Source organism: Mytilus galloprovincialis, chromosome 3 (genome assembly GCF_965363235.1).
Source record: "Mytilus galloprovincialis chromosome 3, xbMytGall1.hap1.1, whole genome shotgun sequence".
NCBI classification, from domain to species: Eukaryota; Metazoa; Mollusca; class Bivalvia; order Mytilida; family Mytilidae; genus Mytilus; species Mytilus galloprovincialis.
In genome coordinates, this window is record NC_134840.1 from 43,655,863 (window position 1) to 43,727,951 (window position 72,089).

The following is a 72,089-nucleotide window of genomic DNA, read 5'->3' on the forward strand; positions in this document are numbered from 1 at the left end:
TTAATACCCCGAAGGTGTAAAGAATAAACCAACAATCTCAATCTTTAGTGTCTTCATTGCACTAACCGACGAGTTCATGTTTACAGTAGAAACAGTGGATGTGACTCCAATAAATTCATTATCATTGTAGTCATGAATATTTATCGCTTATATTAAATTGATAAAGATTGTATCGAGGTCGCACCAACTGTTTCTACAGCTAAGATCAGTTACATGTAACATGATCTCGTCGATTCGCACGACGAAGCCATTGTTTTATTATGACAGAACACACAATCTAGATTATGTATTTTTGTTTCCGTCAGTTCGAAAGTATTTGATCATTTCATAATATGTGTCATGAACAAAGACATATGTACGGAAGCGTATTAGCGCCACACATTTTTTTTTTTTATTTTTCTTCCTATGTTTGCGTTATAACGCAAACCTTTGCGTTATAAAGCAAACATTTGCGTTAAACGCAAACCTTTGCGATATAACGCAAACCTTTGCGTTATAACGCAAACCTTTTGCGATATAACGCAAACCTTTGCGTTATAACGCAAATCTTTTGCGTTATAACGCAAACATTTGCGATATTACGCAAACCTTTGCGTTATAACGCAAACCTTTGCGTTGTAACGCAAACATTTGTTTTATCTTATTTCTTATTTAAGATTCAAAGGAAACAGTAGTTATTAATGGAGGAGGCTGTATATAATAAAATTTATCAACTTTGTAGTAATTGCAAAGTAAACTGCTTGAATAATTAGATCATATCAATGACTAATAATGAGCAGAATAATATAAGAAGATGTGGTATGAGTGCCAATAAAAAAACTCTCCATCTAAGTCACTATTCGTAAAAGTAAACCATCATAGGCCGAATTACGGTCTTCAACACGGAGCATTGGCTCACACTAAACAACAAACTATAAAGGTCCCCAAAAACGATATCCAAGTTACTACTAGTATATATATTACAAAGAAAATTGAGTAAATTGAGGTTATACCTAAGAAAAAAATCAACCTTGCTAATATAGCTATAACCGAATATATATATATACTTCCAAAGTAAGCTCTCGTTTGAGAATTGTGTAAAGTAGGTTACATTCAAACAAGCTACCCTTTGGCAATACATGTATAGAATGAAGATGTTTTATTAATAAAATTATGTTCTCTCTATTCAAATTGCTACCCAAGCATCTTAAAAATACTTCATTATATTGAAATGAAAATTCAATGACTTTCTATCAAAGAATCTTGATCATATTCTGAGATTTAAAAAAAATATTTCCTTAATAATGGAATTTAAGTTAATAGACTTAAATTCAGTTATCGCCGGGGCCACTCACGGATTGCGTTTCATGTTTTAGATTTACCCGACAGGAGTGACGTTATATTCTGTGACGTCATTTATTCCTTTTTAGAATTTCATCACATCAAGCAAGATGTTTACATTTTGTAAGCGGTAAACTTGAAAATTGAAATGGTAAAGTAAACCGTGTAAGAATTTGTATGGTTATAACCTGACTTATGCTTCTAATGTGATTAAAAGTAATCTTAGAAAGAATTCGTTTTATCGATCGTCAATTTTTTAACCATATGGCATCGCCACGTGGAGAGCACATGGAAAGACTGAATGACAAATTCATTGGTCTCATGAATGGATTATTCGTTTTCATTTTTTATAATTATTTAATTTTTACCAGTGTGAGTAATTAGATGCAACATTGTCCTAAGATTTGCAGATTATCATAATGTTTACCAGGCGTCATTGTATATTTCTACATAAATTAGATGCACGAGTGTTTTTTTTGTTTTTTTTTGTTTTTTTTTTTATATATTACTTTGATCTCATATCTTATACTATTGAAATTGAGTATTGACAGATCGTCAAGTGCCTATGGGTAAGCCTAACAAATGGTATTTTGCGCTGTAACAGATCAGGCAGGTTAGTAACGTGTCTTTAATGATTATGTGTTGTGGGGCAGGTGTTATCGAATGAACTCCCGAAACTTCCGAATTAAAAGTTAATTTTCCTTAAGAGGGTATACATCGGTATGTGTATCTGGATCTTGCATAGCACATATACAGTAATATTCCATGAAAGGATATGAACGTAAAAGGGACGTACTCTTTGGGGCGAAGGACCCAAGTTCATAACCGGAAGTTCAACTTTCGATACAAATAAACAAAAATCTTGGAAATCTTGAACAGAGACCATACCCGGAGTTAAGAAGCAGTAGCCAAAAGAAATCATTGCTAAATGTTAGCTTGCTGGTGGATTTAAGCAAATATTATCATCTGTATATATCCGGCTATACATTTTGCGTGTACCTACACATTTGTGTACTAAAAATTGTCAAGAGTCATTCATCACAGCAGAGACATGTCTCTGATCACAGCGACATGTACAAATGTATACATTTTATAGTTACTACTACTCTCTAGACTAGACTAGCTCGATATGGTATGAATATTTCAGTTTAATAGATCAAGAATTTAGCCAACAAATATGTCAACAGGCCACAGCTTGAATTATTGTTGTAATAACGAATCCGTAATAACTCAATTATATACTAATATTACACTATGTTACTATCAACTGACTATGGATTTTAGTTTATATAAATCTGTATATATACTAATTTTGAATTATTTTTAAATTATTGTAACTATGAGTATTATTGACACAACCACATGTATGAGTATACATAATTTTTAATTGTTGTTGTTTCTTGGTACAGTGATTTGGTTTTGTTATGTCAATGCTATGTAGCATGGGGAAACTAATATTTACTTTTTGTTGAGTTGTAGCACATGTTGGGTAGATCAAGTAGAGGCCTTGCTCAGCCACAGAACACGGCCAAGGATTGTAACAGTTGGACCAGAGACTTGGACAACAAGGCCACACCAGTTTTTTACAAATGGGTTACCAGACTGGACTGGATTCACGACTCATCACGCCACTAACTCAACTCCTTTGGTCACATACATTTGTCATTGGATCATCATCGATGTTATTTATGCTAACCCCTAGAGCTTCGCTTTGGTATTTTCAGTTGAAAAATTTGCAGGTAATCGTCAGATTTTTTAGTTAAAAGCAGTATATTACTTTTAAGTTAAACCAACTCATGTACAAAATGTACATGTGTTTCCAACATACATTTGTATAACAAACTTATTTATATAGATTAAGACAACTTTTTCTAATCTTAATATGGGTTGGATTGAAAAGATTTGTGTAACGTTTATTATAATATCTCAGTTTCTAAACTTAAAATTGCTGAATGTGTTACGTTTACAAATTTTTATGGCCATACAATGATGGGATGCCACATCATGTGCTTTAAATAAAAAACTTTTGGAAATATGAGGTTACATTCTAAATTGTTATATAATATATTACATTGAAACTTTTAAATGTTGTTTGGTATTTATCACTTTTTGAATGGAGGACGCTATTGATTTATATAACATTATAATATTAATATTTATCTTGTTTAATAACCTGATAAATAAAAAAGATTTTTTTGTAATGTTAAATTCTCTCTTATTATAAGTTATTGGATAACTATATTTGGTATGTGCGTACCTTGCAGTTCCTCATGTCTGTCAGACAGTTTTCACTTGACCTCGACCTCATTTCATGGATCAGTGAACAAGGTTAAGTTTTGGTGGTCAAGTCCATATCTCAGATACTATAAGCAATAGATCTAGTATATTCAGTGTATGGAAGGACTGTAAGGTGTACATGTCCAACTGGCAGGTGTCATCTGACCTTGACCTCATTTTCTTGGTTCAGTGGTTATAGTTAAGTTTTTGTGTTTTGGTCTGTTTTTCTTATACTATATGCAATAAGTCAACTATAATTGGTGTATGGAATGATTGTAAGGTGTACATGTCTAGCTGATAGGTGTCATCTGACCTTGACCTCATTTTCATGGTTCAATGGTTATAGTTAAGTTTTTGTGTTTTGGTCTGTTTTTCTTATACTATATGCAATAGGTCTACTATAGTTGGTTTATGGAATGATTGTAAGGTGTACATGTCTAGCTGACAGGTGTCATCTGACCTTGACCTTATTTTTTATGGTTCAGTGGTCAAAGTTAAGTTTTTTAGTTTTGGTCTATTTTTCTAATACCTTGTGAATTAGGTCAACTATATTTGGTGTAGGGACATATTTTATGATCCTCGTGTCGTTTACGCTGGTTTTATTTGACTTTGACCTCATTTTCACGGTCAATTGCTAATTTTTAAGTGTTTGTGTGTTTTGGTCTGTTTTTCTTTATTTATAAGCAATAAGTCAACTATATTTGTTGTATTGAAGAATTGTTAGCTGTACATGTCTGCCTGGCATGGTTCATCTGACCTTGACCTCATTTTCATGGTTGATTGATCAATGTTTCCTTTTCTTGGTTAATGTTGTGTTTATGTGACAGTTGTAATAAAGCTTTATATTTAGGGCTATCAAGATAGTATAGTTTCAAGGATTAGTAAAGAAGGCAAGACATTTCAGTGTGTGCACTCTTGTTTTTATATATATACATATATATTAAGGGAAAAAAGGGGTCCAATGGTTTTATCTTGTAATCAACTTTTAATCTTGACAAGTTTTGTTTTTTTAATTTTTTAAATTGTCAGTCGCAGTTAAATATATACATGTATGTACATGTTATATTAGCAAATCTAGAACAAACTAAGTAATTATTTACAGCTTGTCTTGCAGTCTGCTCCACTGCTAAAAATCTTTAGTATTAAGGTGTCAACAGCTTAATTTATATATATACTAGTATAGAATGTATTGTAATCTTCATCCTGGGGGATTCTAGAAGTTGCCCAATTTATGAGTATCGTATGCTGTATGTTTAGATGCTGTTTGTTATTTTAGGCTGGTGCTTTATGAGGAACTTTTCTTTGCATAAATGATTGGCCCTACTGGTTGCTGCGCAACAGTTGATTCCAAATTATGGTTGTTATTTATTATGGAAATTATAGTACAGGTTGAATTTCAGTAACTTTAGCATGAACGCTGGGACGATTTGATTTGTTATGCTTTTAATTATGAGGGTATCTAGATGTTGTTAAGCACTTGTTTGTGTTTTGTTTTGTGTGTAACACAGGTCATCCTTTATAACTTTTGGATGTCCTAACAGGTAACTTTAACCAGGTTTACCTTGTTTAATCTAGGCCTTGTGATCTCCAAGTTCAAATCACCTTGTCCTTTAATGTAATAAAGCTGTCCTTTCATTGAATTTGAAGGATGATAAAATCAATAAATGGGTTGGAGATCCAATACTGACACTTAATACAGGGTTTTCCTGAAGTATTATTATTTTTCTTGATTTATTATGCTTTAAATTGTAGTCATATTACATTTTGTACTATGTAGCTATACTTCCATGTAGCTATTTGCCATACAGAATTGTAGGAGAATTTTAATGTTTGATGTTTTAATAGTAGAATCCTCAATAGTAAGTATGTTTTTGTAGCAGACTGATATCCTCCAGATAGGGTTGACTTAGGTCTAGGCATGGAAATGTTTTTTGTGGTGGCATATTTGTCGCTGTTAAACGTTAACTCAGAATATACATGTATAATGAAACTGTATGGATCCAACATAATTTTAATAAACTTGTAGTGGTATTGACACAGGTCTTTCTAGAGTGGGTCTTTGCCAATGAGATGTAGAACATGACCGATGGAGTGAGAAATTCATCTTTCTTAAGCTGCTATAGAATTTACAACTATTTATTGCCTTTATAATAAGCTGTCGGGTTGCTACATAAAATATTATGATTCGATCAAGTCAGAACTTTTTCACTGGATGATTTTCACTTGTCATTCTTAACCTGCTTATGAAATGAATTCTTAAACATCTTTATATTATTGGTTGATATTATACTATAATATACTATATTTTATGATATACAAATACAATCAACTATTTTATGGTTTGCTGTAGTTTTGGTAAGTATTTTTATCTGTGTAGGTAAATATGTTTTGAACAGTTGTTCACAAACTTCATCTAGATTATTTAACATATATAATATGTACCAGTTGTACTTTAAAATGAAATATCTATTTATCTATCTAGACTTTATCATATATATGGACCAAGTTGTACGTTCAGTAAAATATCTATCTATCTATATATGTACCAAGTTGTACGTTAAATAATATCTATCTATCGATCTAGATTTTTTGATATATATATGTACCAAGTTGTACGTTAAATAAAAATATCTATTTATCTATCTAGACATTATCATATATTGGACCAAGTTGTACGTTTAGTAATATATCTATTTATCTATCATGTACCAAGTTGTACGTTAAATAATATCTATCTATCTATCTAGATTATTTAATATATATATGTACCAGTTGTACTTTAAATAAAAATACCTATTTATCTATCTAGACATTATCATATATATGGACCAAGTTGTACGTTCAGTAAATTATCTATCTATCTATATATGTACCAAGTTGTACGTTAAATAATATCTATCTATCTATCTAGATTATTTAATTTATTATGTACCAAGTTGTACGTTAAATAAAAATATCTACCTATCTGAGTTATCTCGTATCTGGTTCACAGCTTTGCAGCGAACCGCCCTTTTTATGGCGGTTGACAGAGTCTCTGTTTTCCTCCGTCAATGTGGCAGAATTCGCTGCATAGAATCTTAATGTTAACTATGAAATTTTAGGTTTTTGGATAATACAGACTACACTTGTGTATCCCACAGTGTTTTCTAAATTTTAAGCACCAGTGTATCCCACGGTGCATTTCATATATATCTATCTATCTATCTACCTGGTTGCCATATTATCTTCGGGTAACCGACCATAGATCTATCTACATATACATGGTCTATGGTCTATATATCTATCTACAACATATCTTAGTATCTATCTACAACATATCTATCTACATGTATATATATTATATGAATCTATCATATTATGAATAAAAGCTGTGGCCAGATATCGCCAAACCATATATGTATTTTGTTTTAATGGCACCATTTGAGATAATGGAATTTAAGTTAATAGACTTAAATTCAGTTATCGCCGGGGCCACTCACGGATTGCGTTTCATGTTTTAGATTTACCCGACAGGAGTGACGTTATATTCTGTGACGTCATTTATTCCTTTTTAGAATTTCATCACATCAAGCAAGATGTTTACATTTTGTAAGCGGTAAACTTGAAAACCCGCCCTCCCACTCCTTTTTATTGAACAAGATACTGCTCTTTTGTATTTATTTTTCAGGTTTTGTCGGTGAGAGTGGTGATACAGATTTGACTGATGATGTTAACTCGTTTGCTGTTGAGAAAAGTGACTTTTATTTTTGAACTTTGAGCATCCTAAATATATTCCCGTAAATGGCAGAATTCGCTGCATAGAATCTTAATGTTAACTATGAAATTTTAGGTTTTTGGATAATACAGACTACACTTGTGTATCCCACAGTGTTTTCTAAATTTTAAGCACCAGTGTATCCCACGGTGCATTTCATATATATCTATCTATCTATCTACCTGGTTGCCATATTATCTTCGGGTAACCGACCATAGATCTATCTACATATACATGGTCTATGGTCTATATATCTATCTACAACATATCTTAGTATCTATCTACAACATATCTATCTACATGTATATATATTATATGAATCTATCATATTATGAATAAAAGCTGTGGCCAGATATCGCCAAACCATATATGTATTTTGTTTTAATGGCACCATTTGAGATAATTCATTTTAAAGCAGAAAGATCATTTTGTCTATTAATTTGACTTGGAGGTTTTACAATTGTATGACATTATTTTTGATCTTTCAATTTTAATATGACTATATACTAAACTATATCTATTTTCTTGTTAAATTATATACTTTTCTGATGCACAAATCAGTCTTAATTTATGTATTTAAATTATGTCACTTCTGAAATAAGTTTGTCGATAACGTAACTTATTCTGACGGTAAAGAAACGTGAATTCGATCACTACTCTGTTACGGGCTGTACTTGTCTCAGAAAAAAATCACATTTCTATACCGGAAAACTGAGGTTTATGTACAGAGATATATTTTTTCTGAGACAAGTTCGTGCTCGGATGATGAATAAATGACAAGGAATTCAACTTCACTTCTTTAATATCTATTATATTGTGGTGATACAAATACGTATACTCTGGTTTTTTGTTATATATTATATTAATAATTGTATACAGCAGTTACATGTATGTATAATTTTCATCCAATTGTTCTACGATTCTAATAAAAGTGCAGTACAAGTGCATGGTGGACACTCTTCTATAACAATTCGATTTTCCCAATAAATTGGATTTGAGTAGACATTCATATTTTCCCAAAAAACTTTCTTGTGATATTCTTCTGCATGCGTTAACACAAATTTTCTGTACGTGTGCATAGATTTTAATGCATATAAATATTTCTAACGACATAATATTTTCGTATTATCAATTTCTGTTCATATGAGTATTCATTGAAGAAGTGAATTTATAACAAGCGATAAGAAATGTTATTTTGCACTCGATGATATCCGCGTATTTATACGATCGGTTACCAGTCAAAAACGAAAGTCAAATCTCTATGGCAACAATACAGAGGAATGCCCTCACGGTCATCGCGATGTAAAAATTAATATTCAAGCTAAGTTTTTTGGCGTTCTGCGAAGATAAAACAAAGATCTACTTTACACAGCAGATTGATTGGTTGATTTTTTGTTCTAGAATGATTTGGGAGCGTCTGTAAATTAATACCTTGGAGCTAGCTGCTACATGTTTGTGTGCCATCCATCATATGTCGGACAACTACTTTCTCACCCTCTCTCTCTCTTTCGTTCTTTCTCAAATTATGGTAAAAGAAAAGTTTCAATTTCAATATACTAGTTTCATCACGTGCCTATGTACCAGGCAATTCTGTTGGAGATTCGAGAAAATAAACTTCATTCTCCTACAATACTTCTAAATGTAATAACCTTATTTTTCATACACATATTGCTAGGTAGATGACTAGGAATTTTTCTACTCACAGTGAAAAAAAAAATGATCGTTAGATATACTGAAATGTTTATGCCATACAAGTATTTCTCTGATTTGAAAACTTTTTGTTAAATGAGTCGATGCGACAAAATAAAAAATGATAGCACGTTTTACTGAAATTTTCACGACTAAGGTGTACTTTTTCTCATTAATTTTTTGTGAGAATTTTCATTCATGTGTATAGCTTCGAATCTTTTAATAGCAACGCTAAGAATTACATATACTATCTGGCTTAGGAGGATAATTAAGAAGATCTCACTTTTGACCGCATTTTCTTTTTCAATGTATCTTGCTTTTATAAAGGGGGAGTGTGGTCATTAGTAAGTTATCTCTTTGTTAAAGGCCTCGTCTTTATGAAATATCCGAGTTAGATATTTCGACATCTTATATGCATGAATTAATGGAGATCTGTATTTTAATGCATATTAAACCAGAACTTTATTTATATAGATCAGACCATTTCATGAAATTATGCTATGCCAAATATGCAAGAAAATTCGTATACAATTTAACGTAATAATATATCGCGAACGTCAAATTACGGTTACGGGGACATTTCATTGGACATCTTAGATCGTTTCGGATTTTCTACCTGCAACTCAAACAAAAGTCCATATCATATCATTTTAAAGGAAATTAAATGTATTTTCCATTCATATAAGTTAACAGGTGTTAAAAAATTGAGATATAGTAGAATTTCGTTTGATAAAAAGCCTCTGAATTATTCTTTGTGTTATTTTGTCCATCGGGACATTTTATTGGACACGGGGAAAATAACGATGTTTTTAAAATAAGACCGCAGTTACAAAATGATGACTTCAGATAGCTTCTTCGGGACATGTATAATTTTTCTGATATTATTAAAATCCATTTTCGTCCGTTATATCTTACGAGAGTGAAGACAGAAAAAAAATTTACGGGTTGAGCAGCTAATTGGGACATTTTTTCTCTTTTTTATTTAAACTCTTTTGACGATCTTCCTTCTCTTACAGTTTAAAACGTCTGCTATTTCATTTAAAGTTAAATGTATACAAAACAATTGTAAAATTTTTAACCATTCTACCTACTAATGAATCCGCACTGGGATTTAAAAGACTCACATAAAACAAAATTGTAACAGCGGGACACCCTTGAAATGACGTTATAGGCATCGAAATGAGCAAAGTTTTTCATTAAAAAATATACAAAGCACAAAATAATCCATGTTATTGATTTCTATGGTTTATTCCTTTCGAATGATATGCATGACATGGATATTTATTGTATAGGATAAGAGCTTGAATTTGAATAACCCGCCTTCTAACCCATATTTCCAAAGTGACACCAATATCGTGCGCAACGTCTGTACAAAACCGGATCAAAGGCATAAGTTTTTAATGCAAACTATACAACAAAGAAGCACCTAAAACAAAAACTAATATCAATATACATCCACGTTAATTTGTTATGTATTAATTAAAGATAATCGTATCTTGTTTATTTTTATTATATCGAAGGATGTTTTTATTTATTATTCTTTTTCAGTAAACACATTTTTTTGTTCATTTTGATGGATCGACATTACTGTAAAAGAGAAGGTCTGTTCTAAGTTTTAAGGTGGTATGGGAGTCTAAAATAAAAATGATAGAATTTGTTCATACTTTACCAAAACGTAGTATCTATTGATATATGTTCAAAAATATAATAAAAAAGATAGGTCACCGCGCTTTTTCTAAAGCTACAGGTTGTGACAAAATGACACATTTTGTATGGATTATACAGGAAAAAAACACCATTTTGTGATTAGAAACTAAACAAAATGATAGAATTGTAAAATAAATTAGGAAAAGATAGCTTTCAGACCAAGCTTTGAGAATATCAAAAGAAAATATAAGGTCACCGTACGTTTTTTGCAGCTAAAATACAGAATAGGAAAATTCCATGTAGATTCCTTCAGAAAATACACTGTTTTAGAGTTACCTCCCCTTAAAATGCCAATTTAAAAACATTTAAAAAACAACCAAAAATGATCTAAACTTGTAAAAATATTAATATTTATAAGTTATATTCTTAAAAATTGGTTCTTTTAAATGAAAATTCAGATTAAATATGTGCATTCCTGCATCAAATTTTGCTAACTTGATAGAAAATCTGGACCTTAGGTTCTCTGTTTTTTACAATCCAAGATGGTGGAAGACACCCACACCACCTTAAATAGCTTTTTGATAATCTGACAAAACAATTTTTAATATGAAAATACAGACAATACAGACACGATATAAGGTCCGAGACCACAATTAATTCGTAGTGCATTTCTTTTAGAACATAAATGAAATTAAAAAATATCCCACCTGCGCTTTCTCAATGAAATTTTTACAGTGCTGATTTTTAACCCTTTTCAGCTGGACCAAATCACTACTTTCCTTTAAAATTCTGGACCCAAATTTTTTAAGTGTAATTTCACCCCCTTCTTGCAATTTGAGGCATAAAACATGGAGAAATAAATTTGGAAGGGGTATAAAAAATATTGGCAAGTAACCCACTGTCAAATCTAGGGACTATATTTGTGGACAATGAAAATCAAGGGACGACAATTGTGGTCTCGGACCATAAAGTCTGAAACATAAACGTGAATGATAAAAGGTCATGATGAAATATTATTAATGCGATAAAGGAAAAATTATATACATCGCAATAATAAAAGTTTTATCGAGAAAACAGTTTTACAAAATATCAAAATATGGCTACCATAAACCTGTAAAAGAGGACAATTTTGACGGTATTGACAATATTACCATCAGAGGATTACCAACACAAAATTTGGTACACCACTATATGTATGAGCAAAGCAACAGCAAGAGATAGAATGAAATTCAAAACAGTGTGGCTGTGGCCATTGATTGACACATTAAATTCATCCATTGACTGGGACAATTTAGGTGAACGTTTGTATGTAACGACCACTGCTCACTATGTACTTTTTAAAGACACTTAAACTATGGGGTCACCAAAGGTTCTCAACACCTTAATAAAGTAATTCGAAAAATTAATCAGAAATAACACGATGTTTTGATTTATATCAATTATATAAATCAAAACATAAAGGTTATTCCTGATTAATTTTTCGAATTATTTTATAATTAAAGGCGTTAAGAAACCTTTGGTGACCCCACAGTTTAAATGTTTATCGTAGGTACGTCGTGAACAGTGGTCGTTACAGACAAACGTTCACGTAAATTGTCCCAGTCAATGGATGAATTTTATGTGTCAATCAATGGCCACAGCCACACTGTTTTGAATTTCATTCTATACGTGTCAAGTAGAAATAACAAAGTAAAAACTAGAATTTTTTTTCACGATCATTTTGAATTTAGCTCGGAGTTTAGTATTTTTGTGAGTTTACTTTTTAATAACAATTTTGATATATTACTCGATGTCCGCAGTTTGGTATTGCCTTAAGAATTCTACAATAAATTACATTGCGACAGGATCAGTATTATGAAACAATCTACATGCCATTATCTTCTCAAGACAGAAAGTGTTAAATTTTTGTTTTTATTTTTTTAAGTAAAATTGAGAATGGAAATGGGGAATGTGTCAAAGAGACAAAAAGCCGATTAAAGACTTCAAGTACAAGTAAGTTGAGTCGTGTGTTTAGACAAGTTTTGTAGATATGTACATGTAGTTACCCCGATAGTTTGAAAACATTGACTTGTCTGCATTCCCTTTGCATATGGCATTTGAATTGATTGTCAGTGATAATTATTGCAACACCATCAACATACATAATTCTTCATTCTAGTTAAATTTGTCGCTGAAAAGTCTTTTAAATAATTAAATTACCAGTATTCAGACACATATAACATTTAATCAATAGTATCATATCATTATGGCTTGTCCTCTTTCTGTATGTTCATAGTCCTTTTATTGATCTTTTTCAACGAATTATATATTTCTTGGTTAATGGTAATTGCCCTTATGGTTGATTCTTTAGATATTTGAAATGGTTGCAAATTTTGCATTGCATAAACATTATGCATCGTGCAACATGAGATGTATTCCTGTTCGTAACACCAATTATCGTCGCAATTTTTTTTTACATTTGAGAAATATTTGATCGCAAGCAAGCAAAACATACACTGTGATATTTATATCGCATGTTTATATGTTATCTGATTGTATTCTTGATATTTATGTACGCATATATGATTTAAACAGTTATAATTTCATGCTGTCTGAAGATTTTTCAACCATTTTTGCATTTTTATTTCAGGTGCTTTTACATGTTAAATGTTCTGTTGTCAAATCTTAATGAAATATGAAGAAGTACTGACTGTACATCTGTGCCATATGCTCTTATTCGGACAGGAACAGATTTTTAACTGCGAAGGACAAGGATAGAGTGAAGATGTCTGTAGGTTCTATATTTTCTGTCATTCTCAAATATAACTTTAAAGAACCCAAACATCACAAATAGTCTTTTTGTCAATTCCGTAATTTACCCTGTAATTAGAGACATACTTTTTTAGCTATCTTAATGAATTTATAAGATTGGAACATTAATCAATTATAACTTTCTAAGCAATACATATTTTTTTTTATCACTTCAAAGCTTTTGAATACATCATTCTGTACTTTGCTTGTATTTTTCAGGCGACACCTCTTTCTAAACATGTAACGAATATAATTTTCAATATAAAAAAAGTCAATTTGACAGACCCAAGATATTTCATTTACACCAAAACGGACACAGGGAAATCAGTATTTGAATCGGCAGCGTTTCCAGGTGAGACAAATTATTTTTCAACCATTTTCTTTTAATCAATTGAATTAATCATTCCCGCAATGAATTTCAATCGCCACTAAAAAAAGGAAATTGTTCGTTCAAAGAGAACTTTATATGTATTACTGAAATATCATTACACCAGTGTTTCGATATCACTAACTAGTCAAAACATTTACTAAATTTTATAATCGGTATAAGGAAATCATTCGTAAATATAACTCAACATACAGACATCTTATACGTTCAGGTATTTTACATCCAATCTTTTATGGTAATATTATTTACAAAGCACAAAGATATCAGTATTCACCTCAAAAGCTAACAAAACCTTTAAACAGACTTTTTAAGAAGGGATATAGTTACGATACTGTTGTCAGGTCATTATAAAGATTGCATATTTTGGCTTTAATATGAATCACTCGTAGGGTCTTTGCATCGGAATAAAACACATTTATTCTAAAACCAATTGTTTGCATGTCACGGGTTATGTTCTTATATATTTCATGATGGTATAATACTAAACCCCTAACAGAAGGAATTGTGCCTGATATTCATATGATGAAGACATAATCTTTCTATCAGTTTAATTGAGGTCTAGAGCTGGCATGTCAGTAACTGCTAGTAGTCTGTTGTTATTTATCGTTATTTTGTTTATTTTCTTTTGTTTCATATTCTGACATCGGACTCAGACTTCTCTTAAACTGAGTTTTACTGTGCGTTTGTTTTTTCAGCATTGGCTAGAGGTATAGTGGGAGCGTTGAGATCTAGAATTTTTTTTTTAACCCCGCCACAATTTTGCGCCTGTCCCATGTCAGGAGCCTCTGGCCTTTGTTAGTCTTGTATAATTTTTAATTTTAGTTTCTTGTGTATAATTCGGAGTCTAGTATGACATCAGTTATCACTGAACTAGTATACATATTTGTTTAGGGGCCAGCTTAAGGACGCCTCCAGGTGCGGGAGTTTCTCGCTGCATTGAAGACCCATTGCATTGGTGGCCTTCGGCTGTTGTCTGCTCTATTGTGGGGTTGTTGTTTCTTTAAAGTAATACACACAAGAGAAGTTATTTTAATAATAACGAAAACATAACTGTATGACATTCATATCAATTTTTGAACAAGAAATACTTTTTTCCATTTAGGTAGATTGTTAACTTGTGATGGTGAAAGAGTTTGTCTCAAGTCTTATAAAAGATTCGACAAATAAACATGACTGATGATGATTCTGATTTTGAGATAATTCGTTGTGAAAGAAACAAATGTAGATTTCCTGTAATAAATATCAAACATTCTATATACGAACTTATACAGATGAGATTGTTGTGATGTTATTTACGATGTTGCTATTTTTGACGTTATACTAATTTTGTTTTTAGAACTTTAAATATTTGAAACTATCCCGTCACATCGTCATTCAACTGCAATTATATGAGGTTGTATGTACATACTTTGTTATGAAGACACATATGTGTCAATAACCAGCCGGCGCATGCCCAAGTTGTAAAGGGGTTACTCCTTAATAAACTATATTATATATAATGATGTTGATGTAATTATATTCCACGCAACGAAGTTGCGGAGGGTATAATGTTTTTGACCCGTCCGTCCGTCCGTCCGTCAGTCCGTCAGTCCTGTTTTTCAAATGTGTACCTATAGTTTATATAAACTTTGGTAATAAAGATATATTAATATGAAATATGTTTTGAATTTCTTTCTCCTGGTTACAAGGAATGTTAATGCAGCAACCAGCAACAATTCAGAAAATATTTAGCAGAAACAGCTTTACCGTTATGTAGAATTTTACAAAAGTATGTGACGCTATCCATATAACGTTTTATTCTTGTATTACACATTATGGCTAGCTTATTACTGCATACAAGAGGCGCCATTGCTTAGTCTTAACACATGACAGAGGCAAACTACCTTTGATCTTACTGTGGCATAATCTGGATAATGCACGGGTCAGGTGTGCATTAACTACTTCATTTATTGCACAGGTCACGTGTACTTCATTTCTTGACAGATGTTTATTGTACAGTAATTTACGTTTGTTGATTCCATTGCTACTACAGATATTTGTTTTTTCTCCATTTTGTATGAAATATCAAGTGGATACATGTATCTATACTCGGACATAAAGATCAGTCACTTGATAAACATCAGAATAGAAAACATACAAAACAAGTGTAGTAGCATAACAATCAACAAAATAAAAATCCAAACAGGATAAAGAACACAATTTGTTATAATACTAAATTTTTTTTTCCATCAATATAAAATAACTGTCATTAAAAAAAATTAAAATAAATAATCATCAACATCTTCCTATTATAGTCTTGATATGTAAGTCAAAGGTTATCAGTGTCACAACCTGACACAGTGAAAACTAAAAAAAAAACGCTTTTTCATACATTTCTATGTACGGCTTTAACAACTTAAAATAGCGATTCAGTGTTAACAATTGAAAAAGAAATCTGTGAGGTTCACATCTTCGTTACAAAATTGAACACACAGTTTTGAAAAAGAGCTGTTACTTGGTAGTCCCCGATATTTTCCTTCTGGTTTTGAAACATTAAATGCATTTTCTGTATTTTCAATATTAACTTGTTCAGGTAGGATTGCACGAGTATCCGATTCTGTTAATGGTTTGGGATCCTCAAGTTTTATCTGCTTATTAGAAGGATTCAAAATGTTAGAGACATCTTTTAGCATAGAATCCGCAGGTCTTTTGTAGGTACGAACAGCCTTTTCACTCCCGTGACCTGTTCTATCCATTACCATCTGCTCACTGATTCCTGCTTGTTACAATCTAGTTGCAAGTGTTCTTTTTCCCGAGTGGTTACTAAAATCCCCCTTTAGTTCTCCCTTTTGACATATTGTCTTCATGAGTGACCCTAATCTATTAGCACCCAGTATGTGGTCAAACTTAACAGAACCATCTGATAAAACAGGTCTACGATAAAAAGGACTGCTAACAGATTTATCAATTTCATATATTGTATTCATATAAATCTGATACGATTCAAGTATCCGACAATCCTTCTCTAAATATTGTCTGACAGATATTGGTGCAATATAGCGATGGCGTAGCCCTCCATTATACGTTTTATTATCCTTACCCCGGAATTCAATATAGTTTCCGTTATCATCTTCTACTAACTGTATATGTGAAATTTGCAGATTACGGTGCTCGTCACGACCACGTAGACCAAAATATTTACAGTTGTAGAAAAAAAAACAGTATGCAATAGACTTTTGGATGAATGATTACCAAACACAGACTTGTTCCACAATATGTCTTCCTGTTCAACTGAAATCGGATCTGCTTGTTTAACATTTATACCATAATGTTAATTTTTTCATCTGTGCGTCAAGTATTTGTCTAAACCTCAGAAATCTGTTATCAGACTCGTTCAAAAGGTTAAGATTAGAAACACCTTGTGACCGAATTCCAGACCTCTTAGAAGTCCAGTTACAAGAAGATAAAGTGTTTTCGCTGGATATTTCTCTCCATTCTTTTTTCGAACTTCTAATGCAAATTTTCCTAAAATGCTGTTAATATCTTGAACAGACAAATCCTTCAGGTTTGGTATAATTAAACCACTACCAATTTTAGAATTCTTCCAGTCTTCATAGACATTAACTGCCCATTTTGTGGCTTTCTTTGTGTTTTTGTTCTCAGCATCTTCAATAAGTGTATCAATTTCATTGTCTGTCATTTCTGCAAACCTTGATTCGACTCCTTGTCCCTGTTCTTTAGGGTTTTCATCCTGAAATAAGATAATATCCCATAATTTAACACATGGCAGAGGCAAAATCCGGCAGTGGCAAATATTTCATGAATATTCCGGATGAGAACAATTAAACGATAAATCTAGTCGGAAGTTTCCGCAAATGATTATATCAAGGGTTAAAGTAGCGGATCCAGAACTTTTTTTTAAAGGGGGAGGGCTAACTGACCTAAAAGGGGGGGGGGCGCTCGTTATGTTCCAGTGATTCCCTATATAAGACACAAAATTTTCCCACAAAAGAGGGACCCGGGACCCCATCCCTTGGGTCCGTCTATTGGTCCACACCTCAAATTATGCAATAATTGGTCTGCGCGTGGCAGATAATTCTAAAACAAAGACTTACCTTGACGTTTTTTATCTTTCCGTTTTCCGAAGGAACTTGCAACCATAGATCTAAGTCTAGTTCTAGGTCAAATGAAACAGCTGAGGTGTCGATTAAATCTCCAGATGCATTCTCATCCATCACGTTATTAGGAAACTCTCCAAAAAAGTCCTCTATATTTACATTTCTCAGTTCCATTTCATTCTCCAATGTTTCTAATACTTGTGATAAAATCATGTCGTCCTCCGATAATTCACGATGAAATCCGTCCATTTCAGCTTCTTGTTGGGCGGATGTGATGTGATTTATCAGTATTTAGTTCTATTATAATCTTAAATCAATGCTAATTCTATCTTATTTTTGAGATATAGTTTTTCAAATGTGACGTCATTTTTGTGCTGTTTCAGAAATTCAAATGTGACGTAATTTTTGTGCCTTTTCACCACTTCGTATGTGACGTCATTTTTATGACTTTTTGCGTTGAGGCCTAGACTAAGTCGGGTGTGTCTATTTTCTGTGTTGGTCTTTGTATTATGTATTCGGGTTTTGTTTTCTGTAATTAGTTAAGACTTCAGTTTTATTATGTATATCTTTTATATTCATTTGATAAAATTTACTGTTTGCAATAGCATAAATTGTTCTAAATAATAAGGATGTTCTTATCACAAGCAGAAAACCCTAGCCGTATTTGGCACAACCTTTTTCAACTTTTAATCCTTAGTGCTGTACAACTTTGTACTTTTTTTGAATTTCGAACTTTTATATCTGGGCGTCACTGGTAAGTCTTGAGTGGACGAGGCGCGTTTTTGGCGTATTGAATTTTAAACCTGATGCCTTTTATTATCTATTATTCATGTGTTTCTTTGCCTAATATGTCTCCTATTTATTTGTATTGAAGTCCTGTAATATTATGTTGTCATTTTAATGTTATATTTAACATTGCCATTAAAGTGCGAGGTTTGGCATGCCACAAAACCACGTTCAACCCACCATTTTTTTCTTTAAAAATGTCCTGTACCAAGTCAGGAAAATGGCCATTGTTGTATCATAGTTCGTTTCTGTGTATGAACATTTTTACGTTGTGTTTCCGTTGTTCGTTTGTTTTCTCTTATATTTGAGTGTGAATTCACATTACTATAAGACTTGTCACGGTACTTTTCTATTCCAAATTCATGTATTTGGTTTTGATGTTTTATTTGTTATTCTCATCGGAGTTTGTCTAATGCTTAGTCCGTTTCTGTGTGTGTTACATTTTAATGTTGTGTCGTTGTTCTCCTTTTATATTTAATGCGTTTCCCTCAGTTTTAGTTTGTTACCCCGATTTTGTTTTTTGTCCATAGATTTATGAGTTTTGAACAGCGGTATACTACTGTTGCCTTTATTTTTGCGGGAAAACTGTTGTCGTCATGTGTTAAAACAGTTATTGACCAATCAAATCGGTATATGTAATTTAATTTGCACAGCACGAGATGACCCAAAAACCCGAACTCCTTCGTCGTTCGGCTTAAACAGGGTCACTCGAGCTGTGCAGATTTAATCCCATATACCTACTTGCTTGTTCAATAACTATAACTTATCTAGACGAAACTTGTATTATAATATACTGCATGTTCTGGTCACGGCGTCTTGCAAAATGCCAGAACTATATTGTTTTTTTTTATCAGAATAAACAATTATTATATGTAAATTTCATTTATAAGTCAGTATTTATTTCCTATATATAAACTTAAGCTACCCTGATCATTAAAATGATATTTCTACAGTATGTCAACCTAAAGTTAACAAAAATCCATATAATCTCACTATAAATGTCATAAATATTACACAAAAATGTTCAATGACTTGAAACAAAATATTAGAAAAATGAGATAAGGTGTCATCATCGTCCTCTTTGCACCGGATGACCTCAATATGCTACAGTTAGGATCTGATAAATTTTCTGAACACATTAACATCTGGACATCTCTGAAAAATAGAGTGAACATATCTTCATTACGAATATGATACTCAGCTTGATATAAGTAAATTCTAACCCAACATCATTTTAAAGGTAAAGTATTAGAATACGAATGGCATTTTATCATTTGTTCTATAACGTAAATAGATCACTAAAATACCTTATATAAGCGTTTGACCTATAAATTCGGCCATATTGACATATTTGTAGATCTTATCTTGCTGATATGTTTCGTAATAATAAAAAAAATAAAAACCTGAACTAAACCAAAGTACTGACGTTCTGAATATGGGGCGACTGCAACTTTAGTATGATGATGAATAAATGACTGGTGGTAATGTGATACCTGCCAGACAGATTTATACACATTACAATTATTCAATACACATATTATTAATTACATAGTGTGCTAGTGATCTAATACGGTATATATGGGGTCAGTAAATTACATATGGGGTGAGAGCGAAGATGCCAACAATAACAACTTGTTAGGTTTAAATGTGTTTTATGAATTTATTTTCATCTTAATCATCAATTTCTTCGTCTGCTGAAGATTTTTTCTCAGTACCGTTTTGTTGTTATAAAGGGACGTAACACCACTACTAACCGTGTATGAAATAAGCCCCGCCTCCCTTCTTACCTTTATATGGAATACAAAGGGACGTACCACCACTACTAACCGTGTATGAAATAAGCCCCGCCTCCCTACTAACCTAATATGAAATATACACGGTTTCCACGCGGGGGCTTTTAACCAATCATATTCCTAGAAATGTATCGGAGGTAAGATAAAAATGACTGACTGTTTTTACTTTATATATTAAATATATATTTCTCACGACAAAACATTTTCATATCATTCATTTATGTTCTTTAAAAATATGTTCGTGAGTATTCATTGAAAAACTGTATTTATAACAATCGATATGTAATGTTATTTTGCACACGATAAATTCCGCGTATTTATACGAACAAAGTTCGGTTAGGAAAAGCATAAAGGACGTGTGCAAAAATTTCAGCGGCAACATAACACTGGTTTGACCTTTTAAGGTCAATATCGCTGAAAATATGGATAATATTAAAAAGAAGTTGTGGTATGATTGTCAATAAGACAACTCTCCACAAGAGACTAAATGAAACAGAAATTAACAACTAAAGGTCACATTACGGCCTTCAACAATGAGTAAGGCCCATACCGAAGAGTCAGCTATAAAATGCCCCGAAATGACAAAGGTAAAACGAGAAAACTAGAATATCTTAATTTGTTGTTTAAACGTTCTTTCTTTGCACTAAATTAAGGGTACACATTGACTTTAACGATTACCAATTTCTACGTGGACTTGACGATTTCAACCAACTGACTTATTTGTAGATCTGGCCTAGCTGATTTATAGAAGACAATAAAGTTTCTCTTTATCTATAATGGTTTGGAAATAGTAGAATCGTTTTAAACTATATATCCAAATTATGCATGCAGCTAAGTTGGGTTCATTTTGGCCCAGTAGTTCCAGATGAGATAATTTGCGTATAAGCTCAATACTAATTTTTGACTATGATTTTCAATGAAAAAGTTATTAAGAAAATAACGCTATAAATCCTTCTTACCTCGGATTATCTATGCAAGATGGGGATATTTCTTTTGCTGTAAAACGCGCCATCAGATTCTTAATTGATTCACTGGAACATGTTTCTCTGAAAAATGATCAAAAATAATGTAATACTCATTAATGTAAGAATATACTGTTGTTTCAACTTGTTATTGCTGTCGTGGTTTGAATAGTTGTTGTCTTACTAGCGACACAGGAGTGATCACCGGAGATTGTTTACACTGATACATATTCGGGTACATACTTTTGAGCTTTAGTTCTAGTTTTAATTTATATCGATAATTCCGTCGAACTGATCTGCAACGCACTAGAATTATAGTTCTGAAATCTATCGTAATTATTTTTAGAACCGACCTACATAAAGAACCATGTACAAATAACGAATTACTAACTTACAATACATGAAAATCAAACATGTCCTTTTTCAATTGGTTTCACGAGATTAAAATAATATCCAAGAGATATTCTTTGGCGAGAACGAGGCAACAATAATAAAATGTTTGAAAATTTGTGTAAGGGTTAACTGATGTTTCTGATATCAATGTATACCTATATATATGTGTCATTAAAAATTTGCTGCAAAATTCTGACACCACGAAAAACGTATGAACCAATCGACATTTCGGATCATTAATACACTCTCATGTTTTTGTTACAACGACTTCAATACTGATACAGTTAATAATTGTGAAATACTTTGCAGTTTAATATAGGTAGTATTTACTTACAGTACAGGGTCGTCCAGAGAATGAACCATTAGGATCGTTGCTTTTTTTACTTTTGAACCATTTATATTGGGAAGTTCATTATTTCCAAAGTATCTACATAAAACAAAAGAAAGCTGTTATAGAATGAAAGATTTGGAGATGATTTAGGGAGGAGACAGTTAGGAACCACAGTGGGGAATAATAAGTATGAGCAACAGTCTTAAGTTAAGATTATGGGGTATAGCGTTTTTTTAATTACACCTTATGTAAGAATGGTGAACACAAAATATTCAGAGAATGTTAGATCATTTAGCGACAAAAATATCATTAAGATAACAGCCAGAGTCTGCTGGAAACTAAACATTGTCAATTTAGTCGACACTTACGATTCCTTTGGAAATGCTGGAGATATGCTTGCATTCAACATCACATGGACATCTCCATGGGCACTTCTTGCATACTGCAAAGAGTTTTAAAAACTAAGTATCTAAAAATATAGATTAGAACACGATTTGTATAAAAGATGAGATGCGATGTGTATTTTATTATACATTTTAGTTTTATTTGAATGAATAAGTAAAAACAAATAATAGACATTATTTTGATTGGATAAAGCATTTCAAGACGTTCGACATTATTGATTTGTACCTGCTTAAAAAGAGGGGCGAAAGGTACCAAAGTGACAGTCAAACTCATTGATCGAAAATAAACTGACAACGCCATGTCTGAAAAAGACAAAGACAAACAGACAATAATACACAATGCACAACATAGAAAACTAAAGACTGAGCAACACGAACCCCACCAAAAAAATGGGGGTGAGCTCAAATGCTCCGGAAAAGTAAGCAGATTCTGCTACACATGTGAAACCTGTCGAGTTGCTCATGTAATTAAAAAAAAAAAATAGTCGATAGGTCACACTCATGAAAAGGGAACGGAATTGAAAGTTATGACATAGGGAATATATCCCATATCACCTCTGAAACGGATATTCCATAACGGTTAATAAACTCGTGATGGCGTCAGTATAACTTACGAACGGATGATTTAAACTTGACCTTTTGAAACTCTTGGTTTAATAACTTCCTTTTAAGCAGCAACCCTCTATCAATGAAATCATGATAGGAAATATAAGCCGTGGAATATCGTATCAATTGGGAATATATACTCCGTATACAGGCGCTGGAAAGTTCAAAATTTGGAAACTAAAAATCATCTCTTTTGTTGTAAAGTTATGTTTTCCACTGACCTTCATTGTCAATGTCTAAATGTAAGTCAAGATATGAATAAGATTTATCTGTATCTGTTGTTTAAGGATGTATTGCTCTGTGTTGTAATCTCATTGAAATCTTGTTCTGGAATTATTTCCAAAACATGTCAAATAAGTGGAAAATATCAATGAATTTAAACATTAATTTTAATCAAACTAAACTCCGTGAAAAAATAGTTAACCAACAATAAGCATTGTTTTTGAGAAATCATATTTTCAAATTGAATAACCGATCCGGTCAGTGTCATCAGCCATAATGGACAGAACATGGGAAAGGGGTACAAAGAAATGATTGTGTGCAACAATATGTACATCACATCTCATCTGTTTTCCAAATGTCTTAGATATGTATTTTTTCAATCATTTATAACAAAGAAGATGAAATAATATACCTTTTGTTCTAAAAAAGAGAAACATCCCAAAATGACAAAATTGACAGCACGGTCAATTTTACACGAAAAAAATACAACGTTTTATAAAAATTTCTAATAGAACGAAATTCATAACAGTGTGGTCGACAGTAAAAAGTTTATTAGTAATTGTACTGAAAAGTTTACCTTTAACTTGTTTGTCGTGGGCGATGATTTTATGCTCACTCAGTCTATCGGAGGCCTTCAAGTGGGGATTTAAATAATCATTTGTTACACATTTTGATACATAAAATGAAACTTTCTTTTCACATATCATTTAAGGAATTTATTTTAAATAATTGTTATACCATCACTTACAACAGTTTCACTTTTAAGAATATTAATGTCCAGAGCTGATATCAATAAATAATAATAAAAAAAAAAAGTTTATTCATGGTAAAAAAAAACAAAAAAACTTTTAAGTTAATAGGGACCCGCGTTATTTCAGAAAATATCTTATTGATTAAGAGAACAAAAACTTCTACGTTGTGATCATTTAAGAGTGGCCTTCTATTTATTCAATGCTAACCATGTGGGCTTTGTTTTTTTTATATATACCATAAATCGATTCGTTCATTCAGATATTTGTCAGTTTGCCTTGGCTCTTCAAGTCCAACACACAACTTCTCACGAAATTGGTATTTTTCTTACAAAAGTTACATCCATGTCACTGGGGTAAAGCTGATGACCGTAACTGCATTCACGGTCATCCCAAGATGTCGGATGAAAAATTAGGTCAGTTTCTGTATTGTCTGTTAAAGTGTTTCTATATCATTTTCTTTAAAAATCATACATTGAAATGATGTAAATTTATAAAAGAATCACTCGGAAATCACTAATTACTTCTGAGAAATGTGCATGAAACGGGAAATTCGATTTGAAAAAATCGCCAAGATGACCGTAAATCACAATCGAGATGACCGTAACAGAATCAGCGATTCATAACAAGGCTGACCGTAACTGCTTTTAAGATGACCGTAATTTGTAAATGATGACCGTAATTTTTAAAGGATGACCCTCAATTCTAAGAAATATCCGTATTTATATAACTATCTTTTTGTATCAAATGATTAATCGTGTTGGTATACACATATTAATATGAGAGTTTTATCCTATAGATAGAAGAAAATAAGACGTGCTTCAAATGCCAAGATTACCATATGTATCTGTTTTACAGTAGAGGGTTTAATTTTTAAAGAGGGGGGGCAAGGGGGGTCCCAATAACAGCAAAACAGCAAATTGATTTGGCTCATAACAGATAACAAGGAATTAAAATGGACAAAAACAGATAACAGTAAATGAAATATTAAAATTATTCGGTCTTTGACAAATGAGTATTTCTTATTACGGATATAATCCTTTGTAATGCATTCCATTTTTTATGACTATGTTTTTAGTATTAATTTATGTATCTAGAATGTGTTTAAATTACTACTGAATATATTATAATTAAGAAATAATTCATGGGGGCTTGAATATATCGTGATTTTACCACGGGTTGGCCCTTTATGACAAATATTTTACCCCTGAGCGATAGCGAGGGGTAAAATATCGGCATAAAGGGACAACCCGTGGTAAAATCTAGATATATTCAAGCCCCCATGAATTATTTCGATTCTGATAGGACACATACGGCAATTCTTTTGGATCGAAGCGCTCTAGGTGTAGGCAAATATTTGCCGTTCCCATAAATAAACGCACTAATAAACTAGCGTAAAAGAACGGAGCAAACTGCATTAGTGACATGCTTAAACTATTTAAAATAATGTATTTAGACAGTTTTGGATGAATTTGAATGATAATTTATTTATATGTCTTATATGATGTACAATAAAGGGCTTTTGCCACATTTTAGCATCATTTGTGTATCTTTCCTTGTGATGATTTTCGGATTCACAAGCGTGTATTTTCCCGTAAAATGCTTACATTCTAACGTCATTGTTCTATGACGTCGGGTATCTCGTTCATAAAAAAGCATATGACGTGGGAGTACAATCGGAACAGCACTGGCAATATATTCATATTTTACCACGGGTGTGTACTCAAAGCGTTTGAAGGACGTCATGTTAGAATATTTTTTATACGCTCGTTTACGGAACGTATTATGGTATACTGTTGTCAACATGTCGGACATTAACACAAAAAACTCTTTAACCATTTGCATTAAACTTTGGGAAATTGTTTATATCTATTGACGTGAGCTCCCCTTTTTTTTTGTTTTTTTTTTTGTTTTTATAAATTTTAGATTTTAAGTTTCTGGGTAATGGGTTTTTATTCAATAAAATTTGTGTTTTTTTTTTCAATTTTCTGATAATATCTCAAAAATGCTTTCACAAAGCAAGGAATTTTGGTGAATTGTTTACATGAGGTATTTTTCAATTTTTATAAATTTTAGATTTTACGTTTCCGAGTGAACGGGTTTTATTAATTAAAAAGGGGTGATTTTCCAGTTTTCAGACATTAACACAAAAATGTTTTCAGCAGTTTTCATGAAACGTTGGTGTATTGTTTATATATATTGACTGAAGCTCCCTTTGTTGCTAATCAAAAAAGTGACCTAGAAGAGTTTGAATATTCTGACTTTTTCTAAATGACCATTTAATGAGGTGTGTGAATTTTTCTTAATAAAACTATGAGGCAAAGTGGTATATAGGGTAGAAAAATCAAAAGCACCAATTATAAGCATGCAATTTATCAAGTACTTTTTGACACTCTAAAAGCAATTTATTCCACTATTTTCAAAGGCCTTATTTGAACAATTTTTTTTTTATCAGCTGAGGTTTTTGATTGTACCAAGTGTACTAGTAAGTAGAATACATTGTTTAGTAGGGAAACAATGGCTTGAAACGAAATAAATCTTTGTTTGTAATGAGTTATGTGCAGCTTCGCCTTCGGACCCAAGTACATGGTTGGAACTTTCATTGTACAATGCATTTGGTTCTGCTTTGAAAAGAATCAAAGAGCTGAGTCTATGTACCATATTATATAAAAGGTTAAGTGGTTGTTAGGACCTAGTCCTTAATTGAGATCCTTGTCAGATATTCCTGGCCATATGTTTTCCTTTTTGTCATTTGTTTTAATTTAATATGTTCGTACGGAAAACAAGGAACATTATTCTCATACAAAAAAATAAGATAATTCTAAATACACATTCATAAAAAAAAAAAATGGAATTTATTACAAAGGACAAAGTTGATAATCATAAGATATACTTGAGTTGTCCTGGACCGTGGGGCCACACTTCTGTGATGGGTATAATATGTTAATGGAATCCTTCTCTGAATACGGGACAAACATATCAGTAGTGGTAGACCCCAATGGTCAATCATCTTCAATTTATACCGAATATTGACTGTCAAAAAAAATGCTAACATTCCAATTTTCAATAACAGTTAACAGCAAATACATTATCACAATAACAGATAACAAAAAAATTAAAAGCCCAATAACAGCTAACAAAGAATAAGACAATAACAGCTAACAGCAAATATTTTTTCAAAATAACAGATAACAAAGAATTAAATTGCCCCATAACAGCATAACAGTTAAACCCCTTGCCCCCCCCTCTTTAAAATGAATTTGCCAAAAGACATGCAAATGAACAGGAAGGGAAAACATGCTACAAAAGCGCGATAAAATGACACTTTACAAGCATAATGAAAAAAATGCGGTGCAGAGCCTTCAACTGCTCGACAAAAGATTTTTTGTTCGTTTCTGGGATTCCTTTTAATGACATATAATAAATACACATTTTTAAAAATGCCAAAAAATTCCATGTACACCCATTGATATTATATCGTCTTTCATTTTGTCGTGCAAATAAAATAACAGAAATATTTTGAAAATATCATTCGAATAAACTAGTGAAGGTGAGCTCCAGCAAAGTAGATCCTTAAAATAGTATTGTACGAAAAGCGTATCACAAGGCGGAACGTTGTCAATTTGTATATATACAGAAATGTTATTCATACAGTCAGGATTCTACTTCTTCAAAGTTATCTCCCCATTACGCCAGTTCATGCTCACAATCGTAGAAATGGAAGCCATTGTAGGGATGACGCTCTGCCAATTTTGCTCTTGAAAACTGATAAATTTATCCACGTAGCACCATTACGATCGATCGTTATATGTCAGTTATATTTTAAAAGACAAATGTATCTACTAGCTAATGAGCATTAGTTAATGATCTTGTCTGCATTGATTCAACTTAAAAATATTGTCTGTTCGGATGTGAGATGGAATTTTTGAAAAAGTTCTAATTAAATATTTCGTGGAAGGGCAGACTAAACATTTTCAGTGGTTGAAGATTATAAACCCTAGTTATCACACACAAGAAAATCATATTTTTTCGAAGATATCCATTTTCATCATCCAAATTAAAAGACTGTCGTCAAGTACTTTTAGAAAAAATAGCTATTCGAACACACCTACTCTGTTTTTGTGATTCATTAGATAGGTATCTCACTTGACCCATATATTTCATCTTTTCGTACTGTCATTTTTTTACGTTATAAAGTCAACCTGTAGCTTTATATAATAATGATAGAATCTGAAGCGAGATGCTATATAAAATACTCTTGCTTTGTACGTTTTAAAGACAAAATATACACCCCAAACATGCCCTAACATAAAAATGTGCACTCGATTTTTCTCTTTTCGATACAATCGTTACCTGTTTTGGGGAATTTTTTCTTGATTCACATAATGGAAGGGCAGGCACGAAAATTTCTGAACTAAAAGATTGATATGTTCTCCGTCCGTGATAAAAAGAAATCGGAGGTTATGCATTTTCTACATCCAACTTATAGATACTATATATAAAAAAGAAGATGTGGTATTATTGCCAATGAGACAACTATCCAGAAAAGACCAAAATGACAGAAATATTAACAACTATAGGTAACCGTAAGGCCTTCAACAATGAGCAAAACCCATACCGCATAGTCAGCTATAAAAGGCCCCGATAAGAACCATGTCGTCGACTTGATATCTTATTGTTTTGCATTACTATGTAATAGATACATTGAAAACTTTTGCAAATGGTGTTTTTAAAATAAGAAAATTGTCGTTTTATTTGTTTCTATTAACTTTTTAAAATTTTGTTACTATATCAAACATTACAGTTAACATTTATCGCTTTCTCGATAAACACACAGCTTCGATTCTTTTGTTCTATTTCAAAAGTGTTTCCGCCTGCATATATCAAGACAAATTAAGATTTTAATCTGCTTCCTCTGGATCCATACACATGGGCTCGATTACCAAATATTCGTATGTATTATTAATGTTTTTAATGCTCCATTTATTGGCATTATGTTTTTCTGGTCTGTGCGTACGTTCGTCCGTTTGTCCAGCTTCAAGTTAAATAAAATTGAAACTTAGTACACATTTTCCCTATGGTATGATCTTTTTAATTCTAATGACAAATTACAGTTTTATCCCATTTTCATAGTCCACTAAACATAGAAAATGATAGTGTAGATGAGGCATCCGTGTACTAGGGACACATTCATGTTTCTTCAAATTTTCGTCGTATCGCTGTCAATTTTTGTTAAAATTTTAACGTCGATATCAATAAATATTTCATTGTTTACGAGAAATATGCAATTTACTATCATTGTTATAAATCCTAAATATGGCCAATTATATTATAGTTTAAAAAAAGAAATTTATGAAACATATTTATATCCGCTAACCGCTATATAAATTACAGTCAGTCTTTACAAATTACGGTCATCCTTTACAAGTTACGGTCATCTTTTTACCAATCACGGTCATCCTTGTTTTATGTTACGGTCATCTTGAAAATATTTTGATTATGATTTACGGTCATCTTAACGATTTTTTCAAATCGAATTTCCCGTTTCATGCACATTTCTCGGAAGTAATTAGTGATTTTCGAGTGATTCTTTTATAAATTTACATCGTTTCAATGTATGATTTGTAAAGAAAATGATATAGAAACACTTTAACAGACAATACAGAAACTGACCTAATTTTTCATCCGACATCTTGGGATGACCGTGAATGCAGTTACGGTCATCAGCTTTACCCCAGTGCATGTGATGTATTCTTTTCATGGAGAATGAATGTTGCACCTTATTTTATTTGTTATCGTTTTTTTGTGTGTGTATCATTGACGTATAAGACAACCTGGATCTTCTTTATTCAAATTTAAAACATACGAGATGGCAATTATGACACAAAATAACTAAATTAAACTTACAGCAGAAGAAAGAAAATGAACATCGCTTTTATAGTCTTCTAAATATCGAAGACGCGTGGTCTTTTTAAAAATGATGTAAATTTATAAAGGAAACAACAAACAAAATAGTTCGAATATTTATATTGGAAAAAGTAACGGTGTGTAAATCATAACAATTATTTTATTTCAATGAAAATCAAACTGTTGAATTTTTTCCGCTGCGAGCAAATTTTTAATTTTGGTCGCATTTTGAAAATCAATAAATCTTGTATTCTTGTTGGAAGCTGCACTGTGTAGTTTATACCCGTTTTTTTCAATGCCACACAAATCCAACACAGACAAAAAAAAAATGGTAGGTTCAAGAAATAATTGATGCAAACTATACTTTATTGTAGTTTTAACATGGGTAGGCATTATATTCGTGATTATTTTTGTCCGAGCGATATCGAAAAACTATTATAAAAAGTGTCCTAGTTCAGTGAAAATGTACGTCATACTTATTTCCTAAACAAATAAATAAACAAACATTAATTAACATACAACACTACCAAAGGCCAGAGACTCCTTACTTGTATGATTTTGTAAAAAAATGCATCTTTTTAAAACAGTCGAAAACAAAATTGTCTGTCCAATGGAAAAGTCGAAGCCCAAAAAAGATGAACAGTGCATTATAGAAACATAGAAGCTGGTTGCAAAAGTTGACAAGATCTATTTTATAACTTGAGTATGGCCTAATACTATTAACCTGAAATGAATATATTTATAGCAATTCCCTTGATACGAAAGATCTACATGTTGCCTTGGGCTTTTTTTTCTTTTTTTTTTTGCTCTTTGGTTGGGTTTTTGTCTCAATGACAATTCAATTTTCATTCTTATCATAGATATAACTGCATGTTAAAATAAGAATATGAAGTGTGATAGGCAATCAGACACATTCTTTCCAGGGACCAACAGGCGTTATCAAGCTATAGGTCCCCGTATGGCCTTCGACCATTAGCAAAATACACACTTTATAGAATGAAAGCTCCAAGAGGTCTTGGGATGAAAAAAACAAACATAAAAGATGAGCGAGAAAAAAAATAGGGATACCGCATGGAAATTGGAAAATGGTCCGCAACATTAATTTAGTCAACTCACTTAGTTGAAATTAAAGACCTGGCGAATTTTAGCCTTTTGCAATGGATGTGATGTATGTTTAAAAAAAAAATCATGGTTTGTTTGGACTTTTTATATAAATCAAGTCTTGTTTTTAAATTATTTGCAAGTAAGTTTTAAGTCATGAACAAATAATCACTCACAGAAAGACGTCAAATCCATCAACAAAAGAAAAAAATTAATAGACGACCGACAACGCACAGAATATCATGTATGTGTTCCGGACCATATGAGTATTTGGACTATACGCATATATCATGACCATAAGGGTATACTAATATGGTCCAACCATACACGTATGGTCCAAATACTCATAAGGTCCGGAACATATTTTATTTGCGATCACAAATGCACGAAGACGTCCATTTCTATGTAAATTGGGTCGATTTTTTTTATATAGATAAGATAAAAGGTTTCTGTTGCCAAGTGTTTTTCACAAGTATAGTAGCAGTATAGCAGAACGGTTTAAGTTTCCTATATACACCAAATGATACATTTTGCCAATACAATAACGTAAATGCATGCAAATTTCACAAGGTTTAATCCAAATAGCTTTCTTACTATCCAATGACTTTCAAGTACGAAAAAGACGGGGCAGAAGTATATTTTGTCTTTATGTTTCGTATTTGCACAACTTTTGAAAGTGGATTATGCATTCGTTCTAAAATAAAATTAGACCAGATAAAAGTTAAAAGATTACATAACTCGACAATCGCAATTGTTAAATCCGAAAAAGATAATCAATCAATACATGCATTCAGTAAGTCATTCTTTTTTTCTGAAAGAACATGGCTTTGCGATATCTTATTATGAAAATTGATTGTCGAAACATAACAAAAACACAAGTAAAGGACGTTTAATTAATCAATATAAATCAAAACACAAATTCCTGATTAGTATTTCGAATTATTTTATATAGGCGTTGAGAACCTTTGGTGACCCCACGGTTTAAATGTTTATATTAAGGACGTCGTGAGCAATAGGCGTTATAGACGAACGTTTACCTAATCTGTCCCAGTCAATGGGATATTAAAGTGCGCCAATCAATGTCCATAGCCACACTGTTATGAATTCGATACTATTAAAACTAATCTATAGTTTTTTTTTAAACTAAATTTATTAATATTGGTCCATTTTATCTTTACTAAGATAATGAAAAGTTCAATTGTGAAAATGATTTTTTCATGATAACTGACGAAAAATGAGAAAGGTTTGTTCACAGTACCATATACAGATAAATATGACACTTGTATGTACATACTAACAATAGAAAACACTAGAGTATAATTTAAGTCTACATCTTTTGGTAAAATATATGGTGTAGGCTTTTTAACAGTTGGCATAATAATATAAACGTAAAAAATTTAAACTCGGGGTTATTTCGTAATTAAAACTTGTACTACATGTCTGTGATATTTACAAGTATTATTTACATAAAATAATAATAGAAATGTTATATTCTTATTCTCAAAGAATCACGATCCTGCAATGTTAGGTGAGTCCTGTTTTTTCTGTTGATTGGAATGAAAAATCCATTACTGTTATTGTTAAGTCCTTTTCTACATTACGTTCTTGATCGCTTCAGTTTTCTAAGTTCTCGCATAAAGACTGTTGAAAGTCTGGAATGGTCGTTTGTGGTCTTGTTTTCTTCTAGGAATTTGAAAGACTTTCGTATATCGTTTATAGCAGGTTAGATAGAGATAAGATTATGACTAGTAATACATACGAATTTAGATGCCGTTTCCCAAAATACAGACTGAGCAGACTTCTGGCAATCCTGACCTACTTCATACCCTGGACAAATGCTCGGATACTTTTCTATTCCATCAGTTTCTGTTGAGTTTCCACACCATTCAATGTTGTCAAATAAATAACCTGGAATTGAAGAAAATAAAAAAAAAATGTATATCTAAAAATAAGACCATTAATTGCACAATCTTAATATATGAACACAATATCAGCTTCAGGTCTGTATATATCGTAAAAGATCACTTTCAAGCTTGAGTGTATGTCAGGTCAAGTACATCGAATACGTTTTAGATATTTGCATGCAAACGTGATTAAAAAGTAGAATCACAAAAATACTGAACTCCTAGAAAAATTCAAATCGGAAAGTCCCTAATCAAATGGAAAAATCAAATCAAAAGCTCAAACACATCAAACGAATGGATAACAACTGTCATATTCCTGACTTGGTACAGGCATTTTCTATGTAGAACATGGTGTTTTGAACCTGGTTTTATAGCTAGCGATTAGGTCAAGTACATCGAATACGTTTTAGATATTTGCATGCAAACGTGATTAAAAAGTAGAATCACAAAAATACTGAACTCCTAGGAAAATTCAAAACGGAAAGTTCCTAATCAAATGGAAAAATCAAAAGCGCAAACACATGAAAAGAATGGATAACAACTGTCATATTCCTGACTTGGTACAGGCATTTTCTATGTAGAAAATGATGTTTTGAACCTGGTTTTATAGCTAGCGAAACCTCTCACATCAAATTCCATTATATTGACAACGATTCGTGAACAAAACAAACAGACACAATAGGTAAAAATGGCAATAATACAACAGTCAACATTGTTCTATAATCCTAATCACTAAAAAAACATGTAAAATGGCTGTTCATACAATCCACTAATCTTCTGTTTTATTCGATCCAAAAACATGTTCTTTTTACACGCATAGTGTTATAAATGTTTTTCTTATCGTCGTTTTTCTATAAGTCTTAGACTAAGTGATTTCATTGTTTTCTTGGTAGTTTTGCACTTTGTTTTGTACCCTTACATTGAAAATTAGCAGACGCCAACACCCTTAGAAGAATGTCTGAAATAAGCACTGTTTCAAGCACACATCCTATGGAGCAAATACAAGACGTGAATAGATGACTTTTAAGTGTTAGAATTTTTCAGTAACAAGCTATGAAAATTTAATGATTACATATTTACAGTTGTTCTCATTTTATGAAGAAAAGCCGAAATTCAGATTTTTCTTCTGTTAAATACAGCAACACCACTGTGGACATTGATTTTATAAACTCGTTTGAATTTTGAATGAGTTAGTAATCAGGCAAACAGATGATACTCAGTGCTTTTACGTAAATGGTTTCTAGAGAAAATGTTCACACCTGCATGGTTATTGTATTCTAACAGTACTGTAAACTTTTAATTTGTTATTCCTTATTGTTTATAGTATGTATACTGTCTTTGTCCACCGATGATAAACATGTTATCAATGGACCAACGTCCCAAAGATTATTTAAAAAAAAAAAAAACTATCATCAATTTGATAAACAAAGATGGAAATGATAAAAACAATTATCATAGATGCTTTCTACGGGGCGCCGAATTGGACTCTTGTGGTTTTGTACAAAATTCAATTCTGTCATAACAAAATAATTTTTGTCTTACAAAACGTGATACAGACTTGTTTTATCACAAAATTTATTTTTGTGGACAAAATTCATTTTTCTCATGACAACATTCAATTTTGTCAAATAGGCATGCAAATATAAACTTATTTACATACAAAATTGACTTTTGTGTTAAATTTTCACTTCTGTTTAACAAAACTCAATTTTGTCTACACAAAAATAAATACAAAATTGAATTTTGTCATGACAAAAATCAATTTTGTGTCACAAAAGTCATGACAAAAATAAATTTTCTGTTTATTTTTGTGTAGACAAAATTGATTTTTGTGACAAAAATGAGTAACAAAATTCAATTTTGTCTACACCAAAATAAACACAAAATTAAAACTAATTTGCATACTAAATTTACTTTTGTCGCCTAATTTTCAAATTAGGTAACAAAAGTAAAGTCTGTGTTACAAAAATGAATTTTGTCATGACAAAAGTAACTTTTGTCCATTGAAAGATAATTTTGTATGACAAAATTTAAATTTGTTATATGCTATTAATTTTGTTAAACTGAACTAATTTTTGTTGAACAAAACTCACTTATGTCCGTACAAAATTGAATTTCGAGTACAAAACCACAAGAGTCCCATTCGGCGCCCCGTATTTTCTTCATATTCTCCAAAATAAAGGATTTTGAAAAAAAGTGTGAGTTTCATGTACCTGTTAAGCTGGGGTCACACATTCACGATTTTTACAGCCGGCGTTAACACGACCATTCTCGATTTAAATTTGTCAAAAGTCTGATCAAGATCCGGTGAATCGTGGCTGGAAACTTAAACTTTAATTGAATTATTTAATCCGGACAACAATCAGATATTGGTCATGTAGCGTTCTGATTCAGCAGTTTCCAACCGAACTTGACCCGATTATCTACTTTCTCAATTCGATTCTAATCAGGTTTTTATCTTTCACATGGTTGAGAATGACAGAATCCGTCCCAACAGCATCCCGACTTCGTCCGAAATCACTAGAATGAGATTCAAAAAAGACCATAAAGTGAAACGACGCTGACAAAAGATATCCGTTTGAAAAATGTTGCCACATTCGGGATGATCAGGTACTGTCGGAGCGCAATCCAATCACAATCTGCAGTACCGCAAAGCAATTGGCGTTGTCTGGACTCAGGCGTGGGTTCCATTGCTGAATTTAGTATTAGACACGTACTTTTCCAGAAAGCATTCGGTAAAGACGATTCGCATTCGGTAAGATCTGGATACAATCTGGACTCAATCGTCAGAAAACAATAATTTAAATGACACATTTCTCCAGATCATGCCCATTCTACAGGACACTGTACAGAAAAGAAAAACAATATTGCTACGAATCAGAATAGACACAATCGGCTGACTTTCTTTGAATGTTATGGAACGCACTTAATGCAGGGTTCCAACAGTGCCGATTATGGCTCCTGTTTGAGATCAGACAGCGCAAAGATAAGAACATTTGGATTACTATCCTCGTTGATATCCTAACATGGTCTGAAAGAAGTCGTTTACGTTCATTACAGATTCATATCGATAGGGAATGGTCCGAAAGGTCGGATAATCACCCCGACGGTTAGTTGCGTCTTGTTAAACTGGGTCAGACATTCACGATTTTTACTGCCGACCTTTTCAGAAAAAGGGAGAAGGTTTGGTACCATTAAAACGTTTAATCCCGCTGCAAAAGTTTGCACCTGTCCTAAGTCAGGGATCTGATGTACAGTAGTTGTCGTTTGTTTATGTAATTTATACATGTTGCTCGTTTCTCGTTTTTTTATATAGATTAGACCGTTGGTTTTCCCGTTTGAACGTTTGAAGGGTTTTACACTAGTAATTTTGGGGCCCTGTATAGCTTCTTGTTCGGTGTGAGCCAAGGCTCCGTGATGAAGGCCGTAAATTGACCTATAATGGTTTACTTTTATAAATTGTTATTTGGATGGAGAGTTGTCTCATTGACACTCATACCACATCTTCCTATATCTATCTACTTGACCGGACAATGCCCAAATAAAATTTATCAAAATTCTGAGAACGATCCTTTGAATCATGGATTCAAATTCAAACTTTAATTAAAATTTGTGAAAAAAAAATTAATCACGACACCAATCAGATATTGTTCAGGAAGCGTCGATTGTCAACCGTTTCCAAGCGAATCGGTCCCGATTATCCCGTTCTTAATCCGATTCTAATCCGATTTGTATCTTTCACATGGTAAAAACGAATCTGTTACGACAGCGTCACGATTCTACCGAATGTAATCTAAAGCTGGGGTCACACATTCACGATTTTTACTGCCGTCCTTGACAGGACAATTCCCAATTAAAAGTTTATTAAAAGTCTGATCAAGATCCTATGAATCGTGGATGAAAATTCAAACTTTAATTAAAATTTGTAAAAAAAATTTAATCACGACAACAATCAGATATTGTTCAGGAAGCGTCGATATTCAACCGTTTCCAAGCGAATTCATCCCGATAATCCCGTTCTAAATCCGCTTCTTATCCGATTTGTATCTTTCGCCAGGTAAAATTCGACCGATTCTGTCACGACTGCGTCCCGATTCTACCGAATGTAATCCGACAGAGATCAGATAGTGACAAGACAGTGAACCGACGCTGACGGAAGTTATCCGTTCGAAAACTGTCAGCATACTCAGGATGATCAGGTACTGTCGGAACGTAATCCTATCACGGTCCGCTCTATCGCATTGCAAACGGCTTTGTATGGTCTCAGTCGTATTGTATTCTGTAATTGTCGGGACTCTGACGTGGGTATAATTGACGAATTTAGAATTAATAACGGGACTGTTTCGGAGCGGTTTCGGCAAAAACAGTTCGCAATCGACAAGATCTGGATGCAATCTGGACTCAATCGGCAGAAAAAACAGCAATGAAAAATTTCTCCAGATCATTCCCGTTCAACAGGACACCGTCCCGAATACACAGAACATTGTTAGGAATTTGATCCGATACAGCAGAATCTGTCACGACAAAGGCACGATTGTAATCCGACTAAACAAAATCGACTGGGTTTCTCCGAATGTTACGGGACGCACCTAACTGTCGGGGTGCTTTGCCGAACTATTCGGACCCTTCCTGACCAGTAGGAATCTGTTACGAACTAAAACGTTCAGACAATAATAGGACATTCCAGATAATTGAGGATACTAATCCGACTTTTTCACTTTTCGTGTCGTATCGCTGTCTGATCTCAAACGGGAGCAATAATCGGCAATGTGTGAACCCTGCATTACGGAAGATATCCGTTAGAAAATATTCGGGATGATCAGGTACTGTCGGGACGTAATCCTATCACGGTCCGCTGTACCACATGGCAAACGGCTTAGTCTGGAATCAGTCGTATTGTGTTCTGTAATTGTCGGAATTCTGACGTGGGTATCATTGCCGAATTCCGTATTAATAACGGGACTGTTCCGAAACAGATAAGATCTGGATGCAACCTGGACTCAATCGGTAGAACAAATGCAATGACACAGTTCTCCATATCAATCCCGTGCCACAGAACAAAATCCAGAAAACACAGAGCATTGATAGAATTTTGATCCGATACTGCAGAATCTATCACAACAAAGTCACGATTGTAATCCGACTAGACAAAATTGACTGAGGTTTCCCGAATGTTATGGGACGCACCTAACTGTCTAAGTACTGGGCCGACCTCTCATGACCATTCCCGATCCGTAGAAGTCTTTTACGAACTTATACGACTGATTTCAGACAATGCTAGGACATTCAAGATAGTTGAGGATAGTAATCACTTTTTGTGTTTTATCGCTGTCTAGTCTCAAACGGGAGCAATAATCGTCAACTGTAAACGCCGCATAACATTCGGGGAAAGTCAGCCGATTGTGTCTAGTTGGAATACAATCGTGACTATGTCGTGACAGATTATGATTTCTTTGCCTATTTAGTCCAAATTTCATACAGATCTTGCCGAATGCGAACAGTCTTTGCCGAAACCGTTCCGGAATAGTCCCGTTATTAATACGAAATTCGGCAATGGTATACACGTCAAAGAACCGACACCTACAGATAACAATACGACGGAGTCCAGACAACCCGTTTGCAATGCGGTACAGCAGACTGTGATAGGATTGCGTTCCTACTGTAACTGATCATACCTAATTTGACAGTTTTCTAATGGCTATCAACATCTCTTCACTGTCTGGTCTCTGTCTGAACTCTGTCGGATCACATTCGGTAGAATCGGGACGCTGTTGGGACAGAATCGGTCGTTTCGTATCATGCGAAAGATACAAATCGGATTAGAATTGGAATGAAAACGGGATAATCGGGACAAATTCGGGTTGAAACGGCTAAATTTGGACGCTTCCTGGACAATATCTGATTGTTTTCGTGATTCAATAAATAATTTTCCAAATTTTAACTTAAGTTTGAATTTTCATCCACAATTCATAGTATCTTGCTCAGACTTTTGACAAATTTTAATCGGGAATGGTCCTGTCAAGGACGGCAATAAAAATCGTGAATGTGTGACCCCAGCTTAACTGTCGGGATACTGAGTCGACCATTCCGGACCATTCCCAAGCAATCTATAATGAAAGTATTCGGGGAATGAATTCGAGAATATGTAACTTCGTTTCGTGTGTATTTTTATCTAGACGCCCTCTAATTAACTATAGAGTTGACCTCTGGAGACCTCCTATGGTCTTTTTTTATAAGCGATATAAACATAAATGTAGATATAAATAGAAACGAACTCATGCATTTTCTAGGTCTGTTTAATTTCATATTATAGATAAAACATATAGGTTATTCAATCATTGTTTTTACCTGTTTAAGAATGATATTTTGTAGACTGAATCAGTCAATTACTTGATGTACCTTTGTTTCATTTTCAACGTTGACATTTTTTCCTTTAAATAATTCAAAACGCAAAATGCGTTATCTATCTCTAGCTAAGGGGTTAGATTAAAGTTCACATGAATACAGATTCAGTGAAGTTGAATCAATCAAGAGCATGATTCATCATCAATGTTTCTTAGCTTAATTTGACAAAATTAAACCAAACTGATCACTAAAAGCGAATTATTATTTCAATATTATCAATTTCATTAATGATAGAACAAAAAACAATCATATTTTAGATTTTTTTAAATCCAAATGTATCTCGTAGCTTCTGCCCCTATTACACTTTGTAGGTTTTAAAACTGTTTAGGTTAACTGTTAAAGTATCTGATATTGTATAATATTTGTGTCCGCTGTTACTGTACCACATGACAAAGGGATATACATTTTCCCAAAAAAGGAACTGCAACGAGAAAAATAAAAAACAATCAGTTGAATAATTTAAATATCCTTATAATCAACTTTTTTGTTTGGTATGCTTTTCTGGTATGTATTATGTATCATTCTTATAATAGTAAGTTAACGAGAAAACAAAAACAATGAAAAAAAAACTGTAAAAATGCGAAGAACAGATCACGAATACTCAAAAGAAAAAGCAAATACAAGACAAAGAAATTCCACAAAACATGATGCCAAAAAATTGGCACTCGAAAGGTTTATCAAAATATTCCTTAGAAAAGATATTAAGGGGGCTCACGGGTCAAAAACATTTTTTAATTTAAATATAGGATTTCGGTATTATTTTCTATAAATAAACTTTATCCTTTACCTAAAAGAAAATTAGATAAAAATAAGGGGTCACGGTTCATTTAAGCTCACAATCTGCCTTTGAAAGAAGCATAAACTTCTCTTAATTAAGGTACTTTTTGTCTGTTGAACTAATAGGAGAAAAAAAAGTAACATCGAAATGAAGAAAAAAACTAAATTACAGAAATCGCTTAAATTTACAATAGTTTTGTTTAATAAAATTGAGAATGGAAATGGGGAATGTGCCAAAGAGACAACAACCCGACCATAGAAAAAAACAACAGCAGAAGGTCACCAACAGGTCTTCAATGTAGCGAGAAATTCCCGCACCCGGAGGCGTCCTTCAGCTGGCCCCTAAACAAATATATACTAGTTCAGTGATAATGAACGCCATACTAATTTCCAAATTGTACACAAGAAACTAAAATTAAAATAATACAAGACTAACAAAGGCCAGAGGCTCCTGACTTGGGACAGGCGCAAAAATGCGGCGGGGTTAAACATGTTTGTGAGATCTCAACCCTCCCCCTATACCTCTAGCCAATGTAGAAAAGTAAACGTACAGTTCATTTGAAAAAAAATAATAAAAAATAAAGGTCACCGATGACTTAAAAAAGTTATTTCAATTTGTATGCAAAAACATGTAATATTTTCAACAAAGGGAGATAATTTTAACTTTTTTCAATTATATAAACATCGTAAATGTCATCTGGGGCTAAAACAAATTGATACTTTTGGTTGATTTTTGTACCTTATCACAAAATAACAACTAATGGTGTATTAAAAATAAATTGTAATGAAAAAAACAAATGTTTCATTTTTTGCTGTTTTTTTTTGTACTCTCGAGCCTCCTTACGAAAGTAATTTGTATGACAAGATTTTACAATGTCTAGAGTCATACAAGCACCCAAGACTGGTCAGTATTTACAATTATGGGATATGATTTGAAAACAAAAACAACTTTTACCTTGTTTTCCGGTACAAAATGCTGACTAGCTGTGACCAAGTCTTCATAAGCACTGTTTAGGAAATTACACTTTGGTTGATATTCTACTGCCAATTTCAACTTTGACCACAACTGACTACAATCTATAGTGCTGTAAAGAAATATATGTATTGAATTGTCTTTTCGAAAGAAAAAAACAACATTTTTACTCAAAATATGTTTTTCCAACAATATATAGGTAGAATAATATGGTAATGATTATAATGATTAAAATGGGTATAGATATTACATATTGTCTCATTGTCTACTTTAACCAAAATTGACAGACGACTTTTTTACCTGATATGTCTCGCTTACATGACGATTGTTCTAAAAAAAGTTTTAATTGAATCTTAGAAACTATGTTAAATAAAGAAATACGTTTTAAAGAACAAATCATGCGCACGGGAATATCTTAAAACAAATCGGCATGATAAAAAAACCATCATAACATAGATATAGGAAGATGTGGTATGAGTGCCAATGAGACAACTCTCCATCCAAATAACAATTTATTAAAGTAAACCATTAAAGGTCAAGGTACGGCCTTCAACACGGAGCCTTGGCTAAAACCGAACAAGAACCTATACAGAGCCCCTAAATTACTAATGTAAAACTATTCACACGGGAAAAACAACGGTCTAATCTATATAAAAAAACGAGAAACGAGAAACACGTATAAATTACATAAATAAACGACAACAACTTTAAATCACATTCCTGACTTAGGACAGGTGCAAATATTTGCAGCGGGATTAAAACGTTTTAATGGTACCAAACCTTCTCCCTTTTTCTGAAACAATAATATAACATCACAACATAGAAAAACACACGATAAAAAATCAATTGGAAGGCTTAACTTAATCAAAAAACGTAAATTAACACACTATGAACGAATAAATTTGATCTGCGATACCGGAATGCGATTACACAATGTTGACGGGGAAACAACAAATACCAATTTAAAGTCTACGGACTGATCAAGCCAGGGATCGAATACAACCCCCAGACTATGCTAACACTATGCGTTATAGTAGTCTCAGTAAAACCAAAGACCCAAATCACTCGTTGAATTAGACATGTAAATTAACTGTAAGTCTGGTGCAGTAATATGTATTACCAGTCCTATGATGTAATTCATTGAATTTTTTAAAACTCGTTTTGATGTACAGTTAATGGTATTTAAAGTTTCTCTTTATATAAATAAAGTTTAAAATCAGAGTGCAAAAATATGTAAACGTCATTATGTCAAGGCAACAACACCTTTAAGATGACGACTGATAAAATATGTACTTTTTCATCATATGTAATCAAATTAGTACACAACAAAACTTACGTGTTACACAATAACCTAGATCCATAATCTTGTTTATATAATAAACATTTTCCAACAAACAAATCTCGCCATTCCGCTGTTTCTCTGCGAGGAGAACGCTGAACACATGCAAAAGAAGACGAATAAAAAATTGCTACTAATGAAATGAACTTAAAAACGACATCCATTATACGTATACCCAAGGACGGAAAGATATAGCAATAATACTTAAGGATGTAAAATTGAGCCTGGGTCCTCAAGCATGTAAATTATATAAATAGTTGTAAAGTAGAAAATTATATTTATTATCCACGCTCATCTTCACAACTTTGGTATTTATTTGTGTGTTAATCTATAGATACAGTATGTAATGCTATTGCTGTGTCGGAAATATATGTGTGATAAAAACGTAGACAGGTATATTTATTATTAGACATTTGCGAAAACTGTCATACACCTAAGATCATTATTTCAATTTGACTTACAGGTAGTAATTAAATATTGGGTCGTCTCAAAGTGTAATTTAAACGCCGTTCAAAAGAAAGTCTAACACCTACGAAGTTTTTTCTATAATATAACAACAGGGTTATAAAAAATGTATATAATAATGTGTATAGATTAATTATAATTGACATTATCATAGTTGGAAGTGATGCAAATGTCCCGAGTATGATAGAATTGAAAATCATCTTTTAATAGATTTTACACGAGACATGAAAAACAAATTGCAATTGTCGTTGGCTAGGTTAAGACAATTAGAAATTTGCTTCGATCAAATTTAGTGTTAAAGTGATATGAAACTTCAAATTTAAAAAAATGATGCACATATTTTTTATAACAAAATGAATAGTTTTCATCATTAAGCTTATGTACATATACTTTTTTCAGAAGAACATTCTTGAATTTGTCCACATTTAGAAGAAGTTTACTTTTCTTAATTGCTTGGAAGCAATTCCCTGACATATTTTCTGTATGCAAAGTGACCTTAGCGTGAACCCTCTCGTAAAAATCCAGTGATCACAATACGCATGGATCTGTCACTGAAATAAACAATTTTATAATCTGATAGTACATGTTATACACGTGCTCAATATCCGTGCTCCTTTGTTGACTTTTTACTATAAGGTGACAATCGGTAAACTTCGGATTAAAAACACGGCATTTAATGAGCTGTAATCAGAGAGATAAAAAAAAATGACGATTATACGATATATTTGCGAAAAAATGATAATTTCGTGCACAGGAGACTACGTTTATGATATATAAATGCATTGGTTCAAGAATCGGATAAACATTATTTCTCACCAGTCATTCGTTTCATATAACTTTAAGAAAGGGCGATCAATTAAGAAGCACGTTGACAATATTAAAAGTTAAAAGTTGAATGGGCTATGTCGCAGAGTTGCTAAGATTTTGCATGCAACCTTGGATCGGTGAACTACAACTGAAAATTAAAAAATGATGCATTTATCTCTTTTATTATCTGAAATATTGCAGATTGATTTCGTTTAATATTTTTGAATATTGTATAGAAAGCTCATAAAATCGACGAAAAAACATAAAAAATTTGTCTTAAAATCGCCAAATCTCTAATTCTACTCCATAGATTTCTCTTAAAAAACTATATGTTGTTGACACATACATTTCTATTTTAATGGTTAAAAAAAAACATATGGTCACCGACTTGTTTTTTTTTGTGTGTCTAAAAATCAATGTTTTACCTTGTTGGTAGTGAAAAACGTCAAAAATTTACGTTTTGCGTCCTGCATCGCGGCGAATATTTCGACGTTTTATTGGATTTTTTTGACTAAGAACACAACTTTGAATGATTTAAACCGTAAAAATGGAAATTTTTGTATCAACAACATTTAGTTTTTTTTTTTAAAAATCTATGGAGCAGAATTAGAAATTTGGCGATTTTAACACAACTTTAGAAGATTATATGCAGAATTTATGTGCTTTCTATTCAAATGTTCATCAATTTTGTTGAAAGACAATAACAATCAAAACCAAGGAGTAAACAAAGACTCATAAAACCAAAAGATATTTACATCAGTTTGAAATAATAAATAAGAAACAACACGAACTCCACTAAAAACCGGGAGTGAAATCAGGTGCTCCGGAAGGGAAAGCATTTCCTGCACCGTATACGGCACCCGTCGTGTTATTTCTTTGTTCAGTTCGGTAATGATGAAATTCAATCAGTAATATTTTAAATGATAAATGAGATAAATGCATTATTTTTTCGATTTTTAGTTGAAGTTCATCGAGTCAGAGCTGTATGCAAATTTTTACTGAAATCTGTGACATAGCCCATTTACTGTTACTTGTCTGTAAGATATCAGCAGGTGGGTGTTTATGAAATATGTTTTCTTCCTTGCATTGTACTTGCCGTTCGATATATTTCATTAGTTTTTACTTTTTTTCTGAATTAGGCAAACCAATTGTTCACGTTTTGTGGTATAAAAAAATAAAAAATATACAAAAAAATATAACACCTTTATCAATGAATATTTTTGTGTCGAATATATAATTCAAACCATGCTTAAAACTTTGTAGAAATGTGAAATTGGTGTAATTAAGGGGGTACCCAACACTATACCCCCAAAAAATTCCTGTCGTTTAATTTTTCTTAATTTTTTTTCATTGATAAACTAGGCCAACCTAAACATCTTGTAAAAATTTTAAAAGATTTGAACCATAGGTTTAAAAGATTTGATAACTCAAATATAGCATCTTTTACATACTAGAATCGGCCAAAATTGGAAGTTTCTGAAATATGGGTATGGGGTTAAATATGTTAAAGTTTTTAAAACTTAATCCTATATTGACAATAGCATAGCTAATTATGATAGCTGAGGTAAATATTAGGTAACTGATACCCTTTTCTTGTAAGTTTTTTATTCTAGATTAAAAATTTTGTCCGAAATTTAATAGAGGGTGTCAGAATCAGCCCCGAAAAGTGAATGCTGTGGTTCTAGTATTTGAAGAAGAATTTTGTTTTGGAAAAAAAATGTGTCATGGAGTGCTATACTAGTCGGTTGTTCTTGCAAAATTTTTTAAAAATTTAACCGTTAGATGTTTTGGTATTTAAGTTTAAAGTACCCCCCACCCTCAAATTGGTTCATTAAATAAGGGCAAAATCTATTCAACAAGTACATAATGGCCATATTTTTTTTCGTCTTTTGAACTAGGCCTTAGATATTTGGCATGTGGATGTATCATCACGGGGTTAAGTGTCTTGCATCATGATGACCTTATTGTGACCTTCAAATGCGACCTCAAGGTCAACTTTATGCTGTTTTTTTCATGAAAAACACAACCATGTAGGCCATAAGTTCATCGCCCTTGACCTAGGTCTTACATCTTTAGCATGTGGATGTATCATCATGAGGTAGTGTGCCTTCTTAAAATTTTGACCTTCATGTGACCTTGAAGGTTGACCCCGATGATGAAAATTGTGTTTTTTTTAAGAAACACTTGTACGGGCCATGACTTTTATGTAGTTATGAATTCATATTTATTTTTAAAAAAAAATCATATTACACAAGCTTTAATCGACCATACAACAATATAGACACATTTTATGACATGTCAATCCATTCCATGAACACGGAATACATAATGGACATGTAGTCTCATAAAATTGTTTGAAAAGGGAATAGTTTCTATTGAAGCGCACACTGTACGTACTTAACTACTCAAAAGACAGCAAGGTGAAAATTTCCTAGTAATCAAACAGTAGGAGGAGTTATGCCAAATATATACCAATAATGGGAAAGCAATACCACCCCCCTTGACATTCAGTTGCAGGGGCAAAAAAGGGATGTAACTGTTTTTTGATTTGACACGTCAAAAAACCTATGATACATAGGGAACAGCTTTAAAGTTGGCAGATGCTTTACATGAGCAAGATTTTCAATTTATTGGTCTACAGATTCAAAAATACAAAAATATACAATTCAAAAAACTATTCGTGCAAAGAATGACGGCTCATGGGAGATGAAATAGAGCTGACTGTGCAAAATCCTTATACAGTGAAATCAAGTTCGTTAAACATAGAACGTTTTTAGTATTTCTGCAATGGTTATGAAAATAAGATACAACTGGTTTTTAGTTAAAAGCACGGCAGTTACAAGTTTCGCATTATTTTTTGGGTTCCTTGTTATCATAGAGAACGATTACTCTATTCAGTAATAATCTTGAATTGAGACTTGAGATGAAAAAAAATCACTTGTCACTTGCAATATAACACCAAACTTTCTTTTTTATATTTATTTCAAAATTGTATTTGATAAAAAAAAAATCGGAAACCTACACAAACATGACAAAAGCACAATAAAAGAAAAATAACAAATTTTGCTATCCCTTCGAAATTCATTGATAGTGCAAAAATAACATGTTCTATTTATATCATACATGTGTAGTTTCAGTTTCAACCACGATTCTAAATATAGACTTTTCTTTCCCTAAAATTGCAGACGGAATAGAAAACATCCCTTTATTTTCTACACCTGTCAGGATAAAGGTTGAAAAAAGATACTTGAAAGATGTAATATTTTTTTTATTCAGATGAATATGAAAGTGCATACATGTGTGTATTGTCTTGTGGACTGAATCGGATGTTTTTTTTCTTCTTGTTGTCTTTGTTCCATGACATGTTAATGCTGCACAGATGGTTGATTATCCCTCTCGGTATCTTCTTACTTTTTACATGAATATAAATCATGTAATAAAATATTCAATTGCACTTCAAAAATATATGCCAGAAATTTTAAAATTATAAATTATTCATAACCTACAATGTATTTAACATTACTACGTATATTACATGTAATTACTAAGCCCATATTTTATTAAAAACTACATGTATGGTTTTAAAAAAATGTATTGTGGAGTCCTTTCAGTTTTGATTTTAATCAATGTTGTACGAAGATCTACAAACAGAAGCATTGTATAATTGTCCATGGTTTATTTATTTATTTAGTTAACATTTTATTGTCAGAGGCTTGGATGAAATTTGACAAAAGGCAAGACACGCATTTGAGCAAACAAAAACAGCAACAGTACTAATTTGGCATAACAAGCAGATTACAATCTATGTGAACAATTTCAGGATAAACTAAAGAAAATTGCAGGTCCCTAAAGAATGAAAAATTAAAATTCAGGACAATGATGTCAGATGAGGGAGGGTAGGTAGAAGTGGTCCTGATCCCAAATCCCGGGCTAAAAACAAGAAATCCCGAGTTTAAATGAATTTAAATCCCGCTATTCCGAAGTTCGAAAAAAGAATTCCCTTATCCCGAAATCCCGAGCTTAAAAAAAATATCCTGGTGCAATTCCCCCTCCCCCCCCTCATTTTCTAATGATTAAAAAAAATGCAGGACAACATTTTTAATTCTAGCTCTCCCCCCATAAAATCAAATGGTATCATCCTTAGACTTTTGACTTTTTGTACTTTATTTTATTTTATGTAGGCTAGTCATTGGCAAGTAAAAAACGAAAACAGTTATGGTCCTTTCTGTTTCCCTACTTTTCTAACGTCCTGGTTTTCTTTTGGTAAATTTTTTCACTCTGAAATTTCCCTTTTATGTCTCTTAGAAGATTCATTTATTGAAAATAGTAACTTTAAATGGATTAAAATTAAATGAATAACAATAGGTGTACAGCTGCTCTTAGCAATAATGTAAACATTCTGATCATGATCTTTTAAAAGCTTGCATATTGCAGATGATTTTAAAACGTAGCAATGAATCGGACTATGAGTAAGAGTTATCTTATCTTAGGTGTTCTGTACCCCCTTAATAAGAATTTTCATATCTATCTTTTGAAATTAAGCAAGACTAATACTAGGTCTGGACCTTCGTCAATGCGTGTATTTGATTAAGGTTAGATCAAATGGATTTAGAAGCAAAAATGATCATTCCCTTCCATCAAGCCAAGAAAATCTTTTTTGTTTTATGGGTCTGGAAAAATGTATAGCTAACATGAAGAAGCTACACGGCAGATGTAGAAGTTACTTACACGCTGCAGGTCAAAATTTCTAATTGAAACAAAATATCAAATGATTTCATTCAATTAAAGCTAAGACAGTTTTCTACAAAAGGTCTTTTTGAGAGAAACGGACAGACAAACGGACAGAGTCGAGTGGTTTTTTTTATCTGCTTTTGCCTTCAGCGACACAGGAAAAAAATACTACAATGTTCTTAGTGGTTTGTTTTTAGACAATTTTCTTAGAGATAATGCATATGTATCATTTGAGTAAGGCCGATGCAGATGTGTAAGTTGTTTATCGTATTTTTCCGTACTTTTCAAGTGCACAATTTGTAGAGAAATATTTGACACAATTTGTGGAAACATTACAGTATTAGCCCTTATTCGATCTCAGTATATATTTTAATGTATCATACTAACCTTTTATTACATTTTTATTACCTTTACACTTTTTATCTTTTTAAGACATTTCTCATACTTACTTTTTTTTTATCGCATTTTTATTTCCTTTACTCTTTTTATTTTTAAAAATAAAGCTATTAGTCCAATTTTTAAATTGAAGCACTTCTGTTGATTTTCTTTTAATGTGTTTTTTTTTTCAAAACTTGTTTATATTTTTTATTATTTTTGATGAATAATTTTAATATTTCTTCCTATGTTTGCGTTAGAAAAATTAATACCAAGTTATGAGGAGTTTTTGTGACATCAAATACAGCAATTCGAATCTTTTTTAACCATATGCACTGCATTAGTATGTCGTCGAAAAGACCTATTTACAATACACAAACAACTCTTTGTTTTTATTATGTACATATGTATTTCCATTAATTTTTTTCTACTTTTGAGATGACCCCTTGTTTTTTGTCAACTGTAATCGTAGTTCTAAATTGTAATCTTAGGTATAACCATGTTTCCGCAAATGTCTATTTAGCGCACACGATAGATGTTATCAAATTGATTTAATTACAAAACACATTTGTTAAAAATGTTTCTCTTTATTTGGATGCATTTAACGGGTATTAGCTTTCAAATTCATGTTCAAATTCCCATATTCGATTTTTAACATACTAAAACGTATATTCAATTTATAAAATGTCTAAAAAAAACTCTTATTTCGCTTTTTCACTTTTGTTACTGATTGAACAAAACAAATATTTTTGTTTATATCTCGTAGCTGCCCCTATAAGCGTTGCATGTTTTTTACTTTTTATAACACATACCATTATCTTTCATTCTATCGACTTCCATTAACTATTAAATTTAAATATCTTAAAACATTAATACAAAATACACCTTCTTTATATAAAAAGACCGATTCTCTGAAAGACACTTGCACTCTTATTGAAATAACTATTTTTCACATTTGTATAGGGAAAACACCAATAAAAACTATGTATAAAAGGAAACAGTCCTATGTTGAGCTGTTAAAACTTATCAAAGGTACGGTAAGTTTAAAATAGTAACTGTCAAAGTTCTGGAAGAATGTGGTTAGCTTTTATCTTACAATATTGGGATAATATTTGGTTAACCATGTTCTTGCATAACAATTTTAAACTGTAAAGACCAACTTGTACTGTAAATTAGTGGAGATTTGTCCTTTCCAGATGGCTTTTTATTTTTTTTCGTTGTAATGATTTTTTGTATCATATCTTGTGTATGAATTGCAAAACTTGCTTTCGTAGTATCATAGGATTTTCAAAAATCAGATTCGCAATAAAAAAAAAACACACATTAAAAGCAATTTATGAAAGGAGATAATTTCGGCAAACTGTTAAGTGTTCGTTGAGAAACTAAGATTGCATGACTTCTTCAAATACAAGTAAGTTGACCGTAGGTTTAGACAAAATTTGCAGATACAATCATTTTCATAACAGCGCGGACATCCGCAATACTGATACATTTACCTTTAATTTGGTTTTCATTGGCTACCGATAACATTAATTTATGATAACTCAGTCCGTTAGAGGCCTTCCAGTGGGGATTTACATATAGGAAAAGGGAAAGTACATACAGTTACCCGAAAAGAAAAAAAAAATAACTAAGTATACAATATTTAAATCAACACACAAGGTTAAGTCCGCTGTTTATTATTCGTATTATTTTATTTAGGCGTTTAGACCTTTTGGCGACCACACAGTTTAAATGTCTATAACATGTACGATATGACAAATCAGCGTTACAGATGAACCTTTAACTAATCTGACCCAGTCAATTGATAACCTGAACGCTCTCAGAAATGATCTTGTGACAAAGTCCACGCTGTTATGAAAAAGATTCTATGTTGTTACCCCGGCAGTCGGTTTAAAAACATTGACTTGTCTGCATTCCCTTGTATATTGCATTTGAATCTTATACGAAAATGATAAATAAGTTATAACAAAAACACTAAAATACAGAGTTCATAATTCTAGCTAAAATTGTCACTGAAAAGTCTTATTCAAACAATTTAATTATTCGGACACATACAACATTATAATCATGAATTTGTATAATATCTTTAGGTATTGTCCTCTTTCTGTAAGTAGTCCGTTAATTAAGGTTTTACAGCGTCCTATATATTTCTTGTTAAAAGAGGGACGAAAGATAACAGAGGGACAGTCAAACTCATAAATCGAAAATAAACTGACAACGCCATGGTTAAAAATGAAAAAGACAAACAGACAAACAATAGTACACATGACACAACATAGAAAACTAAAGAATAAGCAACACGATACCCCACAAAAACTAGGGTGATCGCAGGTGCTCCAGAACGGTAAGCAGATCCTGCTCCACATGTGGCACCCGCCGTGTTGCTCATGTTATTACAAATCCGATAAATAGTCTAATTCGGTAGGTCACATTCATGTGAGGGAAGGGGATTGTAGCTATGACGTAAGGAAGATATCCGATATCATCTGTGAAACGGTTATTCCATAACGGTCAACCAACTCGTGATGAAAGCTATGATAAATACAAAAATACTTTTTGAAAATCATCATGAACAAGGGATTTTTTTAAAAACAAATCAGCATGGTAAAATTGCTAGTCGTATTCTTACCGAAGTACGTTATTCTCCCCCAATGACGATTTCTTTCTTTCAATTTGTTCGCCATTTTTTGGGAAACTATAATAGACATAGAGAAAGTTTTTTGGTTTTGAATCATGTATTATATTCTAGCCTAAGAAAGTCATAAAAAAATATATATAATTACTCAGAAAAATGATTTCAGCAAACCTCATATCTTAATTGCACACGTTTGACGGAGAAAAAACAAATACCTTTTAAAGTCTCGGGATTGATGAAGTCGGGAATCGAAAACAAAACCTGAGACGTCTAAAACACAATGTGTTATAGTAGTCTCAGTACAAAAGAAAAAACATAAAACACTCGTCTAATTAGGCATGTAGATTAATTGTTTGATTTTGTACCATTCTATTCATACTTTATTTCTATATAACTAAGTTTTTTTTAAGCAGAGTGCAAAAAAAACGTAAATGTCTTCACGTCAAGGCAACAACTCCTTTAAGATGAAATATGACAATACATAGATATAAGAAGATGTGGTATGATTGCCAATGAGACAACTGTCTATCCAAGTCACAATTTGTAAAAGTAAAATGTTATAGATCAAAGAACAGTCTTCAACATTGAGCTTTGGCTTCTTTTTTATCATATGAAATCAATTAAGTACAAAACAAAACTTACGTGTTACACAATAACCTTGATCCATAATCTTTTTTATATAATAAACATTTCCCAACAAATAAATCTCGCCATTCCGCTGTTTCTCTGCGAGAAGAACGCTGAACACATGCAAAAGAAGACACAACAAAAAATGCTACTAATAAAATGAACTTGAAAACGACAGCCAGAAACCTCAAGAATGTAAAGACATAACAATGATACTTAAAAGGATGTAAATATATAGCAATTATAATTAAAGGGAGGTTAAACAAAGCCGCAGTACTAAAGGATGTAAAAATACGGAAGAAAATTATTTTTGTCTCCAAGCTAATCTTCACAACTTCGGTATTGATTTGTATGTATACCGATAGTTATGCAAAGCCATAGCTGTGTCAGACATATATGTGTGATTAAAAAAATGTTTACCAGTATATTTATTATCTAGCGCACAATAGGTGTTATAAACTGCTTTACACATGCTAAATATCGGCGCTATATGCAAATGAAGTATAAGTCTTAGTCTTCTCAAATGCTTTTCTGATATTGTTTTATTTTGACTGAATGTATTCTTATATACGCGTACTTTCAAAAATAAAATGACGTTTCTTTTAGTGATTAAATTACAAACACTTGTTAATATTATTTTGTTTATTCAAATATATCAAAGGGGCATTAGCTGTCTAATTCATGTTCAAATTTCAGATTAGACTTAGATAACATACTAAAACGTATATCCAATTTAAAAAAAAGTCTAAAATAAAAAATTAACAATCCATGTCAACATTTCGTGTTTTTTTTGTCTAGACGCCGTATATGTAACATTTAGTTGACATCCAAAGACTGCCGACAGTCATATAACCGACATAAACACAGATAAAGATATAAATAGCAAACTCGTGCAATTTGATTTTCTATGTCTGTTTAATTTCATTTAATAGGATAACACTAGTATAAAACGAGTTTTTGAGGATCTTGTCAGACAATCAATTGGTATACCCTTGTTTCACGTTAATGTTGACATTCTTTTTCTTGTAAAAACTGAACATGCCCAATTCGTACGATATACATCTCTAGCTAAGGGGTTTAATTGAAGGTCACTTGAAACCGAAACCAAACTGGCTGCCACAAGGGAATCTTATTTCTACTATTACACATTCATTAATAATTCTAATGCCCCTTTGAGATATTTTTTTTTTTAATCTAAAAAGATCCTGTCGAGTTGTGGTTCTATTATAATGTAATGTAAAATGTACTGACAGAAGTAAAAGTAATCTCAGAATCTCATTTTTGCAATAACTGCAATAAGTCAGTGGTCATGGCATTTAAAAATCATAAAAAAATCAACAACTGATGTTCCGAAGTTAGTTCAAAATTTGATAGAATGAAAGCTCGAAGTAGTTTTTTAAACTGTATGTTTCGCTACCACAGACTGATCCTCTGAAAGACACTTGCATTCGTATTGGATCTAAACTATTTTGAAGATTTACATTTATATAGGAACAAATGTAAACAATGAAAACTATGTATAAAAGAATACAGTCCTATGTTGAGCTATTAAAATGGTGCGATAATTAAAAAAGGTAACTGTTAAAGTTCTAGTTCAATTGGTAAGATTAAAAATAAACAATAGAATATTGTAATATTATCAAATTAATTATGTTATTGTATTACATTTTTTAATTTTAAAGACCCACTTGTACTGTAAATTAGTGGGGATTTGTCCATTCCACATGTCAGTTTTTAAATTGTGAGTGTCTGACTTCCTGTTTCAGTTCACCAAGCACGTTTTTAACCCCTGTTATATTTTATACGTGTTGGTTTAAGGTAAGATATCAGTCTCATGCAGTAATATTGGGGGTGATTGTACATGTTGTATCTAAAAGCTATAATTTTGAAAGAGATATGTTTCTATAGTTAAGCAAACGATTTGTATTTTTGGATTCTCTTCTGAATAGTTGATAAAATGGCAAAACACGCGTCCAAAAATTGTGTGCTGCATTTATGGCGAATTTAAAGATTTGTGGAAGAGGCTAAGGGCCGGTATTCCTACTATGTCATATAATAAAGAGGTTTGTGGATAGGAGTACAAATATTGTCCTGCAACAGACAATCTACCAACCCCTCAGAGTTGTTGGAATGGTTATGTACCAGAGTTATAACAATTGTTATCCATTCGTTTGATGTGTTTGAGTTAGTTTTGCCCTTTGATTAGGAACTTCTTGTGTTGTATTTTCCTCGGAGTTCGTTATTTTTGTGATATTACTCTTTATCGTGTAACGATTGGACAACTTTTACTTTACAAGTCAGCAGATTTATCGGTCCCGACTTTCTGATCAAATCTATCTGCGTATTTACATTTATATTCCCAAAAAATCCCAAGCACAGAAAATAATATTGGCATGAATTGTGCCGTATGTTGCAGTACAGGTGTTTATAGAAATAATTATGATAAGGATATAACACAGGAAAACAAAACCCTATGTAAAAGAAAGACAAACAAAATGAAAAAATAACTAATAACAGCGCAAAACGTGCCCCACTAAATTGTTTCTGAAATCTGATGTTCTGACAGGGTAACCAATTCCTGATCTATTATTGTACCCTTCGCGTTATAATGGCAGATACAACTGTGTTATACGTCGTAATCTATTTTGATATCAAATAGAAATAGAGGACAGGATATCAAACATATGTGTCAAAAGCTCAGTTCTAAAAAAAACCTAGATGTAAGTTATGATATGAGTATGGATATGTGTTATCCTTTAATTCAATTTAAATGAGACAGAAAAATCAACACAGTCAACAGATGATAGCTTCTTATTATTTCTGTTTTAATTTTTTAAATCAGAATTCTTTAAATAAAGGAACAATCCGCGAGAAAACAGGTTGTCCCAATAAGAATGCAAACAATCTGTTGAAAAAAACACAAATTTTAAACAAAAAAGAGTATCGGTGTGATTAATTCAGAGATCTTATAGTAAAATTATACTCAGGAATTTCCATACATGGTATATTTCGGTTCTCAGAAGATGATACGGGTTTCTGCATCAATCTCATTTGATTAAACACATTGTTTTTTAATGTCTTTCGGGTAGAATACGAAAAACTGTAAAGGGAAGATAAGTCAATGTTTAAAACAAAAGTTCATCCTGAATTCATTCGGAATCCGTTACACGTGGTACATCTATCAAGCTTTCCTTTTTCTTTGTTGATATCTAAGTGAGGCATCAATAGGGACTACGACGATACAGATCATATGGTTGACAAGTTGAATGCGTTCAAAGTGACTAGCGTATTGGCAGCGTACATGGTTTTTAACCACGCCCGGTACATACGTCAGTGCTCTACGATGATGTGTGATGCCGGTATTACAGATGATTCTTATGTAAACCAGAAAGTGTCTGGCGCATACACCTTTAAGTCTGGTATCCATGATGAATTTATAGCTAACACCAAAAGCTTAACTTAATATACAAACTACCTGAATTTTAAAAAATCAAATGTAATACGTTGTTTACATAACTAATAAACGAACCCTCAATAATATCTTTTTTATTATCTAAATAATACTCAATAGATTTTCCATCCAGCAAATGTTGATCTTCCATAGGCATCGCTGTATATATCTCCACTGTAGTTGTCAATTTTGATACGTATGTACACATCATCACCCTTGTTTGCATGAATCACAATAATCGCTGAATTTTGCTCGTCGTCGCCATCATGAACAAACGATAACAAGGAAGAATACACATCATTGTTAACTATAAGTTCAGTGGAAATACTTGTACTCGTTCTTACTCGAAGACTCCAAGTCATGACATAAATACCAGAAGATGGTGGATTAAAAACTCCAGTGTATTGATGGTAGGCGTTTCCAACATTTAGCTTAACAACATCGAATTTGAGTATATGTTGTCCACCAGGCTTAGTCTAGGGTTGTGACATGTAGGCAAAAAATGCAACTTCGGACATTGTAGTCGTTGGTGTCGGTGTCGGTAGTGGTTCCAAAAGTCTTCCTAAAGAAAAAGCATTTTATAAGAACCGTTTGTTATGTCATAAATCATAACATCATCTTCACTCTAATATACGAAGATAATGATGAAATAAAACCTGGAACCAATTCTATACAAAACATCTCAAGATTCTTGTCCACCCAAATTGAGTTTAAAATCTCAATTCTTTGAAGTTCACGTTTAATGTTTCACGTTAATTTTTGTTATGATGTCAACTACGATAAACGTTAATAAGACAATAGTGAACTTAATGTTAAAGACAACAAAAATAGAAATAAAAAACTGAGATCGGATGTCGTTAGATAAAGTCACAAAATATCACGCTGACTTTTAAAATTTGATATATGGCATGGGCTTCATGCTAAACTGTATTCTGGTAATGTCTTATTACTGTATTATACAATTATAACATTTGGATAAATCCTCGTAAAGACATAACACGAAGGATACAATTGTTATTTTAGTAGTACCGATTCATTTGATGGTTTCAATGGTGTCCGATATTTTAAAAATATCCGTGCAATATCACTTTTTGATCTGCTGTTTTCCGTCTTTTTGTTACAGGGAACATAAATCGAATTAATTAGAAAAAAGTAAAATAACAAAAAATACCGAACTTCAAGGAAAATTCAAAACCAAAAGCCTTTTATCATATGGCAAAATTAAAAGCTCAAACATATAAAACTAATGCAAAACAACTGGCGGATTCCTGACTTGATATATGTATTTTCTGTAGTAAACCTGGTTTTATAGCTAGCTAAAACTATTACGTGTATGACAATGTGTGAGCAAAACAAACAAACAGATAAAATAGATACTGAAGTCAAGAATTGGGGTACAGCAGTGAATATTGTGTTAATCTTAATCTCTGTAAATACAAATAACTATTTCAACAAAGAAAAACAAAATGGCATCTACATATTCTATTGAGAAAGTACACACATACACATAATGATACTATAATGTGAAATTATATATATCAATTAGATAAAGGGTGTTATCCATTCGATTGATGTGTTTGAGCTATTGATTTTGCCATTTATTTAGAAACTTTCCCTTTTGAATTTCCTCGGAGTTCTGTATTTTTATTATTTCAATATTAGCTAAAAGATATTGCCAATTTTCTCTGAAACGGTATTAATCGCAATCCCACAGATAATGGAACCTACTATAATTTGAGTACATGTATTTTTAGTTACATAGTGCGCTAGTGACCTAATACGATATATATGGGGTCAGTAAATTCCATATGAGATGAGAGCGAAGCTCGAATCCCCACATGAAATTTACTGACACCATATATATCGGATTAGGTCACTAGCACACTATGTAACGAATTTATCTTACCGACTATCTTAATATGTGATATTTAGACTAGTGGCCTATAAAAGTGATCATGTCTTCAATACTGTTAGTATTAAGAACCAACTTCCATAGGTCTATTCAAAAACAAATACCTACATATGACAACTTGTTAGCTTCAAATGTGTTGTATGGAATTAATTTCAATCGTTCATTATCAATTTAATCGTCTGTTGAAACCTTTAAGATTTTTTTCTCACCAACATGTTGTTTGTAGAAAGGGACAAAACTTCACTTCTAACCTAATATGGAATATACTGGGTCACCACGTGGTTGCTCTTAACCAATCATATTCGTAGAAATGTATAGGAGGTAAGATAATATAATTTATCTTACCTCCTATACATTTCTAAGAATGTGATTGGTTAAAAGCGTCCGCGTGAAGACCGTGTATATTTGATATTAGGTTAGTAGGGAGGCGGGGCTTATTCCATACACGGTTAGTAGTGGAATTACGTCCCTTTATATTCCATATTAGGTAGTAGGGAGGCGGGGCTTATTTCATACACGGTTAATAGTGGTGTTACGTCCCTTTATAAAAACAAAACGGAACTGACAAAAAATCTTAAAGGTTTCAACAGACGAAGAAATTGATGATTAAGATTGAAATAAATTCATTAAACACATTTAAACCTCACACGTTGTTATCGTTGGCTATTCTTGTAGGATCAATGGAAGTAGTTTCTTAATGCTAACAGTATTGAAGAATGGCTAGCTCATTTATCATCAATTTTTCTTAGCTTAATTTTACAAAATTGAACCATACTGGCTGCTAACAGCGAATCATCATTTCACTATTTCACTTTTGATAATAATTTAATCAAAAGAAATTATATTTTAAATTTTTATATATATCTCGTAGCTAGTGCCACTTTAAACAGATTAACGTCTGATACAGATTTTTCAGGGAAAGTACTACTAAATCTTAGACATAACTGTTGCACTATTGACATTTTCCAGTCTCTGATCTTTATTGAAAGTAAATATCAACAAAATGATAAGTTTTGTATTTCACTACCTGTACTGACTCTAAACCAATGTAGCATTGAATTTCATAATTGCGGACTTTTTCAGTACAATATTTGAAAAAAAGATACCTTTCCTGACTTTCGAAAGTGACCTTCGCTCTTTTCTTTCTTTCTCTTTCGGCACTTTACTAAATCGACAGGCATTTCCCGGAAACACTCCATGAGACCGACGACTTTGACCTATCCTTTTGCACTTTTTAAGATCTGATTGTATTTTCGACAGTCGTAGTTTCAGTTGTATTCTTTGCTGTTCGGAATGTACTTGTTCAGAGAACAATCGTGAAATTCGGTTTTCAGCTAAAGATAATGATTTCTCAAGATTTTGTATACGCATATTTTGTTGTTTAATTGCATTTTGCATTTCGAGCATTCCATTTTTTGAAGACAAACCATCTTCATCATCAGTAATTTTACAAGATGAAACATCAAACACTAAAAAAACAGCTACTAAAACCAAACACTTAACTAAATGCATTGTATTGCAATGTTCGACACTGTATGAACTAGATTATTTACTAACTTCGTGTCATCTTATCGTTAAAATTGGTATCTGTATGTATATTTATATTCCTTATCATATCCATTTAAACTAAAGCTAGAAATGTTCATGTTAGTCTTACCTATATAAGTAGAAGAGGGACGAAAAATATCATAGAGACAGTCAAACTCATAAATCGAAAATAAACTGACAACGCCTGGCTAAAAATGAAAGAAGACAAACAATAGAACACATGACACAACATAGAAAACTAAAGAATAATCAACACGAACCCCACCAAAAAACTGATCTCAGGTGCTCCGGAAGGGTAAGCAGATCCTGCTCCACATGTGGCACCTTATGTTATAAGAAATCCGGTAAATAGTCTTATTCGGTAGGTCACATTCATGAAAGAGAAGGGGATTGTAGTTACGACGTAAGGAACATATCCAATATCATTTCTGAAACGGTTATTCCATAACGCTCAACCAACTCCTGATGGCGTTCGTAAAGTTTACGAAGGGATGATTTCAACTTCACCATTTGAAACTCTGTTTTTAATAGCTTTCTTGTGAGATGATTCGGGTCTATGTATACAGAAGATGCAATATTTTGTTTGAGTAATGTTAAAGATAGCAGAGAGTATATTAGATAAGAGACCACACTAGCCCCAATAAATTACTTCTTTATCAATCAGACGTAACATCGAAGGAAAACACTAGTTAAGAACATATGATTAAGATAACATGACCTGAAACAAGCACAGCACTTGGTTTGGTTAAAGCAGATGTACGAGCACACAAAACGCTGTAAGAATCTTGGTCTATGAAAATTGATCGTTATTACTATACATCAGACTAAGACCTCTTTTAAATTGTGTTTTATTGTGCGTAATGCTGTGTGTGTGTGTGTTTAATCTACATTGGCTAGAGGTAAATGGGGAGGGTTGAGATCTCACAAAACATGTTTAACCCCGACGCATATTTGCGCCTATCCTAAGTCAGGAGCATCTGACCTTTGTTAGTCTTGTATGTTTTTTTTTTTAATTGAGTTCATTTATCTGTTTTGGAATTAAGTATGACGTCCTTTTCACTGAGCTGATATACATTTTTGTTTAGAAGCCAGCGACAAAATGCGTGTTATAAACATGCTAATGAGTGTAAAATATCTTTTTTGTTATTGAAAGCTGTTTCTCATATATATTTTAACAAAAACTGTACGTGAAATGGTCATTTTAGGTAAAATAAGTGAGGGTTGTAATGTTATAGTGACACCACAAGTGACTTACTGTACTAAAATGTCAAACTTATATTTAACCTTGTCGTTTATCAATAAAGCTGACGTAACGATGACATACTTGGATAAGTTTATTTTTTTGCAATTCCAGGGGTCAAATGAGGAATGTTATTTTTGCTCGGTATTCAGTTAGAACATGAGTTAACTTTAAACGAGGCAATATAAGTGCACCGGTGTTTAGATCTGGTTAATTTATACGCAATTAACCACCGTGTAGAACACCACATGTGGGGTGTCGACTTTGTTTGATACGGGGTGGCAATTTCGAAGCGAAGAAAAACTATCAAAGTAAGTTCAAGTATAAAAATTTCTTTTTTTAGAATTCTTAGTGCCATATACTGTATTGCACGGAAGGAACAGCAACATAATCTATTTCCTGCAAGCAGAAGCAGTCGATTTTAGTGATCTGTTTTCTCAAATACCTCTCCCTAATTTTCCGTTTTGCCGATTTTAAGGCTTCATATGCAAATTTCTGGATAAAAAACTACTTTAGACGAACTTCCCCCGTATCATGTATTAAGAATTGAATTCATATCATGGAATTTAACCAAATACCAGCTTCTTACTTAAAATTAATCGGTTTTAAAACTAGTTTTACATCAAAATATAAAGTGTCGTTCAGGGTGTCAGATTTTGCATCTCAAGGGGTAGAGGCTTTTGATAAAAAAAAGAATAGATTTGCATATAAATCGGTCTGCATCTGATACTTTTTAACTCAAACACATCTACTATAATATGATTACACATTACAAACTGAAGGAACTTCTTTTTGCCTGTTTTTTTTTTTAGTTTCAAGAAACATCTGATTTTGATTTCATCAAAAAATTTAAAAAAAAATGACTTAAAATATTTTGTTTCAAAAGCTGGAAAAGGATTCCTTTTCCTTTTCAGTCACTTTCATGGTCAGAAAAAAATCACGGCTGTAGCTCAATGCACTGAAACATGGAGGAAAATCATAGAGCAGATCTCTATAAAAGATTTGGCCGAAGCCACCAACTTTCAAACTCCATCATTGGCATCACTAGGAATCCTCTCAAAAGCACTCGTGCACGCCACGGAAAATCTCTCTTCACACGAATTTGATTACTCTCTCTGATGAAACACCCATCGGCATCGTTATCAAATGACAATACAGCTTTAAAATATTCTCTGAAACTGACATTATCAAGATGCTTGATTTCTTGATTGACAACATATTTGTTACTTTTTGAGGACGTGTTTTTCAACAGACTGTCGCCATTCCAATGGAAACCAATTGTGCCCGACTTGTTTCTTTATTATTATGAGGCCTCTTATCTTGATTAACACCTAGAAATTGACAATGAGGGTCGGTTGAAAACAAAACTTTATGACAAACGAGATGATTTCAGCTTCTCAATTGTGAACTTTCCATGTTTAAGTAGCAACACTCCAGCAGCGCCTGCATACGGAGTATATATTTCCCAATTGATACGATATTCCCGCGCTTGTATTTCCTATCATGATTTCCTTGATAGCGGGTTGCTGCTTACAAGGAAGCTGTTAAACCAAGAGTGCCAAATGGTGAAGTTGAAATAATTCCTTCTTAGATTTTACGGACGCCATCACGAGTTGGTTAGCCGTATTTGGCACAACTTTTTGGAATTTTGGGTCCTCAATGCTCTTCAACTTTGTATTTATTTGGCTTTTTTAACTATTTTGATCTGAGCGTCACTGAAGAGTCTTATGTAGACGAAACGCGCGTCTGGCGTATAAAATTATAATCCTGGTACTTTTGATAACTATTGACCGTTATGGAATAACCGTTTCACAGATGATATCGGATATGTTTCTCACGTCGAAACTACAATCCCCTTCCTTATTTATGAATGTGACCAACCGAATTAATCTATTTACCAAGTTTGTAATAACATGAGCAACACGACGGGTGCCACTTGTGGAGCAGGATCTGCCTACCCTTCCGGAGCACCTGAGATCACCCTATGTTTTTGGTGGGGTTCGTGTTGCCCAGTCTTCAGTTTTCTATATATGTTGTTTCTTATGTACTATTACTTGTCTGTTTGTCTTTTCATTTTTAGCCATGGCGTTGTAAGTTCATTGTCGATTTATGAGTTAAGACAATAAATTTCCTTTAGACAATATTTCTCTTCTTCTTTTCTTGGAGATGGTTAGATTTATGTCAAAAGAATAACATCGGAAATGTGGTATCGGGAAACAACAAAGAGGTTTAGGAAAACTGGCTACAGACTTTTTCACGGTAAATTTTTATAATTTATGGGTGGACCAAAAAGTATTGGACACATTACAGAAAACTTGTGTGAGCGCGGAATGGCCGATCCCTAAGACTCAAGAATTAATTTTGAAGTTCCAAGTCAAAAGATGATATTAGACTTCATCCCCATGTACCTTGATATCCCAAAGTTTGACCTCTGCTTTAGATACCTTGGTCCTAACGTTGAAACATTTCATCATGTTCCATGAGGCTGACATGATCTCCTTTATACGAGATGTCTACTGTGCTTTCATTAACCTAATGTGATTGTGTTCCAAATACGTCACTTGCACTAGAAAGAACCGAGTTGATACAAAAAAATGACACTTCCCACAAATTCTGTTAGCTGAAACAATGACGCCTGTAATCCACTGATCACAAACACAAATCTCGATTAACGCCAATTGTCACCTGCCATTCCTTCAAATTTTTGAACACACAATTTCTGGCGTATGGCGAGCTCTTTACAGTCTTTCAATCGTAGACCTATAACTCTAAGCGCCTCATGTACCCTTTTACAAAGAAAAAGTTCCAAAAACTTGTCCGTACCCAATAAATGTTTGCCTAGTAAAAAGTTAGTAATTTTATTCAAAATACTTATTTGGTCTTCAAGTAGTGTTTTTCTTTCATGTCAGCCTCCCATCTTCAAAACCGAACATATCTACATCTCCTTCCTTGCCATCTATCCCTGCTTTTTCCCGTCAGCACATAACATAAACTCATCATTTTGTTGGTTACGTAACATATTCAATACAGTATAAAGAATGCCTGAATAATTGACTTTGGGATATCAAGGTCCATGGCGATAAAGTCTGATAGTATCTTTTGGCTTGGAACTGCAAAATTAATTTCTGCATCTTGGTGATCGGCCATTTAGCGCTCACACATGTTTTCTGTAATGTGCCTAATACTTTTGGACCACCCACAAATATAAAAAAAAATACCTTGAAAAGGTGTGTAGCCAGTTTTCCAAAACCTCTTTGTTGTTACCCGATACCACATTTCCTATCTTATTCTCCTTGACAAACATCTTACCGTCTGTTGGTAAAGAAGATCAGAAATATTGTCTAAAGAATTTTTTTTTACCATGTGGATAAAACATAGAAAATCAGTAGCCAGATTAACTTTTCTTAGATTTTGAATCGCTGTTTTGAAATTGTTAAGAATAGTAGTGTCGTCGTCTTCATATTCCGTAAAGCATTTGATGATAAAGATGCCGGTTAGTGATTCATTGGAGAGAGTAATCGAAATCATTTTGGAGTGAGTGCTTTTGCAGCGTGCACAACTGCTTTTGATGGGAACCTGGTGAATAACTTTGATGCCAATGATGGAGTTTGACATTTGGTTGCTTCGGACAAATCTTATATGGAAGTCTGCTCTATGATTCGTCTTCATGTTTCGGTGCATTGAGTCACAGTCGTGACTTTGGGTCTTAACATGATATGGAAAAGAAATCCTTTTCCAGCTTTAAAACAAAATATTTTGAGTCATTTTTTACTATTTATGAAATCAAAAGCACATGTCTTATGAGAATTAAAATCAGGCTGAGAGAAGAACCTTTAGTTTTTAATGTGTTTTCATAATATAGTAGATGTGTTTGAGTTAAAAAGTATCAGATGAAGATCGATTTATATGCAAATCTATTCTTTTTTTTTTTTTTTTATCAAAAGCCTCTACCCCTTGAGATGCAAAATCTGACACTCCCAGCGACACTTTATATTTTGATGAAAAACTATATAAATGATACGGGCTGAGTTCGTCTAAAGTAGTTTTTATCCAGAAATTATGAAGCCTCAAAATCTGCAACACGAAAAACTAGGGAGAGGAACTTATTTTGATATTTTTTCTTCGCTTTGAAATTGCCACCCCGTGTCAAACAAAGCCGACACCCCACATGTGGCGTTCTACACGGTGATATACTAGATCGCATTAACTTAATCCTCGATATCATGAACGTGTCCTGCTACGCATGCTTAAACAGTCATTCGAATATTGACAATGGAAGGAGTTCGACACAATCAGAACAGAACAGAACACTATTTATATGTATCGTATTATCTGCAATTAAAGTGTCAAGGCTTCTTTGTTGTTTCGTGTGTTCATATTTTTATTGATATTAGAGTGAGTGAATTGTATATACACTGGCATACACATTATTGCATTACAAAAAGAAACATGAGCTTTAAGAAGCCATTACAACCAGCTGTTTAAAACTTCAGCAATATATGATGAGTTTATATATAAAGCACAAAAAAGTATACAAACAATCCCCGTCTTAATGATTGCGTATCACTCAAAACAAACCTGAAAGGCAACTGACACTAAATATAATAATCAGGCAACTTATATATTGTTCAATGCACTAGCTAAATATAACAATAAGGTATTGTATATATTCAATGTAATAGCTAAATATAATTATAAGGCAACTTACAAGTTATTTCACACACTAAATATTAAGTAAATATATGTACAGAAAAATGATACGACAGAATATTTATTACCAAATAGTAACAAAAGGTAATAATGAGATATGTATATTAAATAAGCATAACAATGATACATATTAAACCCAAGACATAATGATGGGATGTCACACATGTCAGATTAACTGCTGTCGATGTAGATAGTAAATGTTGACACCCTGCTTGTTCTGGATCATCAGCACACATTAACAAGTCAACGTCCCTGTAATAAGTCACTACATGTATATACAACTGAGACATATATTTAAGCAGTTTATTCTTATAAAGTAAATACTAACATATATGTATTTATTGCTGATGTACACATCACATGGAAAACAGTCTGTATTATGTAAAATAGAGTGTTCTAAAACTAGTATAGATCAACTATTGCAAATAAGACCTATGTGTACATTTCGTTAAAAAAGGAATACAACATGTTATAAGTTGAATGCATCCGAAGCTCTTTCCTGTGTTTGTCATTACCTGTAACGCTCAAAGACGATTTTTTTAGAAGTCAAGGATGTTAAGATTCGAAACAACTGTACAGCTATATAATCAAAAGTTACCTTAAATAAAAGCCAAATCCTTCCAAGGCCAACTTTGCATGAGTAAGTTGAAATGATAAAATTGAGAAAGGAAATAGGGAATGTGTCAAAGCGACAACAACCCGACAATAGAGCAGATGTCTGTTTTGTTCAAGCATCGTTAAAAATATAACGACATTTGATGAGACTGTCGTACAAGTGAGAGGTTTAGCGCTATAAAACCAGGTTCAATCCCCCATTTTCTACATTTGAAAATGCCTGTTCCAATTCAGGAATATGACAGTTGTTGTCCATTCGTTTGATGTGTTTTGTCATTTGATTTTGCCATGTGATTATGGACTTTCAGATTGAATTTTCCTCGGAGTTCAGTATTTTTGTGATTTCACTTTTTTCTGTATAGTCTCCAATTTATAAACGGACATATTTCAAAGGAATGTGTAGTCATTTAGAGTTTTTTATTCTTAAAAACAAATATTGCAAGCAAATAGATTTATCTAAGTTAAATATTTAACATAAAATGTTCATGTCATGTGAACAATTAGAAAGAGTGTATTTTGTGATTGAGGGTCATGCGTACCCTTTTAAATTGATCACTATTATGTTGGTTTTCTTGGTCTAACTTACTGTTACTCATACCTCGGATTATCAACACATACAGCAACTATTCCTTTTGCTTGAAATCTAGCACTTAAATCTACAATTGAATCACTGAAGCAGCTTTCTCTGAAATAGATATACAAAATAAGTGTCAGAGAACTGCCTAAATAGGACATTTTTTTCACATAGCTACAGTGATTTGTTGGACATAGAAAACATTTGACTTTTGACTATAATAAGACCTATTACTTTTAATAGAATTATATAAGAATGTATGCTTCGTTTACATCTCTGAATCGACCCATTTATGGCTTTTTGTTGTTGTCACGTTGACACGTTCCCCATCTCAATCCTCTATCTAATGGTTCACTCTCCATCTTAAATACTGCATTATTATGGACAGTGACATAATATTAAGGAAATTGGTAATTGATGAAAGGTAAATATCACAATATATGCGTGAGTTGCGCCTGAGTACGATCGCTACGTCTTAAGGTAGATTCGTGGTATATCGCCATCTTGGATTGTACAACCACAGTACAAAATCGGTCTAGTTATTTGCCCAAATCTGCAAATTTGGAGACAGATTTGCAATTTAATGCTTAGACTGTTTTTTTATGTAAAGAAACCTGTTAATTTGTTGTATTATTCAAAATACTTTAGCAAATATCAAATTGTTTTGTTTTCAAAATCATTTTTTCAAATGAGCCATTTAAGGGGAGATAACTCTTTTAGTACAAAATTTATACTGGGCCAATAGGGAAATGTTTAATATTTACTTGTAGCAAGAAAACAAGTTCGGTGACACCTTGTTTTCTTTTTATTTTCTTAAAACATATTATGAAACCTATCTTCTGACAATTTATTTCAACATTCTATCTCAATGAATTTTTGTTTGGCACACTAATGTTTATTTTCATGAACAAACTAACAAAATCTAGGCAATTTTCAACGACTCATAGCTTGAAAAATAGCACGGTGACCAATGCTTTTTATTATATTTTTGAAAAAAGCATAGTGAAATCTTCATTTTGGCAAATTATAAGAAAATTATGTCTCAAAAAATATATATACTTGTAATCTACCTTAACAAATATCTGTTTTCAATTAATTTTTCTTTGTACTAGGAGTAAGATATTTGGTATCTTACCACATAAACTACACGTAGTGAAACTTGTTTAATCAAATCGTTGTACGTATTAAAATAAATCGAAATTTAAGAGTAGCTTGATTATAAAGTTTGATTCATTATTTTAGAAATACAACACAAGAGATGGTTTACTAACTCATAAAAGAGGGACAGTCATAAATTAGGTCCTTCAAATCTGAAATTTTAAATTGCGATAATACGAAAACATATGTGAAACCGTCTTCTTTCAATTAAAAGAATTTGAACAATGGCGTCATAAGTGGTGTATGTGTGCATTCTAAAATTATGAATCAATGATCACAACCAAATTATATCAAAGTACTAGTAAATAATCCATTTCATTTCATTTTATTTTCTAAGCAGTACTTACAGCAATGGATCCGCCTTAATGAATATTCCATTCATTTCAAAAGAATCAGTACTTCCAGGAATGGATCCCCTTAAGTTATTATCCCATTCCTTTCCCACAAATAGGTACTTACAGGAATGACCGCCCCAAACTAAATAATTCATTTCCTACCTATCAAGCAGTATTTCAAGTAATGAATCCCCCTAAAGAAAATAATCTTTTCATTTTCTACAAATCAGTCTTACAGTAATGAAGCCCCTAAAGTAAATAATAAATTCTTTCCTTACAAAGAAGTACTAACATTAATCGACCCCCCTGAAGTAAATAAGTCATTCCGTTCTTCAAAGCAGTACTTACAGTATTGGATCACTCATATAATGCACCATTAGTATTGTTGCTTTCTTCACTTTATTTGCACTAATATTTGGTAGTTCTTTTGTAGTAAAGTACCTAAATTGCAAAACAAATGTCAGTTATACAACGGTATAAAAAATGTACACTATAAAACTAGCTAAAGTCCTTTCCGTCAATTTTGTGAAACTTTGGTAGCCGTCACTGATGATCAGACTTCCGATTTAAAGTTCGTAATTTGTGATTGATATAAAAAATATCAAAGCAACATTTCTACTTCAATCGGATGACTTTAAAATATCTATTTTGAATATACGTTTATATAGCGGAAACAAAGGTGTTCAGTTTTCTTACAAAGGATTCAGATGATTTTCATTTTATATCCTCAGCCCACATTTGTTATAACAGAAAGGTATTCTAAAAAGATTATTACCGTTAAAACGATAAATTTGATGCAAGTTTTTTTCAATCATGAGTTGTAGACGAATTTAAGCAATAACTTTAGTGGTTAATTTTGATTTTTCACCCTTTTTTTTTGGGGTGCTATTGTTTGAATTTTTGAGTCGATATTGTTTGATCAAAAATTATAAATAATGGACTCCAATTTGGAAGTTCACACATCAGTGGCAGCGAACAAAAGTTACAAAAATCCTCAGAAAGTTTTTTTGTTAGTTTGAATATTTTTAGTAAAAATGACAGAAACGATGTAATTAAATATAATTAAGTGGATGCCCCTCTTGTATTTTTCTTCCCTCTTTTTTGAATGTTTACCTTAATAGACATATTTGTTTCAAATTTCAGTACAGTACCGTCATTATGACTTTAAAATTCACGTTTGAATCTTCTTTGTGTATGCTATACATTAAGTACCAAGTCAGGAGTTGGGTATTTTTGTTATCTAACTTTTTAATAATTTTGTTTTCAAAAATATTTCAAAACCAATTAAGTGTTATTTGATTTTTCAATATTTTCTATAAAAAAGAAACAATTTTATAAAATTCTTTCTGAAATATAGAAACAACAAGCTTAAGTTGAATCACTTTGTGGGGACGATTTAATTATTATATTCCCATCATTTGCCAACCTCTTTTTACATCATCCTTTTTATCAATGCCAATTCTCTACATCTAAACATTCTATGTAACACGTTTTCTATGTTTGTCTAAGGGGCCCTGCACCTCTTAGTCTTTCTTTCTAGCGAAGTTTAGTGTTTAATCTACAGTTTAGCTTACCACAAAAAAAAAGTATAGTAGTAATATTCTGCTGCACATTTGAACATTTAAAATCACGCGAAAACTCATGTAAAATTTAGTTATAATGATCTTTAATGGTACATACGAATCTGGCCGAAAAGCTGGCGATCTGCTTGCATTGATCATGACATGGATATTCCCCTCTGCAAGTTTTGCAAACTACAAACAAAACAATAATGTATATTTGCGTCAGATAAAGACATCTTGAAAAACGTTTAAATAGAACATTCTGAAACTTCCGTTTGATACATCTTGTATAGTGGTACTCTTATGTAAAGATGAGTACAGTATTGGTCATACTTAGAGGCAACAGCGGTTTACCTGTGTTCAAAGTTAAAAGATCGATTGCAAAGATACTGATGATTGCAAAAAAAAACAATAAAACCAACATAAAACCGAAGGAATCACAATCAATTTGAAAAAGGGCGAGACTGGCTGAGTCGGCAGGAATAAACGCACTAGTCACATGTTTTTGTGGTCTTAGATTTGATGATATGTCATATAGACAAAATCAGTGACTACTGGAATAGTTATACCTTCGGGGACAAATATCAGACAGAAGTGACTTCTACCAATTTTAAAACATAATCAAAGATACCAATCTTACAACATAAGTTTGTCTATATAAGCATCATCAGTTTAGTTCGATACAAAATAGTTTAAAACCAATTACGTAGTTGAAGAGCATAGAAAACAAAAAGTATTCAAATTGTTGTGCTTAACAATGTAATATGATCAAGCCTTGGGAAAAATGTAAAAAACAGTGTTTTGAATGACTTTTACTGTGTATTAACTGTAAATAATTCATGTCAACGCAGTATCACTGACTTATTGGCTTCTGATACCCCATATCAACAAAATATCCGCAAAAACTAGTATCAATGTTCACTCAAGGGTTACCAAAAACAACACGAGAGTGTGAACCTGTTGTTATGTCAATGATACGCTCAGCATTCATAACAAATGCATTGATTTTTAAAAAGATCATCCTTTTAATGAAACGAATTTGAACTGACTTTCAATTTGTCCAATAAAAAATAAATGTTAAATTGGTACTGCTCACGTGCTTTTTTTAGCCAGCATTCAGATAGTGACTTTAATCGTATGTACTCTTATGGATCTTTAAGATTTTTGGAATTTGATTTACATCTGGTCATATGAAGAGTATGTAGTTTTATAGTAACTATGAAACATAATTTTTGATGATGATTGTAACTATATACTTAAGTATTTGACAGCATACAACGTTTTATATCAGGAAATATATTTGTTGTAATCTTGGTAGATATATCTTACACGTATACTTTGTCTTTTTAAACTCCATAGGTGACATAAATGGTTGCTGTGCTTGGCAATTATTTAAGTAAAACTTTAATTTCTAGGTATATGTTTTTGTACTCTTGCGCATGTTACTTACTGTCCTATTTACGCTTAAGGCATAAATACTTACATTTTGCGAGGCTGCAGACCAAAATACTGTTGTGGCAGTTTGTGAACACCGAGAACTTGTATGAAATCCTGGACAGGTTTCCAAATCTTTCTCAATACCGTCCGATTCTGTTGCATTACCACACCATACCATATTATCAAGTAAATACCCTATGCATAAATTAATATACATCTAAAGGTATCAATGTAATGTGAATGTTTATATAAGTGTAAAATGTAATAGTAGATACTCAAATAGATTAAATCGTCTTATTATACTATAGTTAAGTTATGTCTTGTCTTTCGGACACAAATAAATAATAATTTTGTTTTATAATGTCTTTCCTTGCAAGACTTCACACATCTATGTAAATATAACGAAATTTGATGACACTGTTGTAAAAGTGAGAGGTTTAGCGCTATAAAACCAGGTTCAATTCACCATTTTCTATACTTGAAAATGCCTGTACCAATTCAGGAATATGACAGTTGTCGTCCATTCGTTTGATGTGCTTTGTCATTTCATTTTGCCATGTGATTAGGAACTTTCCGATTGAATTTTCGTCGGAGTTCAGTATTGATTTTACTTTTTACAAAACCTAGTAGACTTTGAAGAAGAAAAAAAAAATAATTGGTATCATATAGTTCTTAACATCATTTTAATTAAATTTCAATATAGGATGTAATATATGCCAATTTTATTTAACTTAAATAAAGGCAACAGCAGTATATCGCTGTTCGAAATTCATAAATCGATTCAGAATAAAACAAATTCGGGTTACAAACTAAAACTGAGGGAAACACATCAAATATAAGAGGAGAACTACGACACATCAGAAACAAAACACTCAAATGTAACATACACAGAAACTAACCATAATATAACAATGGCCAGTTTCGTGACATGGTACAGGACATTTAAAAAAATAGTGGGTTGAACCTGGTTTTGTGGCTAGCCAAACTTCACGCTTTTATGGCAATGTTGAATATAAAATTAAAATGACAACATTACATGACAAGACTACAATACAAATAAATGGGAGAACATACACATTAATGTGATTATTTTTATAACTGTCGCTTTTTGTGTACCTTTTCAATAGTTTAATATAAAGCTAAAAGTACAAATTTTACTGCACCACACGTTCATCTTATATAATTATTGTCTCTTTATTGATGCCCAAAACCAAATGTTTTTAAAATCCAAATTATAATACAAATGGTAAAGATCTCACATAACCGGACACAGTAAGGAATCAGCACCCA

General features: G+C 32.4%; 2 protein-coding genes and 3 long non-coding RNA genes across 7 annotated transcripts in view; 1 reads left to right on the plus strand and 4 right to left on the minus strand.

Annotated features, from left to right (window-relative positions):
* Positions 1-5,590: 5,590 nt before the first annotated feature.
* On the minus strand, positions 5,591-7,752 carry LOC143068022 (uncharacterized). Its single transcript, XR_012976083.1, has 2 exons — positions 6,391-7,752; positions 5,591-6,228 (listed from the first exon to the last, which is right to left on the minus strand). It is a non-coding gene; the product is annotated as an uncharacterized LOC143068022 (long non-coding RNA).
* Positions 7,753-12,876: 5,124 nt separating this feature from the next.
* Positions 12,877-15,417, plus strand: LOC143066432 (uncharacterized). Its single transcript, XR_012975615.1, has 3 exons — positions 12,877-13,457; positions 13,697-13,829; positions 14,968-15,417. It is a non-coding gene; the product is annotated as an uncharacterized LOC143066432 (long non-coding RNA).
* A 4,194-nt stretch (positions 15,418-19,611) lies between these two features.
* Positions 19,612-42,928, minus strand: LOC143068023 (ADP-ribosyl cyclase/cyclic ADP-ribose hydrolase-like). The gene is made up of 8 exons (XM_076241761.1): positions 42,612-42,928; positions 41,258-41,387; positions 39,859-39,946; positions 32,976-33,124; positions 22,596-22,669; positions 22,231-22,323; positions 21,501-21,587; positions 19,612-19,903 (listed from the first exon to the last, which is right to left on the minus strand). The coding sequence occupies exons 1-8, from the start codon at positions 42,776-42,778 to the stop codon at positions 19,759-19,761; spliced, it is 933 nt and encodes a 310-aa protein (XP_076097876.1). The 5' UTR covers positions 42,779-42,928; the 3' UTR covers positions 19,612-19,758.
* A 12,859-nt stretch (positions 42,929-55,787) lies between these two features.
* Positions 55,788-59,142, minus strand: LOC143066433 (uncharacterized). Its single transcript, XR_012975616.1, has 2 exons — positions 58,727-59,142; positions 55,788-56,270 (listed from the first exon to the last, which is right to left on the minus strand). It is a non-coding gene; the product is annotated as an uncharacterized LOC143066433 (long non-coding RNA).
* A 5,639-nt stretch (positions 59,143-64,781) lies between these two features.
* Positions 64,782-72,089, minus strand: part of LOC143068024 (ADP-ribosyl cyclase/cyclic ADP-ribose hydrolase-like) — an 11,711-nt gene continuing 4,403 nt past the window's right edge. For all 3 annotated transcript variants that reach the window (XM_076241764.1, XM_076241763.1, XM_076241765.1), the window contains 5 exons: positions 70,846-70,994; positions 69,481-69,554; positions 68,149-68,241; positions 66,332-66,418; positions 64,782-65,370 (listed from right to left, as the gene is read on the minus strand). In XM_076241764.1, coding sequence (XP_076097879.1) covers positions 65,223-65,370; positions 66,332-66,418; positions 68,149-68,241; positions 69,481-69,554; positions 70,846-70,994 — 551 coding nt within the window. In that variant the 3' untranslated portion in view covers positions 64,782-65,222. The remainder of the gene's footprint in view (positions 65,371-66,331; positions 66,419-68,148; positions 68,242-69,480; positions 69,555-70,845; positions 70,995-72,089) is intronic.

Bases quoted from the DNA above. Each gene is read 5' to 3' on its own strand.
- LOC143068023 (XM_076241761.1), bottom strand. From the start codon at position 42,778: ATGGATGTCGTTTTTAAGTTCATTTCATTAGTAGCAATTTTTTATTCG. The intron at 39,947-41,257 runs GTAAAAGTTGTT...TTCTCGTTGCAG, and splicing joins ATTTTGTACCGGAAAACAAG to TTCCTTTTTTGGGAAAATGT. The intron at 22,324-22,595 runs GTAAGTGTCGAC...TGTTTTATGTAG, and splicing joins CCAGCATTTCCAAAGGAATC to ATACTTTGGAAATAATGAAC.